Source organism: Hoplias malabaricus, chromosome 1 (genome assembly GCF_029633855.1).
Source record: "Hoplias malabaricus isolate fHopMal1 chromosome 1, fHopMal1.hap1, whole genome shotgun sequence".
NCBI classification, from domain to species: Eukaryota; Metazoa; Chordata; class Actinopteri; order Characiformes; family Erythrinidae; genus Hoplias; species Hoplias malabaricus.
Genome location: NC_089800.1, coordinates 37502740 through 37574828, shown reverse-complemented (window position 1 = coordinate 37574828; position 72089 = coordinate 37502740). Strand labels below are relative to the sequence as shown.

Genomic DNA, 72089 nt, shown 5'->3' with positions numbered 1-72089 from the left:
AGACTAGCATTATTAATGTCATTTTGCTTTATGTTTGAGTACTTATAAATTTTTAAGTACACAATGCATAATTAATTACACAGAAGTGCAGCTCAATATGGACAATATACTGTATTGCAATTGGATTGCTGCACATTCCAATTGTTTTGCAATAGTGCTGGGCGGTATGACCAAAATTCTATATCATGGTATTTTTCAATATTATATCGGTATTTCACATTTTTTTTCCATGCATGACGTGTTAACCGCATTGATTGCGAGAAGAATTTCTGCAGTAGAGTGGTTCAGAGTACCCTATTCCACTGTCATGAGAATTGTACATTGTACAAAAACAAAACATTTCCACATTAGTATTGCATGTAATACAGGTTTGCATGGCCCCACAGTCATAATAAGTTTCAGAGAGTGGCACTAAATTAGTGAAGGAATCGTATGGCATGACAGTTGCAGTGAAAATGTAGAACCTTTTTAAACTTTAAAATTATTATTATAGGGGCCTGGAGGTTGTGGGTTCGATTCCCGCTCCGGGTGACTGTCTGTGAGGAGTTGGTGTGTTCTCCCCGTGTACGCGTGGGTTTCCTCCGGGTGCTCCGGTTTCCTCCCACAGTCCAAAAACACACGTTGGTAGGTGGATTGGCGACTCAAAGTGTCCGTAGGTGTGAGTGTGTGAGTGAATGTGTGTGTGTGTGTGTGTCTGTGTTGCCCTGTGAAGGACTGGTGCCCCCTCCAGGGTGTATTCCTGCCTTGCGCCCAATGATTCCAGGTAGACTCTGGACCCACCGCGACCCTGAACTGGATAAGCTGTTACAGATAATGAATGAATGAATGAATGAAAAATTATTATTATACTATCTCTATTGTATGGTCCATGTCCGAACTTTTAAACCCGAAGTTCCTCCAGACTTCAGACACGGCTCATTTTTTTGTCAAATGTTCTTCTGGGTCATCATCTTCTACTTCAATGTCCGGTACAACTTCTGGTTCAGAACTTCCCCTGTCCATTATCACTGTGCTCAACAACTCCACTAATACTTGCGCTCTGTTCCATGAGTGAATAGCGGCGCAGCAATAAAAAAAATATCCCCTGTGAAACAATTTACCACTGCACTGTGTTCCATACACAGTTAGGCTTTTTAAACCAGTGTTGCCGGTATATGAAAAATTCATATCATAACAAAAATAAAAAATGGTTTTCAGTGCAAACTGGTATACCACCCAGCAGTACTTTGCAATGATTTAAAGCCTTGCTATTCAAAGACAAACACATTGTTATGGATTGTAATAATGGATTACATTACCCATGCACCGCCGGAGCTCTTCTGTAGGAGTCGTGTCTAATGTTAGATAGCTGTGTTTGTTTAAAACTACCCCAGATTCCCACTTCCACTTTTGGGTGCAAGGTAGGAACACAACCTGGAGGGGACCACCAGTCCATCACAGGGCGACACACACTCACACACTCATTATACCATTATAATTTCAGCCCTGCATCATGCTACACATGTAAGAGATGTAGTTTTAAAATTCTTACTTATGGCTCTTTTCTACTACATGGTACCTACACTACTGGCCTTGCTGTTCCCCCCGCTTGTCAGGCTTGTCAACATAAAGGTCCTGGTATGAATGAAACGTAAAACAGTTTCACATGCCAAAACATACAATGAAGAGTGCCAATGCCATAGTTCATTTTGTCAGCCAGGTACCTTGAATTACACCTCCTCTGCTAAGCTCTGGTAAAGCGGTGCATACACTTTGCCCAATAGTTGTTACAGGGTTTTTCAAATCAGGCGGTTGAAGTCCAACAACAGGTTACTTACCACAGTTCACAGGATATTAACACCTGTGTTACTAGTGAGGAGAACACCAGCACAAGTGTAGAGGATGGTGAATTTGATGTTAACCAGAGGAATGGTGGAGAGCAGGAGAGGGTGAAACAAGGGGTGAAAGAGAAAGGAATTGGGCAGAGAATAAAAGTAAAATGGCCAGCTGCAGTAGATAAGGTAGGGTGGAAGTATATGAATGATGATTTGAAAGGTATATTGACTGGATTGAAGGGATCAGCAGGGAAGAAATTGAATAATTTGGGTAAAGACATTTCTGAATATGGAATGGCACGGTTTGGTAGGTTGCAGAAAAAGCAAATGAGACAAGATATAGTGAAGTCAAGATGGCAAGTAGAAATAGATAAACTAATACAGGAGTTAAGAGCTCTTAAAAAGCAGTGTAGGCGAGTATGGGAAGAGGAACGAAAGGGCATTAAGGTACTACAGAAAGAGCTGAAGGGTAGTTTGGCAGTGTTGAGAAGAGCAGCGAACTTGAGGAAAAGGAGGAAAAAGAAAGAACATGCTTTGGAAAATAGCAGCATGATCTGGCATCAGATTCAGCATTTCACCATTAGCATTTACAATGGCGATGGCAGTAGTAATCAGGGCCTCTGAGTGGGTCGTAGGAGGGGAGAGGTTGCATGATGGTACTCTGCTTCCCCCAATCAGGGCTTACATGGCCGCCATGATGACCCTGACGAATGTGCCTTGCACACAGCAGGGGAAGTTGAATGATAGTCTAAGGTTGGCTAGGCTGAAAAGTTAAACCGAGCAAGTCTAGAGGTCTGTCGATTGTCAAAGGAAGACTTGTACAGGAAAGTTTTTGGATGGAAGGAGAAATTATTCCTACAGTACTGGAGAGACCAATGAAGAGTTTAGGTAGATGGTATAGTGCAACATTAAATGATACCGACCAAGTGATATGATACTAAATGATACCGACCAATGATACTGAGGGAAGAAAGGCTGAATTGCTGAAGGTTATTAATATCATTGATAGATAATTTCTGCCAGGGAAATTGGAATTGTGATGTCTGCTGTTTGGCTTACTGCCTCATATTAGATGGCCGTTGAGTTTATGATGTTTCGATCACAGAGGTAGAGAGGATGGAAAAGGTTATGAACAAGGCTATAAGGAAGTGGCTAGGGGTGCCACAGTGCTTAAGAAGTGTGGCATTGTATGGGAGAGGAGTACTGGAGCTACCACTCTCAAGTTTAGTTGAGGAATTTAAATGTGCAAAGGTGAGATGATTTTGTCAGGATTGAAGGCAGTGGTTAAAGCAGTAGCTGCAGTCACAAAAGCAAGTGGAAAAGGAAGTGGAACGCACAAGTAGTGGCAGTGCAGTTAGCCACGAGCTCATTAGAGCTAAAGCGTGTGATTGGCCAAGTACAATGCGGAAGAGCGGGCCTTCGGGATGCCAGACATCACTGTTGAGCATTCTGGATGTGCCATGGGCTTAATTCAGCGAAACACTGACGAGGGGAGGTGCCTACCTGATGACCCCTGTGAAGAGCTAATGATGCAGTGGGTGGTTTGGGTACTCATGTGATGGGCTCAATGAATAACCGGAGAAGTTAAGGGTAGCTGGTTGCTGATCAGATCATTAACAGCCACAACAATCTTAGGGTTTAACTGTAGGATTGGGACAATATAAATTGTGTTGCTGCCAGTAGTAAAGAGTGTTGTGGGCCCTATGTGAAGCTCTAAAGGATTGGCATAGGATATTTTACATCTTATCTTGTGTATAATTATAATGCATATAGTGTATGCATGAGTTAGTGAGCGGAGTAATGCTGTGAGCCACAGCGCATCCTCTGGCTTTTAAAGCTGGCATCTGACATGGATTTCTGAACCCAAACATTTGAATTTTCACCAAAATATTATGGCCAAAACTTGACTTGCTTGGAACCACAACCAAGGTGGTACTAAAATGTACCAAATGTACCTAATGGAAAAGCAAAAAAAAAAAAAAAGCAGAGCAGCATAGAGTGGAAGAGTGCAATTAAAGAATCTTATTGGTTTATACACATGCGGTTACTTATGTAACAAATCTTAACCCAGTTTTATTCCAAAACATTTCAAGAACTTTTCAAGGATAATATCCCAAACGAAAGAACATGCATTTCAAGGCACATATGTTCCACATTGGGGTTAAAGGCTGCTAGTTAAAGGCTGAGTACTGTTTGTGCAGCCTTAAATGAGACATTCTTTCTTTGTAGTTAGGTTTGTACATGGCTGCTTTGCATTTAAACAGACAAATGAGTACAAGCTGTGGAAAGGTTCATCTGGTTTACCAACTCTATATTTCTGGGTAAATGTGTGTGTTGGTTTTTGATGTGTGTTTGTTTGGGCATGGATACATTTGTGGAAAAGTTAGGCCTTGTGTCACCATTCAGGGCTGTGAATTGGTGGGAATGCTCAAAACTTTATTCTTGTTTGTGTAAGTGTTTATACATCCAGCTGGTGTGATCTGTAGTGTTCCAACTGACTGGAATCCTGGGAAAAGCAGACAACACATGATTAATGTTTGTTTTGTGAAGACTTGCCATAGCTGAGCAGCGCCTTATGAGTATTCCTGCTTTTTTTTTATTTTTTATCATGTTTGTGTTTTTGTCCCACATTTTCTTCAAATGTGTGTGCTTCTAAATCCTGACTTCTAGTCTAACATATTATGTTTGTCTTTTGTATTCATGTTCAGTGCTGCTTGTGATATCACTTGTAGTTTTGTCACACACATTCTACAGCTCTTTTGTCATTTTATTGAAGGGGTTCTGTAGTATTAAATTGAAAATTGTCATTTTATTTACCAGAAAATTTTAAAAAAATGTAATTTAAAAATGGCCAGCGTGAATAATTTATTTGGGTAACACTCTACAATAAGGGTACATTTTAATTAAGGATAATTAAGTCAGTATTAATACTAGACAGTAAAAATTAATAAATGATAAAGTCACAAATAATCATTAATTAATTAAATCTAATTGAAATAATATAGTCACACAGCTCCAGGGACCTGGAGGTTGTGGGTTCGATTCCTGCTCCGGGTGACTGTCTGTGAGGAGTTGGTGTGTTGTCCACGTGGGTTTCCTCCGGGTGCTCCGGTTTCCTCCCACAGTCCAAAAACACACGTTGGTAGGTGGATTGGCGACTCAGAAGTGTCTGTAGGTGTGAGTGTGTGAGTGAATGTGTGTGTGTGTGTGTGTCTGTGTTGCCCTGTGAAGGACTGGCGCCCCCTCCAGGGTGTATTCCCGCCTTGCGCCCAATGATTCCAGGTAGGCTCTGGACCCACCGCAACCCTGAATTGGATAAGCGGTTACAGATAATGAATGAATGAATGAATGAATGATAAATTAATATAAATCTAGGTAATTTTAATTATTGTTTCTTATAATTACATAATAATTAAATGTGATATTACCAAACAATCAATAAGGCTTATTCATTTATTCATTAATTGTCTGAAACCACTTATCCAATTCAGGGTCGCGGTGGGTCCAGAGCCTACCCTGGGAATCACTGGGAGCAGTGTACATCGATTTGTATCTGTTCTTGGGATGTTACACAAAAATGCTTAAACATATTTGTACACCAAATACAGTGTCAACTCAACTTCATTTGCCCCTGTATTTTTATGTTCTAGGATGTTCTAGGACTCTCATTGTGGGCACAGACATTAAGCTGTTTTTGATATAAATTTCTCTATAGCGCTGTGAATGTTTCCTTATATTATTTTTCTAACCTATATTTTATAGAGAAATAACCATTCAAAAAAACATTGCGTTCACACATGTATTGCGTTTTTGTTTTGTCTGAACCTGTTCAAAACAAACACTCAGTTGCATTTTTCCTCAGCATTACTCTGTGTGTTGCTTGTGTGTTGTCTTAATAATCGCAGTATTCTTATTTTTGTTTCCTTTACTTTATATTCCAGTTCATGGTTCTTTGAGCTTCATGTGTTTTACAGTATGCCATTCTATAGTGTTATGCTCTTTGTTGAGCAAAATAATTGAACAACAATATACAGAAACTGTATCCAGGAGTTGATTACAATGAAAAATCTTTGCATTTGTTTCAGCTTTAAAGATTCACTGAATTGAACGGCTTGTTGAATTGTTTAGAGAACCTGTACCATTCCCACACAGTTCAACTGATGGGCGTTCTCGAATATAAACAGCAGCTTGAAGGAAATCCTCCTTTTTCCGTCCGTCCAAACGTTCCAGAATGTTTGCATTTCAGAATTCCTTCAGGCTTGTCGAAAAACGTATAAAATATGAAGAGTGAGAGGAACTCTGCTCCAGTCCTCATTTGCATTTCTGAATGAGTCGGTGAGTGAGCTGTTGTAGCCTGCAGATGCTTTTCATGAGGAACTTTAGACTGTGCTAATGATCAGATGTTCTTATGACTAACACATGGTACACTTCATTGTACATACATTAATTCATTTACCCTCCATAGTTTAATTACTAGGGTCACTTCCTTATATCAGCATAAGCTTTTGTGTACTTTTATAACACTGTCCAAGTGACCTATGTCACAACTGTCAAAAGGTTAATAGACTTTAAATGACACATTGACATAGTTTAGGTGCAAACACTTCAAGCAGCTGGCTCTTATGTCACACACTTACTCTGTCACTCGCTCACCCACTCACATTTAAACAGGACATCATTATGAAAAGAATCCCTTTTTCACTGCATTAGCACATAAATCTGGAGATCCTTCCATCCCACAAAATATGAAATAATACCATCACATACAGCATTTTGTGGTATGCCAAAGTCAGAAATCATGGGATATATTGAGTCAGTCTTATTTTTTGCTGCATTTTACATAGATTGCATTCACTTTAGAGTTGTCCCATCTCCCCCAGTCCCACCAGTCTCTCCGGTCACAGCACCCGTGTTTATGCGAGAGTGCAAAGACCAGGTTATACAAAACAAAATCACACACAAGTAGCACAGAGGCATAAAAATACTGATTGAAAATGGCAAAAATGATTAAAAATGGCTTAAACTTAGAGCTTCTACCTCTCTTCCCTGTGGCTCATTCTCATTTAAAGAAACAGGCACAGAAACCTGTTATTCTGAACAGCGATGTTTAGACAGAACTGTGTGTTGGATCCTTGTGGTATTTTGACCAATGTATGTCACAGAGGTTTTGGTTAGACCCAAATTGTAGATAAAGTGGTATAATATGTCCCCGCATCAATGACGTGTTTTATGATTGCGTTATTATAGTGGTTTATGACATTGACGACCATTGGAGCGAAGGCCTGGACATTACCTAATGAGCCATAAAAGCAGTACTCACTTCTTGTGCATGTAACTATGCCTGAATATCATGGTTAGGGTCTGGAGTTCCTGTTTAGCAGTAATCAAGAAGTAACTTGAAACTTCTGTGAAAGCTTCTGAAAGAAATGTAGAAGTGAATTCTTATCTGGAAGGAAGGAAGCCTTCTGACCACAGGGATTCTCTTGAGTGAAATGACATCTTCTTGGCGTCTGCAGAAGGAGTCTGAGCACAATAGAGGAGGACATTCTGTGTTAAATTATTTAGCATTTTAATGGTGAAATAAAAATATGCAGCAGAAGATTTTTTATTGAGTGTAAAATCAATTATTGTATTATGTCATACATTAAAACGGGAAAAAAGTTCCAGAGTTGCTGGAATCACATTTAACTTTCTATGTATGATTGTAATATTAGAGCAAAAGTATAAGTTTATTGGGGATAAATGTAGAAATTCAGTGGAGGCCCTAGTGCCCTATTGAGCCACCTCTAGCCTGAATATAAGATGAGATCCAATTGGGAATGGAGGTGTAGAGGTTCTGAATGGCACATTTGCCTACAGATGTTCCTGCTGGGCCTGTAGATCCTGCACATTCATAGGTTGCAAAAGCTGACATCCCAGCTGGTTAAATAAATGCTCAATTGCCGATAAATCTAGCAAGACAGGCCAAGAATGTGTTGAAATCTGGCAGAGACTTTCCTGGGAAACCCTTGCTGTGTGTGAGCGAGCATTTTTGAGCGTTATTATATAGGACAGGCCCATAGACTTGAGTTTGTTACTCTGCATTAAATGGGATATTTTATAGCCCTTTCTCCACAAGTTAACACAGTTCCCTGGGGTCTTAATAAAACATGGGTGACATGATTTTGTCAAAATACTACGAGGATCAATCGGCACAACATATTTCTTACCCTGTTTAAACAGCCCTCTACAGATTAACCAGATCCAGCATCCGTTTATTCAAACACAAGGTGCCCAGGAATGAGGGGCAAAGATCAGAAACCCTGGATTTTAGCCATTTCCTCCATATTAATTAATTGTACATCTCCAACATATAGTGTTGGATTGTCCTCTCTAAACTCAGCTTGCTTCCTCAGGCTTACTCAGCCACCTACAGCTACAGCTGTCTTAGGTTTAGTTGGGGAGTAGCACAAGGGGGAGGGGCAGCAGGTCAGTGGTAAAAGCACAGCTGGTCTGACCTCCCTGAAACCAGCTGCCATAACAAAGGATCCCTGTCAGCCTTTCCGAAAAGGTGGCCAATCAGAGTGCCCCCCATTTCACTAACACCTCCCCGTTTCTCTTACTCCATTGTAGCCCTATAGATCTGTCCCAGCTGTTTGTTTGTTTTTTTTGCTTTGCTTTCTTATGGAATGACCTCCCTTCCACTGAATTAACCTTCCCTCATCTGCATTCAGGACACTAACATTCGTACACGTGTCTGGACCCACACAGAGTCACTGGGTGCTATACATTCCCTACAACAGCACAGTTATTCCCAGTAAAGCTGTGATTCAGCATTGCCTTTTTAAGAAATAGTCTGATGGTTTGCACACCTTCCCCTCTTATTGGAACAAAGAGCTTGTTTTAATATAAAAAAAAAGGCTGGCTACAAATATTACAGTTGGTTTAATTAGTGTTGACAATGCGTATACTCCATGTATAATGTCACATTGCTTTATTGTACCCTTTTTCTTCATGTAAACACAATTTTGAAGTCTTAATGGAACATCAGTGACATGCTTTTGTCAAAATACCATAAGGAACAAACATGACAACATTTTTTTCTGGCCTGTCTAAACAGCCCTCTTTCAGCACCTGTGTCTGTAAATGATAATGAGCCCCAGTTCAACACTAGCTCTGAGGTGAGAGGAACAGAAACTCTCTTACCCTTTTTGTTTGTTTCTCTTACTTTTTTGTTGTATTTTCATGGTTTTGGTTCAGTACACCTGTTTCTCAGTTCTTGTTGTGTTTGTTTTGCTCAGTTTAACCTTGTATTTGAGCCTACATATTAACAAGTACCCAGCGCACCGATTGGAGATATTCGGATTAGGAGGTGGGACAATTGTAAAATCTCAGAAGTGGAGCAAAATCAGAAAGGCCTCTTTAATCCTCAAGGCCTCAAAAAGAGCTGGCTGGGTTGTCTTGTTTCACAGTGTGTGGGTTGGTAGGATCCAGATCCCGAAATGAATGTGTGCATGCACTGGAAGTATTATTCTTTCATAATCCTTTAAAAGAAATTACAAATAAACAAATAAAGATAACTGGGAGTTCTAGTGAGCGCAACTGACCTCACTCTTTCTGGATGAACCCACTCTTTCATTATATCCTTGTTATTACTTGTAATAACTTCAATTTTTATGTCCTTAAGTTCATGGACGATGGAAATGATTGGTGGTATTTCGCTGTGTAAGAGTTACTGTTAATGTAGTTGATTTGTCATTTCATGTTTTACTGTGGTAAATATTGTCGTACCTAATGTTAAAAGTAAATTAGCCCCATGCTAACTGTATACCTAAGCCATTACAGCCTCAATGTGCGTCAAGTCAAACCATTTCAAACAGGATTCTGACACTGAAAGTGTAATTCACATTTATAGCACTGTCCTAAAATCAGAAAATGGTTTCCTACCCACCTACAAAAGCTACAAAGAAGCCCAAAGTAGCAAGGACAGAGGCCCTATTCTCTATATTACAGGTCAACGGACAATCACCAATATTTTAATTCTATAATATTAAGGTAAAAATACTACATATTGTCACTCCCTGAAATGGAGAAGCGGACAAGAAAATGTATGTATGTATGTATGTACTACATATTGTTCCTTCAAGTCTAAGAAAATGGACAAAAGTGCAGACAAATGTGAGAGTTCAATATGCTGCTAGCACTGTGTATAATTCTGTGATGTACACTTGTCCACTGATGTCCACATAGTGTAGTGGCAGCAGTGATACTACACCATGGTCACAGATCTGTAGGGTTAGCCTTATGTCAGACTGTTGCTCTGATGCCTCACGCCTATTGTTCCACCAGTCAGGGGCAGCACGTGCCTTTCAGTTCAGTGACTGGGACGGGTGGGGGTAGACAGGCCTTTGTACTACTGCCATTGTGCCCAGCACACGCTCCTGCTTGACAGACACACGTGCTGACAAAAGGGAGCCGGCTATACCTCAGTCGACTGTTTGTCTGGGAGGGGGGGACCAGCTGAAAAGATGAGACGGGGCAGCCATCTGTGATTAATGCTTTAATCCCTTCACACCCTCCCTCTCCCCCTCTTCAAATCCGTGCCTTTGTATGGCCACACTTTCTGGACCGTTGCCATTGTTTTTCTGTGTCTCCTTAAAGTTTTTGAAAGTGCTCCCGACTGGGTCCGATCACTACCTTCACTCAACACACTTCGCTGGTCTTTTACCACACGCCATTCACGCTTTTGTTTCTGCGGAGAGAAGTATGATGTCCCCAGGAAGCCTTCCTGTGTTGAACCGAGGAGTCTGAATGCGGCTTTTGTCAAACACAGAGAGCCCACTCCCCTCCCTCAGCTTTGTTTTATAGCAACAGACTCACAACACTTGTGGCAATGAGTGCTTTTCTACCCATATGGGACAAATACATGCTCTCTTTTTTTTGCCCACTTAAAGCAATGTTCTTTAAAAAATCATTACATGAACCTGTATCACTCAAACATGTATGAGGTCTGAAGTTTGCTATAATACTAAGATCAATAACAAAATAGCTAACAGAAAATGGAGGCCTTTAGGTGTGTCTTAAAGCAACACTAGGTGGAATTTTACCTTAACATTACAGCTTCACAATCATTGTGATGTTTCACTGATCTGTAATAGGGAGAATAGAACCTCTGTTGATGCAACTGCACTATGTAACTTTCAGAGGAGAGTAGGAAACCCACCAAAGTACAACATATTTGTATCTATTTATTTATATTTTTATTTTGTTTGTTTAAGGTTGTGTGATAGGAACCAGGGCTTTCCAACTCTGGGCTTGCAATGGCAATATATATAATGTCTAGTAAATCTACACATTATCTGGGTTATCATATGAAATGAAGTAAAATACTGGTCAATAATTTTTTTTGCCCTGAATCTGTTCAAGTTGAACTTCAGTGAGTTTTCCTTTTCTTGCATTATGCAACAATAAGCTGAAGTATGACATTAATTTAACTCTCAGTGGTACGCATTATGATATTAAATAAGAAAAACAAATTGTGATGTATTATCCTGACTAAAATTAATTAATTAATTAATTCATTCATTCATTCATTCATTCATTCAAAAGCTAAAATAGGCTATGTTCCCTGGAGGCAAACATGGAACTATGGAGGTTACCATAGTTGCCTAACATGACATTGCAAATTCTGCACATGTGCATGCTGTGATGATGATGTTGCAATCATATTGCAGCCCTAGTTTCTGTAGCCACCAATGACAACGTGGCTGTTATTCCTACTGTTTTTTTTTTTTCTATTTGAATTGTGAACTGCATGTCATACAGTGTAAGAAACCACAGCAGTGAGTCTAAGGTATGACTTAACTGCTTGACGTGGTTTGAGGTGTTTGTGTAATGCAGTCTGCATGATGCTAATTGCTGGAATGAGAACTAATAGTACCTGTTGACTGGAAAATCCTTGTAGCTCCAGGGCAAAATTACATTTCTTTTCAAAGGACAAATAAAATATTTTCAGTACTTTCAATCACAAATTTAATTTCATTGGTTATAGACAAATTTAGAAATTGATGCCTAGAACACACTCAAAGCTGGTACAGAAACATGTTTACCACTAGATTACATAAACTTTTCTTTCATATTGACTTTATATTCATTGTTGCACTTTTACAAGTGGAATTTTTACCCATTCTTGCTGTATACAAGACTTTAGCTGCTCCACCGATTGTGGTCGCTGTTCTCTGATTCTCCTCATCATGATACACCATACATTTTCAGTAGGAAAGAGACCTGGACTGCAGGCAGGTCAGTCAAGCATACACACTCCTGGTCTACAAAGCCATGCTGTTGTAACATGCAGAATGAGGCCTGGCATTGTCCTGCTGAAATAGAAATGGAGCTCCTGGCATAAGACATCATCTGGATGACAGCATATGTCTCTCCAAAATACCAATATTAATTTTTGCATCAATGATACCTTCACATATCTGCAGATCACCCATGATTTGGGCACTGATGCACCCTAGTGCCATCACAGATGCAGGATTTTGCACTTTTTGCTTGGTAACACATTTGGGATGTGTGTTTTTCATGCTTCACATGTACAATCTGATACACATCTTTGTATGTTTTCCCTAAAACAAGCTGAAATGGCTCATCTGACTACGGAACACATTTCCATTGTTTTTGTGTCCAGCTCAGATGACTTTGGGCCGACGATAACTTTTTTTGCATAAAATTAATATATAGTTTCTTCTGTGCATAATATGTTTGCAGGTTGCATTTCTTGTTGCAGCAGCAGACAGTGTTAAGTGACCATGATTTTCCAAAGTTCATCCATACCTATTTGGCTATGTCTATCATGGTAACATGACAGTTTCTCAAACAATACCAGAACAGTGTTATCTGTAAAAGTGTTTAAGTCTTATTTTGCCTCTGCCCCAAATTTTGTAAAGTGTTGCAAGTATAACATTTCAAGCATTAGGTTTGTCATTGAAAACACTGAAAATATGTTTTTTTTTTATTTTATCAGTTAAATAAAATTTAACAAATTAGGCTACAGTGTTTTTATTGTAATTTTAGGAAGTGTGCTGAATTTTCTGGAAATTGGACTTGCATTTATCTAGGCCATGAAGGGCATGCAGCACACTGTATGGCTAACCCATCATCAAATCCTGATCAATCTGCTGCAAATACCAGAGGTATTTTATTGCGTGTTGAAGGAACTGTTGAACTGTTGCTTGTATTTTGGGAGCAGTTTTGATTTGAGAGCTTTATTTAGAGGTGGTGTTTACAGACCTGTTCCTGTTAGGATATTTTGGCTGTATGAATTGCTAATCGGCTGCCGGGACAGAGCTGCCAGTATTGATAAAGTAAACATTCACTGGTGACTTGCTTCAGTCACATCTTAAATGCTTCTATTGGTTTTGCTGCCAAATGTATTTGCTGTTTCTCATGTCAGCTATGTTAAGGACCCAAGCAGGGAAAAAAACTGCCATTATATTTGTTTCTTTCTTGTCACCAAAGGTAACTGATGCTGTTTTCCAAATAGCACCCTCATTCCTAAATAGTGCATGTCATAGATTATAAAATGAATGCTACAGCACACAAACAGTGCACTAAATGTTAGACAGGGAAAGTTCATTTATTGTCTGTAACCGAATATCCAGTTCTGGGTCACGGTGGGTCCGGAGACCACCCGGAATCACTGGGCAAAGGTGGGAACACACCCTGGAGGTGACAAATACACTCACACCTATGGACACTTTTGAGTCACTAATCCCCCTACCAACATGTGTTTTTGCACCCAGAGCAAACCTGCACGGACACAGGGAGACTCCCAGAGCAGGACTTGAACCCACAACCTCCAGGTCCCTGCAGCAGGGTAACTGCAACACTACCTGCTGCGCCACCGTGCTGCCAGAGACAGTTCAATTTACAGAGCAATTTGTGTGTGCAGATACCATGATGTTATGATTTATATTTTGCACTACATAGGGTGGAGGAGGATATTTGAGATTCAGTGGTTTGATGGTGTAATTGCAGAGAGACGCAAACACACCTGTGCACAAGTATAAATGCTCACGAAATCATAGGACACTTGTGCTACGGCGACTCTGAGTTGAGTTAACATAGAAGGTTAAATCAGCCATATGCTGAGATGAGAGCATGACTGTGTTGGAGGAAATATGTTAATATATAAAAAAATTCAGTTTATTAACTTTGTACAATTACTGTTCAAATTACACATCTATAGAATACACAATCACGCCTCAGTCTGAGCCTACTTATAAATCCAGTAATTTAAATGTAGTGTTTACTTACATGTTAAAAATACACATCCAGATTTAAAATACAAGAAAACTGTAGGGTATGGCTCCTTTAACAAAACATACCTTTATTGTTACTTTCATTCTTTCACCCATACTGACTACCATTTACACATTTTCTCGTTGCAGGTAGTTAGTTTAATGAGCACATGCTCATCGGCGGAGAATCTGTGCAGTCTGATGTAACTGCGGTTGAACACTGCTGTTACCTGTTACCTGTCTTTGTGACTGATCTCAGTTTAAAGTCTCTTGTGCCCTAACATTTGAATAATGAAATATTTGCATACCCAATCACCCAATCAGGTGTAGGAGATGCCTGTTTAATGCAGGCTAACTTTGGGTATTCTTACTGCAAAATGGTTGTTTTTCCAAACCCAATTTATTTTCCCTCATATAATTGTCATGTATATCCTCTGTTGGAGTAATAGATTTTATCGCATTTTCTGTAAATTCATATACTCAATGAGTGGGGCTTATCTCCAGCAGCCAATGGCTGACTAGATCTACCCACCTGTCAAAACAGGGCTAAATCTTCGAAGTTTTTCCAACTGAAAGCTGAAAGTGATGCGAGAAGGTTTTGGAACTGAAAGTGAGACTGAGAGAAGCAGTGCAATGAAAATGCAAGTAAAAAATAAACTAATAAATACTGAAATATTCTGTTCCAGTAAAGGAGATACAAGGTTTTTTTCTGTTCCTTAATGCTTTTTTATAGAACCCACAAACCTTTTCTATTCTCCGCCTTAATTTACCTGATCCATCTCATGAAGGATCACTAAATACAGAATGGTGGGTTTTCATGAGCAGGATTAAGCAATGCTTGTTTAACACAATTGAATATATTTTCAAAGTAATAACTGATGCAGATTTTGGCCAAGCACAGTACCTTCTGCTAAACACCACCCCCCATTCAAGCTAAAGGTAAACTAAAGCCTCAGGATGTAAAATTCTATGCATTAGAAATTCTGTCATCTACAGAGCTGCTTAAACCTTGTGGAAGACCAGACTCTCAGCTGAATAGAGCTCCATCACTCTGTAGTTCTACTTCTCCACACCCCAATGCTGTGAGGAGGTTATATCCATCTGGCCCTTTTTGCCATTGAGCATGGTGAACTTGGGCTCATGTACAGTTGCTCTTTGTGCACAATTATCCACAATGGGAGGATCTTTAAGCATTATTAGAACGTAGTGTATTTCTGTTATTCCGGGTAGGCTCTGGACCCACCGCGACCCTGAATTGAATAAGCAGATTCAGACAATGAATGAATGAATGAATGTATTTCTGTCATAACTTTGCTGCATCCTTGAGAAGGATGTTGTCCTCTTGTTTTCTATTACGGTTTGTTCTTTATGTACTAAGACATTAGGGTTGTGCCTTATCGTATCATTCACGATAATAATGTCATAAAAAAAACAATATTGTGATAATTGTGATATTCTGACTTGTCTGCATAATGACCATTATTCTGTGTTTGTTTTGTTATTTACTGTGAAGCTTTAAGGTTACTTTTTATATAATTGCTGTTTATATGCAGACTACATTTTCTGCACTTTGGTTGTGTGGTAGATTTTTATGTTACATTATTTTATACAAAATCATAATCGTGGTAAATTACTGTTGTTTACAAAATAAGCAAATGTTTACTGATTTCTTTTGTTACTTCCTTATATTTGAATATTTGAAACTGTTACATTTATAGTAAAATAAACTTTTTAATAAATAAAAACATTTAATGCTATTAATATATATTACATATATCAAATTTAATATAATTATATTAATATAACATTTATTTTGTTGCATTAGTGTGTTCTTGAAATTAATAAAAATATTGTTTAATGTTTTGTTTATATCGCCAAGAATATCATTATCACCAAAACACCCTGAAATATCGTGATATATTCATTCAGGGCCATATTGCCCACCCCTATAAGACTAACCCTGACTAATGAAGAACAATGTGAAAATGGCAAACAAAGTATGCAGAACAACAGAGAGACTACAATCTATAATTGTAGAACTACAAAATGCTCCTGTAAGGCCAGTGGAGTTGAGAGAATGGGCAGTGAGTGCAGAAACAAGGAGGTGGACATAATTTTATGGCTGATTAGTGTATAATTTCTTTTGCGCTTTGTGGTGTTTTGATTTGTCTCTTTAAGAGGTACTATAGACCCCTACTGGACTGGCATGATAATGCAGCCATTTTCATATTCATCTGAGCGGAGTTATTTTCACAAATGGAGGGAGGAAAATCTGTGTGGACAGGGCCTTAGTAGCTGTACTGGGTTCACCAGGGTTTGGTGTGTTTCTCTCATTTAATGACGTCTACCACATCGGCCCTTGGCCCTCAGCAGCTGTCCCCCTCCATTAGCATGACAAAGCTGTCCACCCGGGCTCCCTGCGCCGAACGCCGCGAGCTGTAGAGAAGGAGGAGGAGCCATGTGGCCTGTCCCGGCCCTGCTGTGGGCCATCTGTGGATATGTCCTGCTTTTCTGTCTCTTGCTCTCTCTTCCTCTGACTCACACGTTCTAACACTGGACTGGGGCAGAGTTAGAGGCCCTGCAGAGCACACTGAGTCAGACAAATTAGACCAGAACATTATTGCACATGGTGCACAAAGGCAGTAATTGTCTTAGTACTCGGTTCTCTGAAGATATCAGCTCTACTACACACATTGAAAGAGTTTCAGCTGCTTTCACACTGTCACACCAAATAACATGTTGACTTTGAACTGCACAGATGTGTAATTTTGTGCACCAAGAAATAATGCCTCTGCAGAGCAAAAATTAATGAGTGCAATCTCCAGTTTGAACTATAGCATGTAACACTGCACCCTGTTCATATTCTCTCCCTGCTCATTATAATGTCTCTCACTTCATTAACGTACACACAAACACACACACACACACTTCACACACCATTTATATTGTTTGGGAAGTGTGTGTTTGTGTACGAATGTGAGTATGTGTAAATATAAGTTTAGTAAAAGTTTTAAGTCTTTATACTTTTTTGTGTATAAGTGTAATTTTTTGTCATTTTATGACAATTGTTGCTTAGAATTAAAAATTAATATGGTCATTGTATTCAAAAAATAATAACTTAAAATTAGGTTTACACAGCAAAAAGCTAATTGAAAAGATGATTTGTCCAGCTATCACAGCCGTCTAAACAATGTTTATATTAGGTTGAAAATAAAACCGCTTATCCAGTTCAGTGTCGCTGTGGCTCCAGATACTACCCAGAATCATTGGGCGCAAGGCGGGAATACACCCAAGAGGGGGCGCCAGTCCTTCACAGGGCAACACACACTCACATACTAACACCTATGGACACATTTGAGTCGCCAATTCACCTACCAATGTGTGTTTTGTGAGGAAACATGAGCACCTGGAGGAAACCCATATGGACACGAGGAGAACACTGGGGTTTGGTGGGTAAAACAGCAAGCAAGACGAATTTTCTTCATCACTGTATTATTTATGAGCTCCATCAAGGAAAATGCAGTGCAAAAGTATATGCATCAATTTGTTCTGTTTTTTGGGGGGAAAATGTTGTATCCAAAAGTATGTGTGAGTTGTGGTTAACACAATTTAAAAATGGTGATTTTGATGTTAGCGTTCAAAATCTTAGCATTCATTCATTCATTGTCTGTAACCTGTTATCCAGTTCAGGGTCGCGGTGGGTCTGAAGCCTACCCGGAATCACTAGGCGCAAGGCAGCAACACACCCTGGAGGGGGTGCCAGTCCTTCACATGGCGTCTCACACACACACACTCACACCTATAGACAATATTGAGTTGCCAATCCAATTACCAAAGTGTGGTATTTTTTCAGACAGTGGGAACTGTGTGACTGTGACAGTATATATATTCATATTTTAGAGCCATATTGATATAATCAATACATATGTATATACAACAGTGTTATGTTATATTATAAGGATGTAAGTCATTGTACTTTAAAACGTATGACTGTGAAATTAAAACCGAAAGAAATGTTATTCCAAACTTTAGATCCTCACAAAAAACAAAACCACAGCATCATGAACCTTGAAGAGCCCAGAACATACACACACAACCTTGTCCCCTTCAAAATTAGATCAAATTTGTGTCTTTCTGCTAAAACTATGTGTAAAAAATACAGTCAAATAAAAGAGTAAAAAAATCTACAGCCAATTCAAATAATAATTCAAATATGACCATGTAGCTTGGGAAATGGGAAAACACACCAGACACAGGGACAACACACCAAACTCCTCACTTACCTGTGGCAGGGTTTTTAGCCCTCAACCCCATGACCCTGCAGCTATGTGACAGCGACACTACATGTTGCACCACTTAAACAATAATACATCAATAATACAGGTAATACTGTAATGACTTCTACTCTTATAATGTCAGCAAGAAAAAAGAGGGTGCTGTCTTTTGAATATTTCAGATTATTCAGCAAGAAAATATCATCCTATTTCCTATTGTTTTTCAAATGGGCCCAGTCCCGAGGGTAACACATCTATAAAAGAACTAATTTGAATGATTCTGCTGAATGCCCTTCTTGACACAACCCTCCCATTCCCTCTGGGCTAGGGACTGGCACTAGGAGTGTACTGACTAAAGCAACCTCCAGCGGTTAGGTTGGGAGAACACACTGAACTCCACACAGACAGTGACAATAAGAAATAAGCCACTCAAGACCGTGACTTATTCATTTTACCACAGTTAATGGGATTTGCCATTGGCTGATTTTTGTGGAAACCATGAAACGCAATGTTTTGACATTAACTAATAAGAGTTTAAAGGGGCACTAGGCAGTTTCATTTCATTCATTCAATTTCATTTTCTAGTTAGTACAAAACAGTGTATCAGTGCAAGTGCATTGTGTGTGCCTGAGATAACATTTGAAATATGGCTTTTATGGATTGGAGTCCAAAAACACATGTTGTAGGTGGATTGGTGACTCAAAAGTGTCCGTAGGTGTGAGTGTGTGAGTGAATGTGTGTCTGTGTTGCGCTGTGAAGGACTGGCGCCCCCTCCAGGGTGTATTCCCGCCTTGCGCCCAATGATTCCAGGTAGGCTCTGGACCCACCACGACCCTGAATTGGATAAGCGGTTACAGATAATGAATGAATGAATGAATGAATGGATTGGAGTCATGCTGTTTGTTGTTGCTTTTAGGATAGAAGTCCTCTTGACTAATGCACAAGTCCATTGGTCGGGATTTGTCATGCATGACTTCTGGTAGCTGTGTAGGTGAGCTTCAGTAACACAAATAGGCCCTTTGGTGAAATTGCATAGTACATCTTTAATGCTTGCTGATAGACAAGACTGAATTTGCATACTCAACTGCTGTCCAGTGAAAAACATTTACCTCCATTCTTTAATTAAATTTTACACTGTGTGAAAATGTCCTGATGAATGGACCAATAAAAATACTACACAATTATTTAATGAAAAATTTTATTACCTGTACTTATTTGCCATGTTCAGGGCGGCACAATGGCAACACCCGTAGTGTCACAATCACACAGCTCCAGGGTCCTGGGGTTGTGGGTTTATGTCCCGCTCTGAGTGACTGTCTGTGAGGTGTGTTCTCTCTGTGTCTGCGTGGGTTTCCTCCAGGTGCACCAGTTTCTTCCCACTGTCCATAAACACATGTTGGTAGGTGGATTGGTGGATCAAAAGTGTCCTTAGGTGTGGGTGAATGTGTGAGCGTGTGTGTGTCCCCTTGTGAAGACTGGTGCCCCCTCCAGGGTGTGTTCCTGTTTGCGTCCAGTGATTCATGGTAGGCTCCGGACCTACCGTGAACCTGAACTGGATAAGCGGTTGCAGACAGTGAATTGATATTTTAAATTCTACAGATTTTTTTTGTTCAAAGCTTAATCATATTATTTTACTGTTTTGCACATAGATAATCCACTTCTGTCTTTTTTTTTTCTGTCAAAGCCAATCCACCTACCAACATGTGTTTATAGACTGTGGGAGGAGACCCCCACAGACACAGGGAGAAGACTTCCTCACAAATGGTTACCTGGGATAGGGATTAAAACCATAAACCCAGAACCCTGGAGTTGTGTCACAGCAACACCACCTGCAGCGCCACTGTGCAGCTCATCAGTGTTTTGTTTTGAAACAGAATTTCATAATCAATATATTTTTAGCTCATGAAATAAAAACTGCTCAGAATCGCTTTGATCAAGCACTGGCTGATCTTGGCAGTTCACCATGACCTGAATCACAGCAGATAATCATAATCATTTGCTTTTACTTGGAAGCTGTAGGTGTTGCTGTTTGGCGTGGTGTGATGGATGTGATGCACAGTGGTGAATGGCTCAGTCATGACACTGCTCAGTAATAACAGCAGTAGTAATATTTGGCCCTTTCTGTTTGTGGTCGTATACCAGCAGGTAGAAGCTTTGCGTGCACAGTTAGGTTTTTAGTACAAGAAAACATTTGCTTGGTATTTCCCACTGATGTCACAGTGTTGTAAGTGGAATCCCAAAATAGCGCCAGCATGAGTAATCACATCAATAACACCTCTCGCGGCCCGAGAAAATCTTACCAGATAAGTGCATCTTTTATTGTTTTTTTTTTTGGCAACATCTCGCTTGGAATGACTTGAAATCATCAAGAAAACAAACACACACTCAAGATACAGCAGGTTTGAAAGGCCTGGAACCTGAAGGGAAAAGAAGGGAGCAGCATCAGGGCTGTCTCAGTGCTGTTCAGTCAGTCTCCACCACCAGGCACAGCGCGCACCCCTCAAACCTCTGATAGCAGTGGTTGCCATGGGAGCTGGTTGCCAAGCAGCAGAGGGTGGGAGGTGTGTAAGCGTGCATGTGTATGTGGTCTTTTGGGGGGTGTTGTTGATGCAGATTGGAGGAGGCCATGACATGAAGCAAGAAGTCTCAACTGATTTCTTAGTGATATGACCAGAATCCCACCACAGTGTATTTTTCATTATTTGACATTATTGATCATTAGTATAGATATCACATTCATATATTTCATGTTTAATAACCAAATGATGAATGCTATCACACCAAATGATGAATACTAAAGCGTAATATACCTCTATACTTTTGATTAACAGCTGAAACATGTTGTTCTATAATAATAAAATACACCAGCCCTGCTTAACATTTGAAAACATATTTCCAAATTGGCAAAATAACATTTTTATTGTGGTCCAGCACCCCTCTATATCAACTCTGCTATAGGCGCAGGTAGTAGATGGCATTTCATACCCTGATGATGCCCACTGGTACCATGCTCATAAATATGAGAAGCCTTTTCACACAAAGTGCCCCTGCTGTCTTGAACATCTTTCAAAATTGAACTAGGAATGAAGTTAGTTGAAACCATAGGGTGCAGTTACTCTTAAAGGCAACGTAGAAGATTCTGGAGAACCACAACAGTATGTTTAAGAAGCTGGCCATAACTTGTTGAAGCTTTTTTTGTTTGAAGTTTTTATTAACTTGAATTACACAATTTGAAATTTCTGTATTTTTGTAGCACTTTAGGTATGTATTTTCTTTCATGTAAAGTTAGAAATCTCAAGTCAGTTCCACCTTGTTTAATGTAAAAAAAAAAACAATTTTACCCACCAATGGAGCAGGAATATAGATGAATCATCCTCATCTCTTTTCATGCTTTTCAACATTCAGAGGTCTCTACACCATCGAGATGGTTTTTCTGCCGTTTCCCCAAGCTATGGATATGTAAAATCACCAGTGCACAAACAGACCAGAGAGCTAGCAAATGGTGAGGAATAATTAAAATAATTTAATTAGAAAAAAAATACATGGGATAAAGACTTTGAACATTGCATTTAAAAAAAAAAAAGTATTAGATAGGACAAGTCTTTATCTTATAAACCTGTATAAACTTAAGTACAGTCTTGCCTGTTGTGTGTGGATCTTTTAGCCTGTAAATTAAACTAATGCTAGTTCCCAAACAGCTATATTTACTGCCCTTTGTTTTCCTTATCTCATTGCAATGCTAGCCTTAACAGGTCTGTGTTAGCTAGCATAACAGACGTGGGCCATTAGTGTCCTCCATTGGACTTGTTAAACTGCCCATCGGAGCTGTGTTAGCAGCTGTTTGAAAAGACATGCTAGTTCAGAGCTAGCACAAGTAAAAGATGGATTTAGTAATGACTAAACTAAAAGCGTAGAAGCAGTTACTGCAGCAAAGCAGGACAAAACTATTTAGATTAGCAGGTGTTGTTTAACCATGTAGTGCAGACTGTTTTCAAATATATGGCTCTGTGTGCTGCTAATGCAAATTATTTTAGCCTGCTTGGACCAGTATTTCTAGCTAAAATGTCAGACCTGAGACATGGAGAGTGAAATGTATGGAATCAAGGCTCAGAAACATTGGAAGCACTCTCAGCTCCCTGCCTCCAGAGCTCAGCGTCAGATGGGCCAGTGGGGCTGCAGCCTGCAGGCCCTGGAAATGTCCAGCCAGAGCTTTGTTTATGAGGGTAGGACTGCAGCTCCCCTCCATGGTCACAGAGCTGAATGCAGGCACGCAGACTTCTGTCATTTCCTCACTGTTTTAACTGTGCTGTAGTAGCACAAAAGACACTATACCATGGTATATAATTTTAAAGCTCTACACAAAAGCATTGGCAGATATATTATAGGTGTCTGTTTAATGTCTGTGAGGGGAAGCTGTAGCGATGGAAGGATTCTCTCATCACTGACAGCACGGAGCCCTGCTCGAGAGGGAACATGATAAACACAAGCTCTGTTTAGATATGTAAAGCAGATGGCACTGATATTACATTGCAACGTGACATAATTACACAGTTCATTCTTTATGTGAAAGGTATCTTTTTGGTGTTAAACTTTACATTTTATTTGCACCATCCTTATAGCGACTCTAAAAACATTGTATTATATAAAACATTTCAAATTTTATGTATTTGCTTGTTTGCATAATTCTAAAACTGATGTTAATTTATTTCAGGGCTTTCAAACAAAAGAACCATTAGAAATATTTAGAATTATTCTTAAAATGTTGAATTGAGATCAGGATTTTCCTTCTCTACGCTGTCCCACAGTGATATTCTACACTCTTCTCATCTTACTGACTATATAGGTCCACTTTGTAGTTCTAGTTACAGACTGCAGACTTTAGTTCTTGATGTTCAGACTTTAGCCCTCTTTTACCCACTTCTTCAATGGTCAGAACTCCCCTGTTGCACCACAGAGCAGTATATGGTGGTGGATTATTCTCAGCACTGCAGTAACAATGACACAGGAGCAGCATTACTAGAGTTTTCAAGCATTGTGTCCACAAACTATCCACTCTATTAGCAATACCTACTACATTGGTCAACATTGAATATATGAAGTCAGAGACTGTAGCTCTTCTGCTGCTGCACAGTTTGTTTTGGTCGTCTTCATCAGTGCTCCCTGGACGCTGGCGGACTATTCTAACAATTCCAGCTGTGACACTGAGAGGTTTGAACATTCCAGCAGCGCTGCTGTGTCTAATCCACTCGTAATACCAGCATAACACAGGCTAATAAGTTACCACGGTGTCAGTGTCACTGTAGATTTCAGAGTCAGCTCTGAAAAATTATAACATTTGTGTGCTGGTGGTCCACGTTAGTTTATATATGAAAGGCAGAATTATTATTACATGATGTCAATTAAAAATCTGCTACTGATAAATGGCTTTCTGCTTGGAATTCATTTCTTGTCTGTAAGTCCTTGGTCTTAGGAGAAGCGACAATGAAAGATTATTCTGGAGATTTTAAGTTGCATTCCTTCACAGTGACTGCGGATATTCACCTGTAAAAACACAGAGTGTGTGTGTATATGTGTGGAAATTCTAACTCAAAATTGTGCGCATTTCTCTCACCCTTTAGGGAGAAATATTGATCTGCTCCATTGCAGGACTGTAGCTGATTTTTTATCTTAGAGGCAGCATTGTGCTTTTTCCTAGTTTTCAGCTGCAGAATGCTCCAAAATGTAGGTTACCTCTCTGATTATCTCCAGCATACACTGATTCAAATGGGCCCCCCTGCTGTGTCATTAATGCTTTTAAAGTTTTAATGAGTGAATGCAGATTTCCTGTTTTAACTAGCCACAGCTTTATCAACAAAAAGGGGAAACTGCGGCAGTCTGTTGTGTATCAGAGATGACATTATTGGGCTTAATTAGCAAATGAAACTTAATTTTTGGCATTTTGACAAACTTCATTATGTATTAATGTGCAGCTCCTGAGTGTCCTTTTAACCCTGTAGCAAATGGAACCCTCAGTGAAAATGTAGCATTTTACCATCCGTTATGAAGCTTTGTACAGCAGTGTCACACTGATATCTAGATAAGGAAATTGTCCTGTTGATGAAGCGTCTTGAAGGTGGGAGGAACCTCTGACAATTTACAAGCAGTTTGACGGCATAATTGACATAACTGTTTAATATGTACGGGAAAGTGTAGTGAGAGCATGTTGGAGGTAACGATCCTGTCCAAGCATTCTGTCTAGCTAATAAGGATGTATGAATTCTCTTAAATAAGTGCTGTAACATAGAACATTGCATAAAATAACTATTGAATATAAAGGAACACAAGGTAAGATTTGGTATATTTGCTTCATTTGTTTTCATGGGCTGATTTCACCAGAGCTTGGTGCATGTATTTACTTTAAACTTATGGGACGCTAAAAGAAATTACATCATAGTCATTGCAGACAATGTTTTTTTCCCTTTTTTTCTTCATAATATCCATGCACTGCTTGGTTTGGTGATCATTTGGAATCATCTTAGACTGTGCCTGTATTACTTTGGTTGGATGTAAATAAGCCTTTTTGCATTTGTTGCAACTGTTATATTACAAATAAATTCCCCCTGCATTAATCAGAGCAAAAAATAAATAAAAATTAATAATTCTTCATTGAAGTGACAGACCATTCAGCTTGAGTATGTGCAGGTTGTCAGAAACCCATCTGCTCAAAGACTTCAGGCAAAATAACCACTTGGCACCAAGGGCACAGTTAGTCTGGTTAAACATCCATGTGAATACGCTGAAGCATCTCAGCTGGTGGGCTTGCATTTGGGTCAGGAGAAATTGGGACGAGTTCAATTAACAGAGTGTGATCAATTCGCTGCCTCGGGGAGGCTACACCAGTCAGTCTGGCCACATTTCAATTGGCAAGACATCCTCCAAAAACAGCTCTAGAGATGCTGCCTCAAAAAAACAAAAAAACAAAACAAAACAAAAAAAAATCTAAAAATCTAAATGTTATCACCGTTATTTAAGTAAACATCTTCATTCACATTTATATTTTATATGAATGTATATGGTAATGATTAATAGTAGGTTGTATAGGGTGTATATTTCAGTAATGGTGTTTAGCAGAATTTCCACAAGGGGGAGCTAATAGCATTTGTGTTACTTTTTTGTGCGTCCCTGAAAGAGAAGTAACACACACCAGCAGCAATTCATGAGCGCCCATGTATTTAAATTGACTAATTTATATAAATGTAAGAAGTTAACTTAAATGTTTGTTCAACTAATATTCAGATTTAGGCTTTATCAAAAACATAACAGAGCAAAGGTTATGTACCCTGAATGACTGCTATAAGATTCAGATGACTGTTTTTGTAGCACTGTATTAAACTCAGTGTGGGATGGCAGCTGTAAACACCATCACTAGTTTGGTTCAGCATATCATACACAATGAAATATGCCATATGAGTTCCAATGGACCTTAGCATTAACTTATTTTTGATACTGAGGGTACTTATAAAGGATCTATTTCTGTATTCTATGCAGCTGTGATGTGCATGACAGCTGGTACAAGCATCTGGCTTACAGATATTGAATATTCTTATACTCATAGCTGTGGTTTATGCTGGGGACATGTCCCCACCACTTGTAGTAGTTTGTAATGCCTCACCATTTTCTGACATGGCGATTCTTGTACTTTTTGAAAGTGCATTCTGAATGTATTTTACTTAACATTTTCTGCTGATACAGATGCAAACAGACTGGCATTTAAAATTGTATTTGTGTAAAATATATAAAAGTCATATGTTTTAAACATGCTGTATACGAGAATGAATAAAGAGAACCAAGTGACAAAAGCTAAAAACCAGAGCTTTTGCTTCTTGCTCCTCATCACTGGGCTCATTCACGTGCTGAACTGAGTTGTGGCTCATTCTCCTTTAAAGGAATAGGCACTGAAACTGATCGCTCTGAACAGGGCCGTTTAGTCAAGGTGAGAGCTGTTCTGTGTTGTTTGATCCTTGTGTTATTTTAAACGAAGCAATTCAATGACATTTCATTGAATTGCACATCAAAATAATAATGGGTCTATTACAATATTTTTCAGGGGGGTTATTTCTTTTTTTCTGTAATTGTAATGAATTTATTTTTCTGTTATATTCTAGGCATATATAAGCCATTTGATCTGTAAGGGTGGAAGAAGCTTACTCCCAGGCGAGTAATGACTGCATGATGAAAAAAAAAGTGCAGCTCATTAAACTTTTATGATGTGATGACATCTATGACCAGGATGTAACTGAAGTTCTTTATATAACTGAAACATTAATAGGCTTATGGATGCTTTGACCAAGCTGTAGCCACAGTGACTGACCAGGCTAATATGTTTGCAAGTGAACTGGACAAGCTAGGATTTTTTGCTGTCCTTTTTTCATAAACTAAGCCAACATTTTTATTTTATTTAAATTATTTTGTTAATTATTTTGTTATAATATATATATATATATATAAAAGAATGAATGAAATTCAAAAATGAAAATAAGTATATAGTAAAAGCAGTTTCATTGATGGCTCCCATGTATTCTGGAAGATATCATTTTTATCATTTTATCATTTTGGCCCCATTCGTAATCGCTGACCTCATCTAACATGATATATGTCTCTAGGAGCATATTGTACAGCTAAGGTGGATAAGAGACGCACATGCTTAGTGGATAAAGGCTGATGCCAAGGTATGAGCATTGAGTTCTGTCGGATTGGAGAGAGAGAGAGAGAGAGAGAGAGAGAGAGAGAGATAACAACCCGGAACAGACAACCAGCACCACAGATGGACGATGGAAAAGTGTGTCATTACTGTCCCCAATCACCTCCACACTCCTCCCTCTCTCTCTCTCTCTCTCTCTCTCACTCTCTCTTTCTCTCTCACTCTCCCTCTCTCTCTTCCTGCACATTCACTGGCTCACTGCTCGTGGAGAGGTGACAGCATCGATCCGTTCCTCTGAGGGGGCTTTTGCCAGGCGTCTGTGGGCGAGGGCGCATGTGGTAATGAGGCAGATCCTGGGACTCTTTGCCACCTCCACAAACTTAATCCCTCAAGAAGGACTGTGGTTGACTCTGTCTCTCAGAGCTATCAGGGTATCTGCAGGCGCAGTTATTGCTTTTTACTCTTTGTTTGTGGAGTCCCAGCTCTGTTGCACTTTCCAAGCTTTCAGGACTGCCTGACTTTGCACTTTTCACATCTGGGAGTTCTGCCATCTGTCAAGAATGAGTTTCAACAGTGACATGGAGGACGCAGGGGAGGGAAGGTGAGTTATCTGCTTGAGATGCAAGGTTTGAAGGATTTTTGGGTACTTAAGAGCACTGGATTCTGTCCTAGTTCTTTGTTTGGTTGGGAGTACACTCCTAAAAAGTGTTCCTAAATGGTTTTTCTCTTGAATGTGTAAGCAGGACATTTACACAGTCTGGAGGAGTTTGTGTAACAATTTAAAACAAAGTCGCTCTATGGCATCTTTCTCCAGAACTATTGGGTGTTCTTTCCTTGTGAAAAAATGCCATACCTTTCAGTACAGGCTTTTTAGATTATTCAATTGCATGGAGTTTGGAATACTCCTAGAAAAACACCATTATTTGTAGAGAATGGCAATTCAAGGACCAGGATTAAAACAAATGTTGTTGAGTAGGGATGGGCATTTCCAATTTTCCCATTTGACTTTTTTTCCTTCTGTCACACCAACTCATAATATTGACATGTTATTACTGGGTTTGGCTTTTTCAAGCAGTCATTCAATACATGCTAAACTGTCAGTCTGACAGTAAATCAGCAACCTACCGACACCAGCTGATAATAAAAACTCATAGAAACACCATGGACAGACAGTGTTACAACAAACTGAGGATCAAATCACACAGGTTTAGAGGATAAAAACTCTGTCAGAGTGACTTACAGAAAGTAACAGAAAGTAAGAAATGAGACAGGTTCTACCATGTTTGGAAATATAGCTTGAGAGCTATGCTTAGATATGTAAGCTAACAGGCTATACACCACAGCACAAATAGCTTTCCAGTGAATTGAGGCTCAAATCACACATTTAAAGGAAAAAGCCCCATATGCATGAGTACAACATCGAACACAATACTGTGTTTCAGTTAAACTTGGATGTCATATTTTCCGAGTTTCAAGTAGGATATTTCAACTGGATCAGTTTTCCTACTCGAAAAAGTCAGGGTAGCCTTGCCAGCCCTGAGTTCAGAATCCAAGATGGCTGCCCGCATATCAAAGGCAATTTCATCACAGAGTTTATCAGCACTTCTATCTATTGGTGTCTCATTAAATCAGTCATAAACATAGTAGTGTCAAATTGCTGTACGTGTTTCCATTATGTTAAATCAGGGGTGTCAAACTAGATCCACGGAGGGCCGTGTGGGTGCAGGTTTTCTTTCCAACCACGCCAAAGCCCCACACTACTGAAAGTCAAGATCTACTGATTAGATCCAATGATTAAAAACAGGTGGAATGAGGTGTGGTTTCTGCGTGGTTGGAAAGAAAACCTGCACCCACACGGCCCTCCGTGGATCTAGTTTGACACCCCTGTGTTAAATGCTTAAAACGCATAATGCTCTGTTATCAACTGATAAAACTAACAATTCTTAGAGGGGCATATATTTTTCATTCCTAGCACCTACACCTGACGTTTGAGGTAAATGGAACGCAGCATACATTTCCAACTCTTCTACTGGGCTTGGGTTCCTCCCACCCCACTTGTTTTCAGGACATGACATCACCAGTCCGTGTTCTCCTAAGGCACACCCTCCCACTGGTTCTATTAACTACAAACGAATGAGCTAACTTTGCAATGTACTGACTTCACAGGCAGAACAGAAATATAATACTTCAGATATGTCATTATTTTGAAACACCATCTTCATTTTGAGATATGGTCCACATTTTTATATTGTGGTATATGGTATTAGAATTAATTAGAATAGCACCACCCAGCCCTGTTGTTGAGAATGGTCTCTCCTTCCAGGGCTCTCTAACACTGTTGAAATAATGCACCACATATAGCATTCTCTAGCATACCACAGGGTAAAAACTGATTAGCACCCAAGCTTATTTGATATGCCTCTGTCTGTCCTGTTAATAGCCTTAGCTATAACAGCTGCATGAGCCTCCAAGCACATATGGTGCTGATTAATGGCTAAATTGATATACCAAATCGCCGGATTAGCCCATTCTTATCGGCCAAGCTGCTGACTGTTTACTGAGCCTCTTGGCTCCATTTCCTTTTAAATCAGTAGAGTGAAACAAACACTGGGCAGCTTGTCCTATATTTGTCAGTTAATCGTTCAACTGATAAACACCATTTTGGCCACATTGGAGTCGGTGTGACAGGAGAACATAAATCCTCTCATAGAGGTTTCTTTGGTACTCTAGGTAGTATTTGTATTCTATTCTATTTGTTCACTGACCTGTAATGGGGAGAAAAGAAGCTCTGTCGTTGATAATCTTGGCTCAGAACAATAGAAAGAGCGCTTTTAGGAAGAGGGTCCAACAGCAAGTCAAAAAATTATACACAGTGGGTTCAAATATTGCTTTGTTACCAAGTGGTGTAATGTGTATCACTAATCAAGACATTTTAAAGGAAGTGTTTTCATTGAATGTATTGTGTAATTTTGGAATCCTGTAGTTCTTCCCATTTTATTTCATCCAAGGTGCCTGCTATAAGAAATATTAAATCAGCTCTCTATTGCCATTAGCCTGTGCTACTGATAACAAGCATATCATGCTAGCTAGTGAAATTCTATTGTTAGCTAAGGAAACAGATTTTCTAAGTAGCTAATATATATTTTTTTTTACGGTAATTGTAATAAGTTATTTATTATTAGGTAAGTAGGGTTGGATGGTATCATATTTTATAATGTTTTCATACCAAACAAAACTACAGTATACTGTAATATTTTGGGGAAAAGTGCCCTACTGGAGTTCATAGACCAAGGTCTAAGGGCAGCACTGAATGTCCTAGAGCTCACCTACTAGTGTTTATGCCCACCACAGGTGCTCCTGGACTCCACAAAGCCTGGTTTAATAACTCTAGCGCTCAGAGCCAGGGTTTGAGTTAAGTAACAGTGGGTGTTCATGTCTTGCTGTGAGTCAGTATAAATGATGGGGGTGTTTCTGTTGGGGTCATCTAATCTACTAATTTCTTTCATAGTTTGAATGTGGAAAACAGTTTGTCATGATGATATGCGCATAGTCATTTTCAATTACTGTCAACTTTTTCCAGTACCAAGATATACAGGATTATCATCATAGTGCCCAACCCTTACAGCATGTATCTACATGCTTAATTGCATACCTAATGTTTGAATAATGTCATGTTATGATTAAGGGCATGGCTTGCATGGTCAGATATTAAACTATATATATATATGAATATTTTATCTGAATAGCCCAGCAAGTAATGGGTCAAGGGACCTATCTTTTAGGCTATGTCTGGAACATGGCCGCCATACTGGATCAAGGGTAAATTTGTCCAATGCAAAGGCCTACATGTAGCATATCAAAGAAATAAAAGGGTATTCTGTGACTTTTGACTCACCAAGTGTGTGTGTGTGTGTGTGTGTGTGTGTGTGTGTGTGTGTGTGTATATATATATATATATATATTTTTTTTTTTTTTCATTGCTATCCAATATACCTTCAATATAGCAACTTTACAGTAGAAGTAAAAAAAAACATTCTTACCTCACAATGGAAGTCAATGTTAAAAGATTTTATTCCCAGTAATGTTGCAGCATTTCTATTGGTCCATTCATGATGGACATTTCACACAATGTGAAGGACAACTGCAAATGATGAAGTAAACAAAAAATCCACAAAAATTGAACCACATGTTTTTCCATTGGACAGCAACAATATATTGTCATAGACTTATACTTACATATATTCACTTAGATATATTCATATCCCTTGTATTTGTATATATTGAATACTTTTGCTCTTGCACTCTTCTGCCTTTGAACTCCTGGTAGATGCTAACTGCATTTCGTTGCTTGTACTTGTACTGAGCAATGACAATAAAGTTGAATCTATCTGTCTTAACAAATAAGGAATAGACGAGTTTGTCATATAGATGGAGCCATTGTGTGTGCAGTTCTCAAACATTTTGTGCCAAAGCTTTAACTAGACATCTGTTTTCGGTGGTTCACAACAGTTTTAAGGCCTGTTCTTGATTTACTGGGCATGTTTGGAATGTTACAATCCATGGGAGACCTATCTGAGTCCAGCACGAACGTGTTTACATGTCCTTCCAGCCGCAGCATCATATGTTAAAAAAAAAAAATACCTAGGTTTCATGGGAACAATTTTAGCCCCTGACAGTTTCCAGTTAACTTGAGGTGACTCTGTAATGTTATATCAGCATATATCCACTCTTCAGGTTTCATAGCTATTGTGTTGTGTGATGAGGTCCATGGCCTGGCAAAAGCTTTATTAACTTTCTTGGGATATTCTGAACTTTTCTGGTTCATGCCGTTCCAGGGAAATTCAAGTAAATTTGCAAATATGCTTCAAATCACTCCTCCACATCCCTAGAGTGAATCATTGGTAATGCCACAACAGAAAATGATAATTCCACAAGGAGAGTTTTGAGTATGAGATGAATATTGAGCAGTAAGTGAGTTTTGAGCAGAAGACTCCTACATTCGTCAGGCTCTGACTTGGCTGTCGCACTAGATCAGAGCTTCCTGACTCCCTCACACACACACACACACACACAGTCACTCCTGCACCATTTCGGATGATCGAACAGCACTGCAGATTCCCACAAATTCACTCTTTATGTCTTCAACAGACCTTTTTTGAACCACAATTTCACTAGAAGTGCTAGTGGGCAAGATATTATGTTCCATTGTGTACATATGATGAATAATTGTTGTATTAGAGCAGATGGACAAATGTTTTGATTGATCTCATATTGCACATAGAGACCAGTAGTGTAAACAGAAAAGCTTGCATAGGTGTGGTCTCTGATGGAGCAAAGGGTTTGGCTGTGTTTTTGGATTGGACTGTGGGAGGAAACCGGAGCACCTGGAGGAAATACACACAAGTACTGGGAGAACACAGACTCCTCACGATGTGTTCTCATTCAGTGCAGTAACAGGGTACATACATGTTGGAACACTTCCAGGACTGGACAGCATGGCCAAAAATGTATATTACAGTATTTTTTTTAAATCACAGGGGGGTCAATGACTCAGGCCATACCACCACACTTTTCATGATTTGTATGATTTCTATGAAGTGTCTTACAGTTATGCCCATCAACTGTAGATCAGACTGAGCTTTCCTCTACATAGATCTTCCCATTGCTCATATGCCTCTTACTATACTTGATTAACACAGCCCTTAGCACACTCAGAACATGGTGTTATAGGCTAGAGTTCTGCGCGGGACAGATTTTTTAATCCCACTCTTGCTAGAGTTTGTCCCGCACCCGCTTGCTCCCACCAAAAATCATCAACATCTGTCTGGCTCCTGCCCACACAGTCCTATAAATTTCACAAAAAAGTATAATATTTTTCTCATATATTATAGTATAGCTCGCCTAAATGGACTGGGGTGTGAAGCTGTTAATTCGCAAATATGTATATTGATTATCCATCCATCTATTCATCCGTTATCTGTAAGCACTTATCCAGTTCAGGGTCACGGTGGGTCCAGAGCCTACCTGGAATCATTGGGCGAAGGAATACACCTAGTCCTTCACAGGGCAACACATACGCTCACACATTCACTCACACACTCACACCTATGGACACTTTTTTTGAGTCACCAATCCACCTATCAACGTGTGTTTTTGGACTGTGGGAGGAAACCGGAGCACCTGGAGGAAACCCATGCAGACACGGGGAGAACACACCAACAGTCACCCGAAGCGGGAATCGAACCCACAACCTCCAGGCCCCTGGAGCTGTTTGACTGCGACACTTCCTGCTGCGACACTGTTCCGCCCTTATATTGATTATTTAGCTATTTATATTGATTTAGCTATTTTTTCCTATGTTGATAGTGCATGGTAATTATTAGATAATTATTATCTTTTCAGACAATAATAGTGTTTTTATTACATTTCTGGATTCTTCTACAGGTTTATGTTGTCCTCTAAGATAATAGGGCTCTCTGGAGCAACTGCACATAAGCTTAAAGTCACCATGCTTAATGCCAAGTGATTAGGGTGGAATACATTCACCCAGCTTTGGGATTCAGAGCTGTGTATTGTCATGTAAAATCTGATATTTTGTTCCTGGACTCCCCCTTCATCTGCAGAGCATAATTCATTTGTACAGCACTGTCCTGAAATGAAGAGGGAGGGGGTAACATAACCCAGTTTCTGCAGTGCTGAGCCCAGAGTAACAATAACAGAGGCTGCTTCTCAGTACCAAGTACACAAAGGATGGACTTGTTTTCTGAAGAATAAGAACGTTTTTGAGAAGTCCTGACAAGAGCAAGCATGAACCAATGCATCTTTGTTATTTTGGCCATTAACCATTCTTAGCATTTGTGTTCTTGAATATTGGAATGTAACTTTGGCAGTCAAGCAAGAATATGAGAATACTAGTGCTGTCAACGTTTACATGTCAACACGTATAATTAATCTGGAAAATTAAATGCAAATTAATAATTTTACCACAACTTCTTCCCATAATTCACTTGGTTTACAGAGCTCAGTGACGTTTTGGCTTTATTGGGTGATGTAAACACAGAACCTATACTGTTGAGTTCAGATGGTAGATGACATTACAATGGTAGATTACAATCACATAACTAACTCATTTTTACACTCTCTCTCTCTCTCTCTCTCTCTCTCTCTCTCTCTCTGTCTTGTTTTTCACATGCTCCATATTCCAGTTGTTCAAACTGGGATATGGAGCTGTTTCATTGTCTGAGCATGCTACTCTTGAGATGTTAATAATAAAGATAATAAAGTAAAAAGAAATTTTCCTCTACCCAGTTTGCCGTGAATATCACTGTACAAATTTGTTTTATCTTCCTTCAAAAAAAAACAATGAAATGCTAGCATTATAAAAGAATGTCTTTGTGATTAATATAATTTTTTTTTTCCTTTTATTGATTGACCCTAATATGAAAGCATACTGGGAAACAGCAAGAGGTTCTGTTCTCCCTAGTACAGGTCAGCGGCGCATCACACTAACTCTGAAGCTGTAATTTTAAGGTAAAATACTACCTTAAAATGTGGCTTTAAGTAGTAGGGTTTGTGGCCCAGAATTAATAATCCAACTTCACTAATATTCTCAAGGCTCTATGTCATGAAATCCTCATTGAAATATTCCAACTTTCAGTGTTACAGTAGTGTATTACAAAGTTATCACATTTGCTCACTGGGTCAAACTCTGTTTACACCAAACTCCCTGAAACTGGGTCATACTCATGCAGTGCATCTCTCTCTCTCTCTTTCTCTCTCTCTCTCTCTCTCTCTCTTTCTCTCTCCACTTTGGGGTCCTCTCATTTCATTAGGCTCAGAAATGACAGCTTTGAATACGCTTTAGCCACTTCAGTCAATGGCGATTTAAAACACCAGGAAGCTATGGAGCTGTATTAGGGTCAAAAGTTTTGTTCATTTGAAAAAGAAAATCTGGAACTGAAAGTTCAAATCTTGAGATTTGTTTGAGAACAATGCATTCAAAATTAAAAAGAAAAGTGTAGGATGTTTTTTTTTTTCAATTTAAATTTTGATTCTATTATTTTATTTTTTGGAATAAATAATTTAATTTCAATGTTAACTTTCCTATATATTTTGATATTTGAAGTCTTATATTTTTCTATTACAGATTCAAATCTTAATATTTTTTTTTGTTTCATATCTTTTTTTCGGTCACAGGCACACTTTAGTTTCCCAGTACTTTACTGGCGATGATGTCCGCTCCGTCGGGACAAAGCTGCAGTGAGCCGATAGCGAATCTAAATATGCTCCTTATTCCCCAGGTTCTTAGTCTGAAACTTGTCATCTTGCTGTGCGTTTTCTTTTATATTCCGTGCGTTTACACAGTGTTTTATTTACATGCGCTTTTCTCAGTATTAAAACACAGAAAGCAGCTGCAATAACATTTAACGTGGAACGGGAAACGTAATTAAGGAGCTGGGGGTGAAAGAAGTTAATTTCACCATTGTTATCTGCACGCTGGCACCAAAGCCTTGTCCTGACGGAGCGGACGCCAGCAAAGTGCATCGCAGTAAAAAAGCGATAAATTCTGTCAGATTGTGTAGTTCCACAGATAAATTCTGTCAGATTGTGTAGTTTCACAGCCACACTTTAGATTCCCAGCACATTGCCGGCGATGGCGTTCGCTCCATCAGGATAAAGCTGGCACAGCAGCAGAACCAGTTTAAATTAAAGCACGACTTAAGGTGGAACGAGACATCAGAATTCAGATTCGTTACCGGCACACTGCAGCATTGTCCTGACGGAGCGGACGCCATCGCCAGTAAAGTGCTAGGAAACTAAAGTGTGGCTGTGGAACTACGCGCTCTGACAGAGTTTATAGCCCTTTCACTGCGATAGGTACCAAATGTTGTCTAAAAGAGCTCACTATAAAGGACTTTGTCACTGAAGTCAATGTTTTACACTGAATATTGCATATATCGTGAGAGAGTTCAGCGATAGTTCTCATTGTTAACACTCACTCACAAAATGCAAAACTGACAGTGGACTTTGCAGAAGTTTGATGCAAATCTATTTAATTTGTATTTATTAAAGGAGCAGGAATATTGTCTCTCACACTCCTTTTTGTCTGTCATATTTGTCTGCTGTGGTGTGCTATGTCACAAGTGCATATTAACTGGCCAGATACTCATCTAAACATAGTAAAACATATCTAATTTAGCTTATTTTTGAACTTCCAGCACAAGTCACTAAAATTTGCTCTCTCAGGTACTGGTTTTCATCGTCAACACGTGAGCCGAACTGAACAGTGCCGAAAACCCTTCACTTGATTTTCATTCACACTGCATGAGCCTCATATCTCTTTTAATATTTTGAGACGGTATGACCGTATGAAAAATATGGATACTGCTCTTGATACGCACTGACTTGTCTGGCACAGCATTGGCTGGGGAGGTGTGTCTATTATTTGGGGGTGTGGGGGGATGGACAAACAGATGGAATAGTGAGCTGAGCCATAGTATTTGTGCATGCGTACACTGTGCCCTCTATATTGTCTTCTGAATGGTGTCATGATGACGGATTGCACAGGAGTTATATATTTTGGATTGTGATTTCCTGTTAAAGCAGCACTAGACATTTTTACCTTATAACTACGTCTTCAAAGTCTTTGTGATGCTCCCCTGAGCTGTAATAGGGAGAACAGACCCTCTGTTTTTGTTACTCCAGGCTCAGGACTGCAGAAGCTGCTCTAAGTATCTTTGGAACTGGATGGGGTCATTTACAGTGGGTTATATAAATAAATAAACAAACAAACATAAGTAAACACATCAGGGGCTGTGTTGAGCACAACACGAGGTTCTCCACTGTTCACAGGCTCGGCATGATGGTTAACTCTGCAAATCTCACATTTCATTTCACTGTAAACAAAGAATAGGCAAAGACCCTGTCATGCCTTTGTTTGTTTCTCTCTGGCGCTGTTGCCATATTCAGCCACAGCGACACTGGAACACAATGACCCCCTCAAAGCCCCCGGTTCACTTCAGAGAACCAAGTTTCCAAGAATCAGGAGCAAATCCAGTTGTGTGCTCTAGCACTCAAGGCCTCACATGGCGGAGATATCATCAGGAATCTAACCTGCGATGCTCTAGCGATGTGGCCATTGCACTATTCAGGAACCAATCTTTCCTTTAATCAGTGTAGGACCTGGTCGTCTTCTCATATCATCACCAGAGCTTTTAAGAGATGTATCAGAGTTTGTATTATGTAATTGACTTTTCAGAAACCAACAGTACTTTCCCTATAGATTCAGTCCAACACCAACCACCCACGGAGCATGTGTCTGGGTGAGATGCCGTTCTGACATAGCCACAGTTGTTCTCACTACAGAACTGCCAGGTTTACCACACCTGACTGACCCATTTAATGCTTTCAAACACAGTAACTGAAGGTGGTCTTTGTAGGGTAGTGGGGATCACACCCGCTCCCCACATGTTAGAGTAGAGTTTGTGCCCAGAGCAGACTGGAAACATTACAGTTAACACTTCATTAGCTTACATTTGTAATTTAATTAGAGTTGTAAGTCACACTGGAAATCCCACCGCTTTAATATAAGGTCTCAAATTAACATTTAATGTTTAATATAACTGAAATTCATCAGTGTTGCTCACTTTATTATACATTTTCCATATCAACATTTTCTGTGATTTTCCGTAATTAGGGCTGTATGGCTGTGTAACTCAAAGCTCCAGGTTCTTACGGTTATGGGTTCAATCCCTATAGCAAGTGTCCCTACTTCAGGTGACTATGAGGACTCCCTTTGTCTGCATGGATTTCCTCAGTTTATACAGTATTCCAGGTGGATTGGCTATGCTTGCGTGTCCACAGATGTGAGCAGGTGTTGCCCTGTGATGGACTAGCACACTCTCCAGTGTCCCTCCCCTGTGCCCAATGATCCCATGTAGGTTGAGGACCACTGTGACCATGAACAGAATGAAATGGTTGCATCATTCTCAGCGCAGCAGCAGTGACACTGATATGGTGGTGGTGGTGGTGTGTCAGTGTGTTGTTCTGGAACGAGTTGATCAGACAGCAGTGCTGCTGGGGGTCCTGACCGTTGAAGAACAGTGTGGAATGGGACTAACAGAGCATGCAGAGCAACAGATTGGCTACATTCTGTCATTGAAGAACCACAAAGTGCTCATGTAGGGTAAGTGGAGCTGATAAAATGGACATTTAGTGTAGAAACAAGGGAGCAGTCATAATGTTATGGCTGATATCAGCATATATATACGGATGTCTGTTCAGTTATTGATTTATCTCACATCCAGTGTGCTACGTTACAAAGCCACCAGATCAAAAACCGTGTCACTGTGTCATTATAGGGTAAAAGTACTGGTTTTAAATGCAGTGTTGTGTCCTGGTCCTGTCTGGTGTGTATTCCTTCATACAAGCTACACTGCAGGATCACTGGATTATGAACACCTACCTTGTATCTACACTCAATGTCCAGTTTATCAGCTCCACTGACCATACAGAAGCACTTTGTAGTTCTACAATTACAGACTGTAGTCCAACTGTTTTTCTGTGTACTTTCTTATCCCCATTTCACCATGTTTTTCAATCTTCAGGACCAACACAGAGCAGGTATGATTTGGGTGGTGGATCATTGTCAGCGCTGCACTGACACTTTAGTGGTGGTGGTGTGTTATTGTGTGTTGTGCTGGTATGAGTGGATGAGACACAGCACTGCTGCTAGAATTTTTGAAAGCCCTCATTGTCACTGCTGGACTGAAAATAGTCCACCAATCTGTGTGACGGCAGATGAGCTACTGTCTCTGACTTTGCATCTACAAAGCAGGCCAACGAGGTAGGTGTGACTAACTGAGTGGACACAGTGTTTAAAAACTCTAGCTGCACTGCTGTGTCTGATCCACTCTTACCAGCACAACACACTAGGAATCCTAGATGGTAATATTACCTTAAGATTATACCGCCAAAATAATTGTGATGCTTCACTGACTTGTAATAGGGAGAATAAAGCCTATGATCCTTGCTACTCCAGGCTCAGAAATGGAACTGTGTAATATTTGGAGGAGGGTAGGAATATGTTTTGAAAATTTAGGAAGTGTCCGAGAAGTGTTAGAGATGTTCCCTGTTTTACTGCAGACTTAATGTTTACTTGTAAAACTGGCTTTGTGAAACTGTGATTTGTGTGTTTGGAATATGTTTAATGCTGCTTGGTGCACCACTCTTTTCTTCATGTTGGTGTTTAGCAGAGTCCAGCTGTTTCTCATTTAGTGCTGATCTCATTTCCCTTCAAGGTCTCAGCTGTCTTGCGACTGTTGTACGTCGCTTCTCATATGTAGGTGTTAGAGCGAGTCTCTGTGTTTGACTTTTAAAATGACTCAGAAAGATGGAGCTTGGGTTGGCCTGTTTTTGTGTGGCAGGTCCTGCTGGCTGCTGGCAGAGGGACTAGTGGAGCAGGCCGGCCAGTTCGAACTGTCTGGCACAGCCATGGAGGGCCAGTCAGATGTCAGAGCGCTGACCTCAATCGGATGAGATGTGAAAGTGAATGACTGTGTTCAATACTGCCCTTCTCTTCCCTTCTCTTTTCTCCAGCTCATTCTTCATTCCCTTACACTGCCTCTTCTCAACCCTCCCTCCCTCCCTTCCTCCCTCCCTTTCTTACTCTCTCTTTCTCTCTTCTGATTTATCCTTCCATTCCTTTCTCTTTTCTCAAACCACAGTTTACCAAACTATGAGTGAAAATGTCTGTTGTCGAAACTGTGCCCTATTCACTATATAGTGCACTATTATTGGGGTTCCACCATTTTGTAGTAGTGTCCAAAAACATAGTAAATGCACTCAAACAATCCCCCAGTGCCCCACAAAAAGCAGTGTACAAATTATGTAGGATAGCGACATATTCAAGGCATTGTTTGGTAAAATAAAACAACACACAAGGTAGTGTCCCAAATCATTTACTACCCTTCTGAATTCAATACTCTACAATAGTGCACTGTATAGTGGATAATATAGGGAATAGTAAATAGAGAGCCATTTCAGGCACAGGGAATGTGAGCTTTACAGCTGGTGGAGGCAAAAAAATCCAACATGTGGAATTGGCAATGACAAAAATGAGGAGAATATTGTGTTAAAAACAAAAGTAAACATTTATGGAACTATTAAAACCATCAAGTTGTTTGGCAGCAATGCCAACTGTTAGTGAGTTATATTACAATAATTCATTAAACAGATTATTACCCTTTTGTTATAATGATTAGTTACATTATCCCATATCTGTTCTCATTCATTTACTGGAATCATAGCAGTGTGCTTAGGTCAGACCCGGAAGATGACTAGACAGAAACACATAGCGCCTTCTCAAACATGCAGTTCCTCATTTACGCCTACAGCTGGACAGCTGCCCACACCTGCCCCACTTACACACCCACACACACACACACACACACACACACACACACACACACACACACAGTCAGGGGTCTGGGGTTTCTGAGGTTTGTTGGCTATGTGACCTCAGGGGATCTGTCACACTTGCCTCAGTCATCATCTCAAAATGGACTGAAGCCTCCCCAGAGCTATTTAAAACACTCACACATACACATACACATACACACACACACACACACATAAACAGAGTGAGATGTAGTGTGTGTGTGTGTGTGTCTGTGTGTGTGTGTGTACTCAAGTGTGCATACTAGGGCACATATGTTTTTATACGAGCTGCTCCATGTCTGACACCTGTTACATTTTAGGCTCCGGGAAATGAGGTGTGTGAGTAGGTGTGGATGTGTGTGTGTGGGGTTGGGGGAATAGGATGTGCACCTATAAAAGCAGCAAGTAGATACAGGTGTGTATTTCCTGCTGCAATTCTTACAGGAGTTTCTTGAAGACTTACAGTGTTATACATGTTGTACAACTATAGCTAAAAGAGAGATGCCGAAGCTTGTGAAAAGATGGTAAGGTTAAATGCTTAAATAGTTAAATAGTTTTTCAGTTGCTCTTTGCTTTTGCTTTTTTTCTCTTTTAGGGTTGACACAATAGAAAATTGTGTGAAGTCAAATTAAAAAAACAAATGGACTTTTCTAAACTAACAGGATTAAGGGAAGAAATACACAATGTACTCTTACCACATCCAGCATGTTCTGTTGATATCAGCCTGATACTGATTAGAATGGTTTTGTATTGGTCTCATTAAGCTCTAACTATCAAATAAATTGTAGGATGAACAGTGGTCTGGCTTTAGGATGGACAGTCTTGTTATTCAGCTTGGTTTTAGGACTTCTTTTAAGATTATAAGAATATAAATCATAAAATTCTAAAACTGTAAAACCACTGGACTACTCAAATTCATATTGTTCTGCTTGTGCATCTATATTATGATTTACAAATTAACTGGATTCTAAATCTTTATTAAATATTATTTACTGATGTTTAATTATATTTGATTATAATTTGAAAACCATGTATTATTTTTATTTCATTTCACAATTACATGCTGCTTTGTGTTGGTCTATCACTTAAAATCTCAAAATACATTTAAGTTTGTGGATGTAAGGTGACAAAATGTGAAAAAGGTTCAAGTGTGTATGAATACTTTTGCAAGCCACTGTTGATGATGTGTGTTGCTTCAAATTTTGATTTAGAAATACATTCGAAATCAAAACAATTTCTGATCCAGAAGAACGTGAATATATTTTCTTTAATTGTGTAATCAAGTCAAGAATTGGCCAAATGTGGCTAGTAAGAGTTAGCTTGAGAGTGATGAAGAAAAAACGTAATTTCTGAGGTATACCTGAAACAATCCGCAGTTAGGATCATTAAATTTCCATTCATTGGAAATTTTCCCCACATATTGGTGTGCATGGGTTTTTTAGAGAAGGTAGCCTGCTTTGTTAATTGTAATTAGCATTCCTCAGAAGAGACTCTATTTTGCTAGCGTAATGTTATATTATGCAGCAATAGAAATTATCAATGCAAATGAGGGCAAAATATGAATGGCCTAATTATGGGCCATAAATAAAAGGTTTAATGGGCTCCTTGTGTTGGAAGGCACATAGAATGATATGCTCTCTGCCTTTGAAATATATTAGCCTTGTTTTTAGTCATTGTGCTTCAGTGAATAAATAACACATTCATTATTCTGTAAAGGAGCATTGCTTATTTAAGAGTGAGGTGGCAGCTAGACGCATATACAGTGGAGTTACACTGTATATGCTGTCATTTTTATGCTTTATACATTTTATAGTATTTCTAATAGAATGGGACATGCTGGAAGTGCTGCACATGGGGCTAGTGACACCATGCCCAGTGCCAAATGAAGGCTGATTTCGGACTGAAGAGCAGTGTTCTGCAGAGTGTTAAAACAACATAGAGTACCATTATGATTAATGTGCTTTCCATACACTCAATATTTATATATATATTTCATACCATTGATTTAAGGATTTAAGGAATTGTTAGTCAAGTTAGTGTCAGCAGTTGGTTGTCCAAACCTTTGACTGGCTCTGTAGCACCACATATATGAAACAATTTTCTTTGCCACAAATTAGCCTTGATGGGGCTGAGACTTTGAATCTACATGGCATCGCACCACATTTTCTTATGACTTCACATTTATGTATGAATAGCTATTTACTGCTCAGACCCGTCTAACTTTCTGCAACTCTCTACAGCAGCAGGGAGCCCGAGAGTGCGGAGATGAACAAGCTGCGACAGAGTCTGCGCAGGAAGAAGCCCACCTACGTGCCTGAGGCCAGCCGGCCCCACCAGTGGCAGGCCGACGAGGAGGCTGTGCGGAAGGGCAAATGCAACTTCCCCGTCCGGGTAAGAGTCTCAACCTGAAACCCATCTTCACCTGTGACCACATTACTCAGGTCATAAATCTGGCTGCAACTGTGAGTGTGTCTCGATTCCTAGTGAGCTGCCTTTATGGACCTCTGCCTAAAAGGCTGCTGTCTAAGTAGTCAACATTCTAGCCAGCTTCCAGCTATATAGCATGTCACCAGTGTTTAGTCCCCTCAGCTCTCCGCATCACCTTCAAGGCCAGAACCACCTCCCATTTTTGTGAGGAAATTCAGATTCACAATTGCTCACGTCTGTCTCTTTGCTTATGTCTAGTAAGCAACTGAAACTGGGATTTCTTTACACGGATTTCTCAAAAAACTGGGGGTTCGCATTCCCTCCCTGGACAAAAAGCGGAGGAACACTGTTCCCCCACCTGCCGTTCCCTTTCAGACGTAATCAACTATGGTGTATGCGTAACATGTTGTATATTTACTAGTAAAATCTTCTAGGTCTTTTGGTGTACCTTCTCTTGCTGCTTTATGTACCACAGTTTGAGAACCGTTGGTTTAGAATAATGCTTCATTGTGACATAATTAATTTGCATAAATTGAGAAAATCTCAACATGAGTTGTCGCTTGTCGCTGTGTCGATCACCACTGACTCGCAGGCTACAAATCACGTTTTTTAATAGGAAATGACTGGACGCTTGTCACTTTGTCACCTGCTAGTGTGAATGGGGGTATGGCTTGTAATGTGGGAGTAAATTCAGATACGTCTGTAATCCTCTGGGTTAGTTTAACTAAGTTTACAAATGCCTACATTTCCGAGACAGGGTTCAGAAGAGGACAGAAAGTGTGGTTAGTTGGTAAAAAGTCTTTTAAGACCCTTTGGGTGAAAATGTGTGCGTTTCTGTGTGTGTGCGCGTGTGTGCATGTGTGTGTGTGTGTGTGTGTGTGTGTGTTTCTGTGTGTGTTTTAATGGACAGAGTACTCATGTGAAAAATAAGGCAGAGTGAGAGAGAGAAAGAATGGATGTTTAATAGATCCTTCCACAAGGCCAAATGAGGTAGAACCCTGAAAATAAGGCCAGATGCAGACTGGCTGGTAAAAGCTTTGAAAGTCAATAACATCCAGCAGTGGTTGGATGACAGCCAGAATCTCCACATGTCCAGCTTTCAGCAAAACACACACGGACACGTGCAAACACACACACTGTGTGATTGTGATTAAATTTTATTATTTGAGAGCTGGATGGTTAAAAGCATATGGTATTGCTGGAGGATGCTGAAGACAGGAGCCACGTTCCCAGCAGACATGGTTTTAGTTCATTTTATTTCAGCCACTCACACTCTCTTCCATGTCTTGAAATATGTTGAATTGAAATGTCTCTTCCTCCCCTCACTCTTTCTGACCCCTCCTTCATACCAGTCAGCATGCCCCTCCCCTTGTGTTTCTCATTAGGAAAGGTGTTTTATAAGTAATACAGTGGTCCAGCAATTGACTCTAAAGAAACACGACTAACATCATTATAAACTGTTTTTCACACGCACATACACCGACCAACCTTAACATTATGACCACCTCTTTGTTTCTACACTCACTGTCCATTCCACTGACCACACATGAGCACTGTTTGTCTATATCTCCCCACGTTCACCATGTTCTTCAGTGTTCATGACTAGGGATGCATAAATATCACTTTTTTTCCAAACGAGTATGGGTACAAGTACGTGTATTTTTGTACTTACCGATTTTGCTTAGAATTAAGCAATCAGCAGCATTGTGTAATAATGTAGTTATAAAAAAATATTTTTGTTTAATTCAAACTTTATTGTAAATTTCTGGGACTGTCCATCTTTTATTTAGTATTTTCCCACATTACACCAACAATATTTACAATTTCCCTCTGGGATCAATAAAGCTTCTACCTATAAATTAGTAGCATAAAATGCAACAAGCTCTTGACATGCATTTGCACAGGGTTTTGCATCTTTGGGAAGAGCGTCTCTGTCTGCTGTTCTGTTCAGGAGGAAAATACACTTTGAGTAAAGAATAACCCACCTTGTTCGAGGACAGTCAAGACGGGTTCTCCCTGCAGTCCGCTTTGCTTGGGATTCGTTTGCGATTACAAGTATGAGTAAATGAACACTGTATCGGTCAAATACCTGATACCAGTATCTATACTCATGTATCTCTAGTCAGGACCCCCACAGGACCATCACAGAGCAGGTATAATTTGGGTTGTGGATCATTGTCAGTGCTACAGTGACACTGACATGATGGTGGTGAGTGAAAGAAAAATCGCTGCAAAAGCCTGTGAATTGATTTGTTCTCTTTGTATCCAACAGTACATTTGAGCTTTGGTTTTGACAAATTAAAGATGGTAATTTTATGTTAGAGACTGTGAACAGAGACTGTACATTTTAAATAACTTTATTTTTGGTGTGTTTTTATGTATTCATTTTCTGTAACTGCTTATCCAGTTCAGGGTTGCAGTGGATCAGGAGCCCACCCAGAATCATTGGAACACACCCTGGAGTGGGCAAGAGTCATTCACACGGCGTCTCACACACACGCTCACATTCACTCACACCTATGAACACTTTTGAGTCACCAATCCACCTACCAACATGTGTTTTTGGACCGTGGGAGGAAATCGGAGCACCCGGAGGAAACCTATGCGGACACAGGGAGAACACACCTAACTCCTCACAGACAGCCACCCTGAGCGGGACTCGAACCCACAACCTCCAGGTCCCTGGAGCTGTGTAACTGCGACAGAGACTGCGAAAAGAGAAGAAAAAGAAAAAAAAGAGAAGAAGAATGTTCAAATTTTTGTTTACAGCTAATACATACACACATCAAATGTGAAAAAACATTAAAAGTAATAATACAATACATAAATGGTAAAAACTATTTTTATTATGAGAATTTGTGAAGGAAAATACTGGAGGAATAAATATAGTTATCATTAGTTGTTTCCAAGAGGGGAAAAAAACAATGTACCATTGGTTAAGAAGTAACTCTACACCTTTGCCTACATTCAGTAAGCAATTAGCCCCATCTCTGTCTCCACCCATGCCTCCGCTTCTTGCTTGCAGCTTGAAAATCCCACTCAACAACTTGATGGGGATTGGTCCTAGGTTTTATGCTGCAACAAACATGGGCTGCTGGAATTTGCCTGTTTGTGAATGTTTTTGGAGCACTGTAGTATCAAAGCACCAGTGCTCAGCCATGGACTTGAGTACTTATTTCACTCATGATGCATCTTCTAGCGTATAAACACCACACCACATTGAAAAACCATTGATTTTCACTGGAGGTGGTGTTTAAGATTGTCATCTCATACATGCTTAAAAACAAAGGACAAAAGCTGTGTCTCTGTAAGTGAAGCCAAGTCGTTGTATCATTAAAAGACGTGAAAGTCTCCTTGCAAAATGTTCACGTAATTAAATTCAACCTCATTCTCAACATTAGTCTGAGGCTCACAGAATCTCTGAGAAAGCAAGACGTAATCTTCTATTGGTCCCTCTTCTCACTGCTCTATAATCTAATAAAAAATGTCAGAGCTGCTGGAATTGAATCACACCGCAGCCAAGACCAGTTTGAATGGAACATGATGTTTCCATCTGAAGGCTGTGGAGCATGATTACTGCATCATTTTGTACGTTTTGTGGTTGTGGTCAGCTTTTTTTTTTTATTGCATTCAGTCATTATTGGTAAATACAGTCTGTGGCCTAAAGTTTGTGGTCGCCTGCACCTCCAACATTACTTTTTACAATAGTAATAGCTTCTAATCTTCTGAGAAGGCTTTACATTAGATGGAACATGAGCATTCAGCACCACACAGTCACTCATGCCACTGCAGCTCATCCCAAGGATGAAGCTTCATCACTTCAAAGAATAGTATCACTGTGGTCCAACTAAGTGCATGGGGCTGTATACGCCTCTAGTCAATACTTGTCTCTGGCTGGTCTTTGGCCATTTTTGAATACTTCTGATTTTGCTAAAGTTATATTCCACAGTAAACGATGTTTACCATGCCCAAGTTTCATATCGTTTTTCTCAGTTGTCTCTCTCTTTTGCACTCCTTAGAAGCATGACTTCATTTTGAAAAATGGCCTAATCATGCTGGTGAGATCTGTGACGTCTAAGGATAAAGGATTATATAATATTATATAATAATTTAATCCTTAGACTTACAGTTTTAATATGATTGGAATGCTCCACTGACCTGTAATAGGGAGGACAGAGCCTCTGTCATTACTACTTTAGGCTCAGCACTGCAGAAACTGCACTATTCAACTTTTGGGGGAGGGTAGGTGCAGCAAAAACACATTACAGTAGAGAGAGCCTGAGGAGCAAAAAGAAAAAAAATTGTTCCTTTAAGCTCCTGCTGTGCAACTGCCCAAGAGTGGACATTTTTGATTTATTCTGTACTATGGTGATTATACCATAATGGGTGTGCCTTAAACATATTAACTAAGTCTCTCTCTCTCTCTCTCTCTCTCTCTCTCTCTCTCTCTCTCTCTCTCTCTCTCTCTCTCACTCCCTCCTACAGTATTTGGGCTTGGTTGAGGTGGAGGAGTCCAGAGGGATGCATGTTTGTGAGGAGGCAGTAAAGAAACTGAAAGTGGTGAGTACTCCTGTCTAGTCCCTTTTTCTCACATTAGGCCAATATCTCCCCGTTTCAGAAAACTTAGTCCTGTCCACGTGTCCTGATTCAAAACCCACAATGTTCAGACTGAACTGTTCATTGAATAAACTCAATAAGCTAAATGTAGTGAAATAAATACAGTAGGTCCTCAAGGTCATCCATTTTCCAGCTGGTGCTTACATAGCTAGAGCTGGAGTGCAGCTTTTAATAGGAAAACATGGCGAGGGAAAAAGCTTGAAGAGAGAAGGGTAAAGGTAAACACAGCACACAGCTGAGAATCCCTCAAATGGCCTTCGGTCAAACATTCAAGTCAAAGGTGCTTCTGCTCCCTGAGCAGCAGGAGGGCGGTCACAGTGGGGCGGCAGTTGCAGGGTCAGAATCAGGGCTCATTGTTCGCTTTCTACGGCTCTCATCAGCTCAGTTAATCAGTCTGGCTTCTCTTTTAACCCCTAAAGCTTTAACACCCTGGTTGAAAAGAGTGAAAGTGTGGACTGGATTCTGGATTTCACAGGGACTTACAATACACCTGACTGCATTTAACGCAGCTTTTAAAGTGTGTTGGTATCACACTTATTTAAAACGTGCTTCAAGCGTATATTAAAGGAACAAAAGGTAGTATTTCTATCTTAAAATTACAACTTTAAAATAATTCACTGACCTGTAATAAGGAAAACAGTGCCTCTGCCGTTCCTTCTCCATACACAGTACAGCAGAGGTAACTTTTGGAGGAGGGTAGGACCCCTCCACCAAAAAAAAAAAAACCTCTCACACCCCTTAATTTCAGAGTAGGGCTGTAAAAATAAATTTAACTCTGCAACTGTCGAGTAAGCCCAGGAGCAACAATACAGAACACTACCTGGTGTTCCTTTAACTGACTGCAATAAACACAATTTAAACAAAAAAAAAAAACCCTCAAATGACCCCTAAATGACTTACTGGTGAGACTGAACAAAAGGCAACTAAAATTACGGTGAAAATTTCACTTAATTTGTTTGAAACCTACACCTTGAGGAAAGCAAACAAACACATTTTTCACAAAGTGCTGTTTTTGGTGTCCCAAGTATGAAAACAAATTAATTTTATTTTTGTGAGTCTAGTGAGTTAAGTGTTATTGGTTAGCATTGTGGATAACACCTCTGCCCTCCACATGGAATGGTAGGTTTTGATTTCCAGCATGGAGAGTAGCAACAATCCACTACACCAATAGGGGGCATATACCCTTTTCTACAAGTAAACACAGTTCTTTGGGGTCTTAATGAAATGTTTGTGACATGCTTTTGTCAAAATACTGCTGGGATCAAACACAATAGAACTGTGACAACAATAGACAATAGACAACAATAGACAACAACCCTGAGAGTGAGCCATGGATCTTTTCAGCATGAGTCCAGGAGGGAGAAGCAGAAGCTGTGTTTTTAGCAATTTTTGCTTAGTTCTCTTTCTTCTCTATTCTCTTATTCTTTGCATTTGCTTATTGTATCCCTTGTTTTCTGATTAGGCAGCCCACTAAAACCAATAGGGTGGTCTTTTCAACAGTTTAGTTCGAGTCTGTATACAAGGTGTGTGTTTCAAATCTAGTGATTGTGCGGTGTGTATGTCACATCCAATATATTTTATGTATTTTATGCAGTCAGAGACAGTCCCGTTGTTATTGATTGGTGTGGGCTCTGCAGGACAACCCTCAGTGTAGTCTGCTGGGCTGAGTGTGTGGTCTCCTTTGTGGTGTCTTCCATCCCCTAGTTCTCTTGTCTTCTGTCTCCTAGCAGAGCTCTCTAGCTGTTTCCAGCCATACCTTCTCCCTTAAAGCTTGCCCCCATTTCTTCCTTTCTTTCAATTCTTCTGTCCCTCTACTTCTCTCTGGCTCTCTGTAGACTTCGCTATCTTCCGCATTGTAATTGCATTTCTTCTCCTGCTGTCTTAGCAGATTTGGAGCACGGCTTCTGGGCCCCATTTTAAAAGTTGATGAAATTCCTCCAGGTCTTTCTGCTCTATCTGTGTCCTCAAGGATTGCTCCTCCTTATTTACATTCTATTTCTCCATCTTGCACCCTCTCTCTTCTCTCTCTCGTTCACTCTCCTGCTTCAAGGCAGAGCTGTGACTTCCCCAAACAGGCCTTAATGTTTTCTTTTCTTTCTACGTTCTCATCACATTAGCATGGCTCAGCACCTGCGATACATAGAAACTGCAGACTGGAGTCAGATGACCAAAAACACTGCAAAAATAGCCTCCATTCTATCTATCTATCTATCTATCTATCTATCTATCTATCTATCTATCTATCCATCCATCCATCCATCCCACCTACCTATGGCATAGCATATTGTGTCACTGTCACACAGCTGATGCCCCCTACAGCATGTGTTCCTGCCCTGCACCCAGTGATTCCGGGTAGGCTCCACACCCTGAAGTGGAGAAGTGGTTAAGAGGGTTGTTATAGTACAGAAACCTTTAAAGTAACATTCACTAGTATTTTAACTTCAAATTACAGCTTCAAAATCATTGTATTGCTTCACTGACCAGTAATATAGAGAACAGAGCCTCTTTTGTTGCTACTCTGTGCTCAGGACTGCAGAAAATTGCATTATGTAACATTTGGAGGAGGGTAGGGGACCACTTCCTCATCTACCTTGATTTAAAAAGTGATACCTTGATTTAAAAAAACTTTGCAGCTGTAGGGGAAGCCCAGGAGCAAAAATACCAGATCTTGCCTAGTGTTCCTTTAAATCTGTGTTTTCCTGAGTGTCACCCAGCAAATCTAAGACTGAGGGGGTATTGGATGCAGTGGCCACCTTGAGTCACTGTCTGTGAGTACTTTGGTGTGTTCTCCCTGTGTGTGCATGGGTTTTCTCTCACAGTCCATAGGTGTATTGGCTATGTGAATTTATCCACAGATGTGCGTAAGTGACTGGGAAGCATGTGGCACCTTGTTCCTTTCATGCTGGGTGCGGAGACTACCCAGAATCATCAGGATGTGCAAACAAATTATAATTTCTGTAAACATTAAAATAAAAGGGGATCTTTTAAAACATTATAGGGAGTAAGGTTCTAATGTAAATCTGTATATTTTGTTTTACCACAGAGTGGAAAGAAAACGGTCAAAGCCGTCCTCTGGGTCTCTGCCGATGGCCTAAGAGTGGTGGACGACAAAACCAAGGTAAGCCTGGAACAGAACCAGCACATACAGAATATAGTAACATAGAGTTGGAAAAGCAGTAACTTGAAAAGCTCTTACTTACCGTCCCAAGACAAGTGTTAGCCTTAGCTTACAGAAAGGCCTCAGAGAGACAGAAAGAGAGAGAGAGAGAAAGAGAGAAAGAGAGAGAGAGAGAGAGAGAGAGAGAGAGAGAGAGAGAGAGAGAGAGAGAGAGAGAGAGAGAGAGAGAGTAGGACAGAAAGCATCTGAAGAAAAAGCTCAGCATGAGGAACTGGCCAGTCCCCAAAGTCTTGGTCACATTACTGACTCCACTTTATGTTCAGCCACTGAGGTTTCCACTGAGGGCACTCATTGATGAGGTGAAGTTTAGGCTAAGAGTTTCTTGCACACACACACACACACACACACACACACACATGTACATTGTTTGACACTTATTTAGTGCTACAATTTCTAGTGTTAGCATACTAAAAAAAAAAATTACCACAATGTCATGCCAATTTATTGTCAGTGATCATTGTTCTGGTGCATCAAGATCAACTCTGTGATGCAAATCTGCACAGAAATCACAGTATCTGACATGGCCAAAATCTTTGTGAACACTTTTCATCCTCTGTTTTTGCAGCTCTAGCAGCTTCTACTCCTCTGAGAAGCTTTAGTCAAGATTTAAAACCTTTAGCCTTAAATTTCTTTGTGGATATTGTAGTGTTTAGTGAAGTAATGTTCTGATGTTGGAATATTAGTTTTGGATCAAAAAACATCAGTTTATCTCAGACAGACCATCATCAAAACAAAAAACCTAGTTCCACTGCTTCATAGGTCCAGAACTAAAGCCTTCTGCCCCTCTAGACAAGACTTACCAGTGAGCATGGTGTCTTTAGGGTTATGTTTAGCTACTTTCATTATAGGCTCTTCTGTGAAGTAGTGTTAATTTGTAACTTGATTTTGATTTAGTTTTAGTCTTAGTCTTTTGACTAAAATGTCTATTTGTTTTACTCCCAGTTTAGTCTAGTTTAACTATTGTTAGTTTTAGTTGCCGAAAACTGAAAACATTTGTCTAGTTTTAGTCTATTTAATATTAAAAAAGCCTTATGTTAGTAATGATTTTCTAAAAGTTTTCAAAACAATAACTTATATTTTGTTATAAAATATCCCAACATCCAAAATCATAGAAGGATTATGGCTGCTTTTAACCTTCATATATATTTTGCAATTATTTAACATTGACATTAAGGGACTGAGTTTCAACTCTATGAATCATTGGTCAGACGCTCAAAGAATTGATTCTTTAGGAGTTAATTCTTCTTTACTGTTCCGCCTGGCCGCTCACGTAGCCCTGACCACAACAGACAGAGGGTTTTTAGTTCCCTGTGATTTCCTGTTTATAAATCGGGAAACATGGCTTTTTCACATTTTCCTTTTCATTTATTTGTTAAAAAACAGTACATTGTGTTGTAATTATTGTCTTCAAGAATTTGAACTTTTTGTTTTTATTGTTAAAAATTGCTCGTCAACAAATATTTTAAATAATTAAATAATTATTTGATTTAAATAATCAAATAATTTAAATATTTCCATAATAGGTGCACCTTAAAGTAGCTGAAGTACCGTGAATTAACATTAATACCCAGCTTGTTAAAAGGCCCTTTTTTATGTTCCTGTAAACACTTCCTTTGCACAACTGGATGTTCACTCCCTCCTTTTCTTCTCCTCTTCCTCCCTCCCTCCCTCCTTTTCTGCCTGCCTTTCTGGTAATCCCTCAGCTTCCCTATGAATCAGCACAGGGACCTAATCCCTGTCTCCTCTGTCCATCTGGCTCCAGAGCTGTAATTGTAGTCAAACACATTCAGGGTCCTGGTCTGACATTAAAAAGCCCAGCCCCAATCACTGGTTTCTGAGAAGTATGACGTGAGTCAGCAGCTACCCCCCTTCCCACCCTCCAAACCACCGCACCCACTCCACCATTTCCTTTTCTCCTCTGTTTTCTTCTTCTGAAGGCAATGATGTGTCTGTTCTTTCAGAGTTCTGCTTGCTGACCACTGAGAGGTTGCAATGAGTGGACCTCTTAACTTCCTCTCTCTCTCTCTCTCTCTCTCTCTCTCTCACACTCTCTCACTCTGGTTTCATCAGGAAGCTTCTCCTTCCCATTATGCCATCCATCACATGTATTATGCCACTTTGGTGGCTGCTAACATGTAAATGTGACCCATTATCGAGTGAAGAGCATCTGGTTACACAATGGCTACACGTTGAAGATTAAGGCTTTTTTTGGGGGGTGAGGGGATGGGGATTAGATTTCTACACTGACCAGAAGACATGACCTTGACTTTTCTCAGTGTATGCATTAGTAACATGCCTTTCAACCAGTTTTGTAGTATAATAGTATGTGAATTTCCTGACAATTCATTTTTATTTAGCATTTTATATGCTATAATATGTTGCCCACAATATTGCAATCCAGCGATATTTAAAATTATTGCAAGACAATCCTCTACGATACATCACAATATTATTAACTGAAGAAGATAAAATACTCCTACACTCTCAGCAAACAAAATAAGTATTGTAGAGGTACATTGTTGGTCACTAAAGGTACAAACAGTGTAAATGTACCTTTAAAGGTACAACAATGTTAACGTCCTTAAATGTACATTACATTCTCTTCTTCAGAAGGAGAGATGAATATATATAAAATTTAATTATAGAAGTGTGTAAAATAGCAGAACACAATATAAGTCATGGAGATGAAATCATACAAAATCATTCATTGAATGTAACCGCTTATTCAGTTTAGGGTCGCAGTGGGTCAGAAGCCTACTCAGAATGCGCCCTGCGGCATTCTGAGCGTTTATACACTTTTGCAATTACACCATCAAAACACTAAGGTTGAATCTCAAATATCCTTCTCCACCTTATGTAGTGCATGATGTTGTGATGTCATAGTATTTTTTTTAAATTTGTGAAGTGCACAATTTAGGGACTAGGGCACGAATTGGAACAAAGCATACTTCACATGTACTGCCAGGAAAGAAACAATGTCGGGACATTTTCCTATGTGTTTCAGAGTCTTGATTTCCTTGTTTAAAAATCCAAAGTGGTCACAGATTTTGACTTGAAAGAGTGTGCCTATATTTTTTTAAAAATATATAAAGTATATAACTTGTAGATTTTTGTTTTGTGTTTATTGACTTGAAGGACCTGATTGTCGATCAGACCATAGAGAAGGTGTCCTTCTGTGCTCCTGATCGGAACTATGACAAGGCTTTTTCCTATATCTGCCGGGATGGGACCACGCGGCGCTGGATCTGTCACTGCTTCATGGCCCTCAAGGACTCGGTAAGGACTCGGCCTTCAGCATCCACTCCTAGTGAAGTGGGATTAAGATAAGGATAATACTGTGGTTATCTGCACTTGAGCCAGCTATCTGCACATGAGATGCAGGACAAACACATTAGGATTTTAGAGTTAACTAAAGCTTTGTGACCATTTAGTTGTCACCATAAATTTAAAGATGTCTGTACAGTGCACTGGATGTAATGCCATTTTTTTGGCCTTTCCTCTGAAATACAGTATCTGACCCTGGTGTACAGATGCTGCACTGATTCGCTGTACCAGGCATTTAGACTAGTATTTTTTTAGTTCTGCAGTACAGCACACCACAGCAAGGCTGTTTATTACCATGTTTTCAGTAAGGATGGACTTAATGTATGGCTGAAAATGGACAAACATTATGACAGACAATATCATGCTGTTCTATTTTTTAGAATATTATGTAGTGTCAAAAGTTATGTATGTATCAGTATAAAAGTATGTTGTTCTTTTAAAGCAATACATAGTAGTGTTCTTATCTTAAAATCACAGCTTCAAAATCACTGTGATGCTCCACTGATCTGTAAAAGGGAGAATAGAGCAGGATTTTTAATTGTTTTTTTTAATGTTACACTTATATAGTGCCTTTCTAGAAACCCATGGACGCTTTACAATCAACACTCAACATTCAATCCACACACACACTGGTGAGAAGCGGCAGCCAAACACACATAGCGTACTCTCAACCGGGAACTACCGTCCACCTGGAGGACTGCATCGGGCACTATGCACACATAAAGACTTGATTGTAAAGTGTCATTGGGTGTCTAGAAAGATGCTATTTAAGTTTAAAAAAATGTATATATATATATATATAGGGCGGCACGGTGGCGCAGCAGGTAGTGTCGCAGTCACACAGCTCCAGGGGCCTGGAGGTTGTGGGTTCGATTCCCGCTCCGGGTGACTGTCTGTGAGGAGTTTGGTGTGTTCTCCACGTGTCCGCGTGGGTTTCCTCTGGCTGCTCCGGTTTCCTCCCACAGTCCAAAAACACACGTTGCAGGTGGATTGGCGACTCGAAAGTGTCCGTAGGTGTGAGTGAATGTGTCTGTGTTGCCCTGTGAAGGACTGGCGTCCCCTCCAGGGTGTATTCCCGCCTTGCGCCCAAAGATTCCAGGCAGGCTCTGGACCCCCCGCGACCCTAAATTGGATAAGCGGTTACAGATAATGGATGGATGGATATATATATATATATACACACACACACAAATAAAATAGAGCCTCTGTCATTGCTACTCCATGTTCAGCACTGCAGAAACTGCTCTATATAACTTTTAGAGGAGAGCCTTTTTTCTTACATTAACAATATTTTTTAGAATAATTTTCCATGTTGGATACAGACAGCTTTATATGTACATACATTATGTATTTGTTTCTTTATTGTTTGAAATATATAGACTTCAAAATAAAAAAGAGTGTCATTGTTAAGTGTGACAGTGTGTGTGTGCATGTGTATGTGTGTGTGTGTGTGTGTGTGTGTGTGTTGTTCACTGTGTGTTCACTGTGTGCAGGGAGAAAGGCTGAGTCATGCTGTGGGCTGTGCGTTTGCTGCCTGTTTAGAGAGGAAGCAGAGGAGGGAGAAAGAATGCGGTGTCACTGCCTCCTTCGACGCGAGCCGCACCTCGTTTGTTCGTGAGGGCTCCTTCCGCATCTCCTCCGCTGTTCAACAGAGCGACAGGGAGGAGCTCATGAAGCAGCTCCAGGACAAGAAGAAAGGTCAGCACTTATCAAACATGTCTGACTCCAGCATGCCACCTCTGGCCTAGGATTTGTTTCTATATAAAGAAAATTCTACAAATATGGGGGGGTGTCGCAGACACACAGCTCCAAGTCCCGATCCAGGTGACTGTCTGTGAGGAGTTTGGTGTGTTCTCCCTGTGTCAGCATGGGTTTCCTCCAGGTGCTCTGGGTTCTTCCCACGGTCCAAAAGCCCACATTGGTAGGTGGGAGGCTACTCAACTGTGTCCATGGTGTGAGTGTGTGTCACCCTGCGAAAGACTTGTGCCCAATGATTCCAAGCAGGCTCCAGAGCCACCGTGACCCTGAACTGGATAAGCAGTTTCAAACAATGAATAAATTAATAATACATATGTAGAGATTTAGAAATAAATTGGGATGGCACAGTGGCGCAATGTGTATTGTTCCTGTAATACAGCTCAAGGGGATTGGTGGAGTTTCTAAGCTTGGTTGAGGTTCTAATGGCTCTTTTCCACTGCATAGAACCCACACAACTCTACTCGACTCGGCACGGCTCTTTTGGTTTTTCCACTGGACAAATCTTGTACCTGGTACCTGGAACCGAGTAAGTTTTCAGTCCCAGCTCCCCCGGAGTTCCAACCGTGCGAAGTAGGTACTAAATGGTGACGTTTAAACCCTGCAGAGCACTGATTGGCCAGAGCCATGTCAATCACCATGAAATGCAGAGCTCATTCAAATCCAGCACAAACCCGTTGCATGTAAAATCTCTTAAATTACAGCAGCTTTCACGTTTATTTTTATCGGACACACAACGGCAGCTCATAACTTTACCTCGAGGAACAGAGCCGTGTTCAGCCCAAAAAACAAAAACAACACACGATTACTTGATGAGTAAACAGCGCCTAACAGCGCCATTGTTGTGGTCTTTGAAAAACCAGCGATTCCTGTTAGAGACAGGGTTTTGCAATGTCACATTGCAACGTCCATTTTGTGAGGGAGCCCAGCCAGTGGAAAAGCAACAAGCTTTAAGCGTGCCTAGCCGAGCAGAGTCTAGTCGATTAGAGCCGGACCCATGCAGTGGAAAAGTGACATAATACGTGAAATGATTAACATATCGTTGACAGAAAACAATATGTAGAAATGTGAGAAGGATGATTCTGCTGTTGATACTGCAGAAAAATAAGTCACTAACAAAGCTAGTGCTGTAAAAACATTTAATATGCTGCACTAATACAGTGTATAAATCTGTTATTTTAGAAAAATTGTCACATGACACAATCACATCATCTTTAAATTAATCTAAGTTGCATTTAGCTTCACATAGTTTTGTTTATGTCTTCATTTTAAACCTATAATGTTTGGTCAGTAAGGAGTAGTACATACATATTGATGTAAATGAGTCACAGGCAGGCAGCGCTTGGTTTAACACACTGAACCTGATACATAAATGATCTCCACTTGTTTCCACATCATATGAAAGGTCCTTGAATTAACAGAAAACTTGACTCAGGAAAAGTACTTGTTAACACACGGTGTGTTCCCTCAGCAGAACAGTGTGGTGTCTCCTCCGTGCCAGCGGGCAGTGCCTCTCCTCCAGAGGGGGCAGCAACGCAGTTGGAGCGAGCTGAACCAGGTGGTCCTCACGTTATCCCCCGCAGACACGCACCCCTTGAGCAGTTGGTGAGACAGGGCTCCTTCAGGGGCTTCCCAACCCTCAGCCAGAAGAACTCACCCTTCAAAAGACAACTGTCCCTCCGCCTCAACGACCTGCCCTCCACCCTGCAGCGCAAAACCGACTTCCAGACCAAGAACCCAGGTCAGACATTAGAATGCTTTTAGGACTGTTCTAAGCCCCCTATAGATTACTTGCTGTGGTTGATTAAAACCCCCTGTCTCTGATGACGCTGCTAGCTAGCATGTGTGTATGTCAACTGATGTGACCGATTTGGGCAGTTTATTTGCTAATGGCATTATTTGAAAATAAGTGGTGGGCTGGCCTCACATTTCTCTGAGGGACTGTTTGCTTCCACCCTCCCTGTAGGACTGTGTGTGATCAGGAGAATCTCAATGACTGGTGGAACTGGAGACATATAATAGTTGGGAAGAAAATTCAACAAAAACTAGGAAAAACTAATAAAAAAATGCAGATTGTATTGAGTGTTGGGCTATGATTTAAGGAAAATTTAGGATAATTCCAACATTATCTGACCTAATTAATACTCTCTTAAATGGCTAAATGCAATCAAATCCTCACAGAAATCTTCCTACATCTAGTGTAAACTCTTTACAGAAGACTAGAAGCTAGTATTTTAGCAAAATGAGGTTGAACTCTCTCTGCACAGGGCCCTTCATTTCAGAACAAATGTTGAATGCACAGGTCTCATCAAACATATGGTCTGTGAAACCCTGCAGCTGTGTTGAGTTGACCCTGTTGGCTGTCTTACTGCTCCCTGCTGTTCTGTACATTACACAGATAAACTCTCCCCCATCCTCTCCAGGGAAACTCTCCACAGTTCAGATATGCAGCACTCTCTCTCTCTGTTTACAGCCTTAATCCCTCAGGCCACATAGGACACTGATATGAGAATTATGGGTAATGTGCTGTTTTTAGCACAGTTAATACTCCAATGGGGTTCAAATTCAGCATTGATTAAAGAAACATTAGATAGTAGTTTTACCATAAAATAACAACTTTAAAATGGTAGGGATGCTCCATTGAGCCGTATTAGGGAGAATAGTCTCTGCCATTTCTACTCTGAGCTCAGCACTGCAGAAACTGCAATATGCAACCTATGCAGGAGGGTAGGAAACCACCCTGCTCCCTCTCCCTGCTCCTCCCCATTTTTGAACACCTTCAGTGATTTTTATCCAAGGTGGCTTTTGCAAGCACCAGGGCTCCATTCCTGATGCCAAGTTGTTTATGCTACCATGGCATAAATCTCCTCAAACCAACCTCAGGAGGGTCAGTGCAATTGAAAAAAAATGTACATTCCGGAATGTGACCCCTAAGTATGCCACAGGCTCCACCTTAAGCAGGATATTTTTACAAATCTTGAGTTTGTAAGTGTTTATATGCCCTCCGTTCATGATTGTGACTTTAATAATTGACCCTGTCTATTGGTCTTTTCCCCCAGTTCCTGAGATGGATCTGTCCATGGCAGGGGAAGTGGACAGCATTAATGCACTGTGCAGCCAAATTAACAGCTCATTCACCAAACCCAGGGAGGATCTATGTGCCAAAGCCACCAGCAACGGCTTGCCATGTACAGTCCCTTCTGCAATTCCCCCTCCACCTGCTGCTATGCAAGGTGAGGCTGGAAGCGTGCGCACACACACACACACACACACGGCGGCACAGCAAGTAGTGTTGCAGTCACACAGCTCCAGGGACCTGGAGATTGTGGGTTCAATTCCTGCTCCTGGTGACTGTCTGTGAGGAGTGTGGTGTGTTCTCTCTGTGTCTGTGTGGGTTTCCTCCGGGTGCTCCGGTTTCCTCCCACAGTCCAAAAAAAAAAGTTGGTAGGTGTATTGGTGACTCAAAAGTATCCATAGGTGTGAATGTGTGTGTTGCCCTTTGAAGGACTGGCACCCCCTGCAGGGTGTATTCCCGCCTTGCGCCCAATGATTCCAGGTAGGCTCTGGACCGACCGCGAAATCTGAACTGGATAAGCGGTTACAGATAATGAATATATAAATATATATATATATATACAAACCGGATTCCAAAAAAGATGGGACACTAAACAACTTGTGAATTAAAACTGAATGCAATGATGTGGAGATGGCAAATATTTTATTCGTAATAGAACATAGATGACAGATCAAAAGTTTAATCTGAGTAAATGTAACATTCATTATCTGTAACCGCTTACAGAGCCTACCTGGAATCATTGGGCGCAAGGCAGGAATACACCCTGGAGGGGGCGCCAGTCCTTCACAGGGCAACACAGACACACACACACACCTACGGACACTTTTTTTGAGTTGCCAATCAACCTACAAACGTGTGTTTTTGGACTGTGGGAGGAAACCAGAGCACCCGGAGGAAACCCACGCAGACATGGGGAGAACACACCAACTCCTCACAGACAGTCACCTGGAGCGGGAATCGAACCCACAACCTCCAGGTTCCTGGAGCTGTGTGACTGCGACACTACTTGCTGCTCCACCGTGCCGCTAAATGTAACATTTTAAAGGAAAAATATGTTGATTCAAAATTTCACAGTGTCAACAAATCCCAAAAAAGTTGGGACAAGTAGCAATAAGTGGAAAGGAAAAAGGAAATTGAGCATACAACGAACAGCTGGAAGACCAATTAACACTAATTAGGTCAATTGACAACATGATTTGGTATAAAAAGAGCTTCTCAGAGGGTCAGTGTCTCTCTGAAGCCAAGATGGTAAGAGGATCATCAATTCCACCATTGTTGCTCAGAAAGATAGTGCAGCAATACCAGAATGGTGTTACCCAGTGTAAAATAGCAAAGACTTTTAAGTTATCATCATCAACCGTGCATAACATCATCAAAAGATTCAGAGAATCTGGTGCAATTGCTGTGTGTAAGGGTCAAGGCCGTAAAACTGTACTGGATGCTCGTGATCTCCGGGCCCTTAAACGTCACTGCACCCCAAACAGGAATGCCACTGTTAAGGAAATAACAGAAGGGACTCAGGAATACTTCCAGAAAGCTTTGTCAGTGAACACAATCCACCGTGCCATCCGCTGTCACCAGCTGAAACTCTACAGTGCAAAGAGGAAGCCATTTCTAAGCAAGCTCCACAAGCTCAGACGTTTGCACTGGGTCTTTTAAAATGGAGTGTGGAAAAATGGAAGACTGTTCTGTGGTCAGATGAGTCACGATTTGAAGTTCTTTATGGAACACTGGGACGCCTTGTCATTCGGACCAGAGAGAACAAGGATATCCCAAGTTGTTATCAATGCTCCGTTCAGAAGACTGCGTCACTGATGGTATGGAGTTGCACGAGTGCTTGTGGCATGGGCAGCTTGCATGTCTGGAAAGGCACCATTAATGCAGAGAACTATGTTCAGGTTCTAGAACAACATATACTCCCATCTAGACGTCATCTCTTTCAGGGAAAACCCTGCATTTTTCAACAAGGTAATGCCAGACCACATTCTGCAGCAATCACAGGATCATGGCTACGTAGGAGAAGGATCCGGGTACTGAAATGGCCAGCCTTCAGTCCAGATCTTTGACCTATAGAGAACATTTGGCGCATCATAAAGAGGAAGGTGCGACAAAGAAGGCCCAAGACGATTGAACAGTTAGAAGTCTGTATTAGACATGAATGGTAGAGCATTCCTATTTCTAAACTTGAGAAACTGGTCTCCTCTGTCCCCAGACGTCTGAGTGTTGTAAGAAGAAGGGGGGATGCCACACAGTGGTAAAAAATGGCCTTATCCCAACTTTTTTGGAATTTGTTGATGCCATGAAATATTGAAACAACATATTTTCCCTTAAAATGATACATTCTCTCAGTTTAAACTTTTGATCTGTGATTTGTGTTCTATTCTGAATATAATATTAGATGTTGGCACCTCCACATCATTGCATTCAGTTTTTATTCACAATTTGTCCCAACTTTTTTGGAATCCGGTTTGAATACAGGTGCATTTTAATAAATTAGAATATCATCAAAAAGTTAATTTATTTCAGTAATTCAATTGAAAAATGTGAAACTCATATGATATACATTCATAACAAACAGAGTGATCTATTTCAAGCCTTTATTTCTTTTAATGTTGATGATTATGGCTTACTGACAATGAAAACCTAAAAGTCATTATCTCAGAAAATTAGAATATTATATAAGACCAATTAAAAAATTATTTTTAATACAGTTTAATTCAGTTGGCCTACTGAAAAGTATGTACAGTATATGCACTCAATACTTGGTTGGGCTTCTTTTGCATGAATTACTGCATCAATGTATTGTGGCATGGAGGCAATCAGCGTGTGGCACTGCTGAGGTCTTATGGAAGCCCAGGTTGCTTTGATAGCAGCCTTCAGCTCGTCTGCATTGCTGGGTCTGGTGTCTCTCATCTACCTCTTGACAATACCCCATAGATTCTCTATGTCAGGTGAGTTTGCTGGCCAATCAAGCACAGTGGTACTGTGGTTATTAAACCAGGTATTGGTACTTTTGGCAGTGTGGACAGGTGCCAAGTCCATGATGGTGTCAGTGACTGCCTTCTGGACATCTGTCACATCAGCAGTTTCCCCCATGATTGTGTAGCCTACTGAACCAGACTAAGGGACCATTTTAAAGGCTTAGGAAACCTTTGCAGGTGTTTTGTGTTGATTATTCTAATTTTCTGGGATAATGACTATTGAGTTTTCATTGACTGTAAGCCATAATCATCAACATTAAAAGAAAAAAAGGCTTGAAATAGATCACTCTGTAATGCATCTATGTAATATATGAGTTTCAATTTTGAACTGAATTACTGAAATAAATAAAGTTTATGTTGATGTTCTAATTTATTAAGGTCCACCTGTATATAAACTAGGGGTGGGCTTGATATACTGTGTTATTCCAAAAATTAACAGTTTATTTTATCACATCTTCAGTAACTGTACTGTACGTTACTTATTTAAACATGTGGCAACACATAGGACCTTTGAAGTAAGTCATTTCATAGCAGGCCTCAGAAAGGTAGGGGGCTCATTATTATTATTTTTAGTATTACTGGTAGTTTAATCAATACTATTATTATCCAGTTTTCTTCCATAGTTCAAAAAACACATACTGGTAGATGGATACTGAAAAGTGTCCACAGGTGTGAGTGTGTGTCATCCTGCGATGGACTGGCGCCCCCCTCCAGGGTGTGTTTCCTCCTTGCGGCAAGTGATTCTGGGTAGGCTCCGGACCCACAGCGACCCTGAATTGGATAATCGGTTACAAACAATGAATGAATTAATTAATTATATGACAAAGACACTTTGTTAGTGCATTTTCCCCCACAATTAATATCAGAACCTGGAGTGCCCCAAACCTATAAACCAAGAAATAAGGCAACCAAGTGAGTGTTTATGTGGTCTACCTAAGCCTGAAAACATGGGAGACAAGGAGTCATATTTTACCTGCTTCTGACATCAAGTGCAGAGACTACTTTAGAACTATCCTGCTCCCTAATCTGAGTCTCTCCAATCACAGTGCTGGACCTGCGAGCGCAGAGAAATAATTAAACTGATTAAACATAATGAAAATGAGAAGGGAGAGGAATGAGAACAAAGTGAACAAAAGAAAACAGCTAAAACCCATAGCTTCTGCTCCTTGCTGCTCACTCCTGGGCGCTTGTGTGGAACTGATCCATGGCTCATTCCCATTCTCATTTGGTCATTATAAACAGGGCTGTTTAGACAGGAGAATGGTGCCCTGTTGTTTGATTCTTGTGGTATTTTGACCAAAGAATATCAGTTTCATTAAGACACCAGAACTGGGTTCCCATGTGAAAAGGGGAGAATGTATTCCCTTTAAGGCTTAGGTCTTACAGTTTATATGTACATGAACTACATTAAAACAGTGGCCTGAATGTCACATCTGAATCACACACTTTTATGTGTGTGTTTTTTTTCTGAGGCAGCTAATTCTGCCAGGACATTCTACACACAACATTCCAGGAATCTGAGGAAGAAATTGTTCAGTCCCATTTCACCCACGCACCCTGCTGTTTCATAGCCACCATCCTACTGTTCACACTTGGTCCTGGACCAGCTGATGCTTTCTATTTCCTTGTACTTTCACATGTTCTTATAACACCACTTAGCCTTCACTTCCTCACAGTCCTCAATTCTGTGCCAGCTATGGATACTTGGCTAATGGTCTTATTCTGCAGCTTTTCTCTTATTCTTAAGATGTTAAACTGGAGAAGCTTGTTGATCCATGATACTTGGGCTACTTTCACACAGCAAGTAAAAGTGGCCGAAAAAAAAGTTTCTGTGGCACAGATGTGTCATTTGTGCAGCTGTGTGAACAAAAGTTGAATTGAATCTAACATTTTTAGATTGGATCAGGGCCACTTTCAAATGATTTTACTGAAATCCGATCCATATCCGATTTGTGGCCTTGCGACTCTTGTCTGAACAAACAAATTGGAATTCTTGTGATTGTGTCAATCCTGGGACGTTGAGAAATGATCTATATATAGGGAAATGAAAAATGTGAAATATTTGTTTTTGGATTTTACAAGTAAATTTAATGTAATTTTAATTTTCTTTTTAATATTCTAGTCTGTAGTTTATATTGTCTTTTTCACACAGAAATCATTTTGAAAAAAGAAAAGAGCCTTTTTGCAATATAGTGCTGCACAGGAAAACATCAGTCCAGATCCATTCTGTCATTTCAAAACAGAACCACTTTGGATAGAACAGATGGACCTTCTGGTCAGCGAGCCTGAAGCATTGTCCTTTTGTATATTTGATTCGGTTTAGAAGCATGATCTGTTCAGACTGATGTCAGATATAGGTCACATTATATAGATAGTGTGAACAGCAGAATAAGAATCATATATGGGCTATTTTACTTGCTATGTGAATGCAGCTTTATTCTCCTGGTAGTGAATAATTTGTAGTTCATGTTGACATGAATTCAGAGCCAGAGCCATACGCCATGTCAGGACAGAGTAATGGATTATCCACTATTTACAGCACGTTCAGATTATAGTGACGTGATACACCTGTGCAAATGATTCTGTCTGTTAAAGTTTGAGTATTTCAGAGTGTCATTTCCAAGCCGTCAGGCTGAGCTTGTGAACAGTAAGAACAGCAAAGAAAAGCAGCCAATGCCCCAAGAGTCAAGCTGAGTACAGCTTGTTTTTTTATTTCCTTGCTATTTTCTTTCCAAACCATATATTTGATAGTGAGTCATTTCCACTAAAACATACACAGAAGTATCTGGTTCACTGGTCATTTACCCAGCACATTGAGGACAATATGACACATGGTAAATGACCTATCGAGCGCCACTGTAGGTCAACACTTTATTTGAGGCTCTGTGCTCTTTATAGAGCTTCTTTAGTTTGAAAAGTACCCAGATTTCCTCACGGTTTAAGCAAACGAGTGTACTGTTCTTTGGTTACAGCTGGGAAGGGACTTTTCTGATTTAGGAACCAATGTATGTGGGTGGAAATGCACCAAATTGTTCCCTATATAGTGCATTTTACAGATTATAAAACTAATAGTAATACACCACTATACTGTGTACTACGTAGTGTAAAGGAAGATGTTTGAGATTCAGTCCTAATGGTGTGGTGATGAAATTGTAGACCAACATACATGTATAAACGCTCGCAGCAGCGTTAGGCTCTTGCGCAGGATAGCATAAATCAGCTTTAACAGACAATGACCCGAAGCAGGGATTTGGCTAGTTCTTTCCCAGTTAAAGTTAAATGACCTGTGAATAAACAATGACATAGAGGCAAGACTGAGGGACTAGAATAAAACAGCTGTAAAATGGCTGATCAGTTCTTCATATTAATTTTCCCTTGTCCCTTGCAGCTACCACTTCTTGGGTCCAGACGGAGCCTGCAGTCCAGTCCCCTCCTCCGGTTTCACAAAGTAGTCACAAGCGGACACCATCGGAGGCAGAGCGCTGGCTAGAAGAGGTGGCCAAGGCTGTAAAGGCTCAGCAGCAGTCTCCCCCACCTCTACCACCACCACCCTCGCAGCAGCCTCCACCAGTGCCCACAATGCCTATGGCACCTCCCAGCTCTCTACCCACCTCCATGCAGCCCTTCCCCATGGCCTTTGACAACACTCCAGCAGCTGTGAGCATGTATGGCCAGCCGCCACTGCAGCCGGCCTATGTGCCCATGCAGCCCTACATGCCTGCGGTGGCAAACAGCATGACATATCCCAACGCAAGCGTGCCAGTAGTGGGCATTACACCCTCGCAAATGGTGGCTAACGTCTTCTGCAGCGCCACTGGCTCAACAGGAGGAGGGGCCATAGGGCCTAAGAGTGGCACACTTGGTGGAGGAACTTCGGCTTTCCCTAACCTGCCTGGAGGCTTCTTTGGCTCCACATTTTCCAACTCTCCAGCTGTTAACGGGCTCCCTCACAACACCCTCCCCTCCAACACCACCACCACTATCACCACCACCGCCATTACTTCTGCATGCAGCAGTAGTGTTACACAAAACGGCGCCAGTACGACTGGAAGTGGCAGCACCAACAGCTGGCCATTGGAGAGCCTGCAACACGTCAGTGTACCCGCTGATGCCCAGGAAGCAGAGCGCTTCGAAGCCAAGTGGGCAGCACTTGAGTCCAAATCCCAAACCAAGCCATCCAACCCTTTCTCCAATGACTTACAAAAGACTTTTGAAATTGAGCTATAATCACAAATCTAAGGTGCCAGGCTTTCACGGACTCTGGACATGAGACTGAAACTACTCTTCATCCTGTTGCTTTGCTTCTCCTACCCCCAGCTTTTATTCTTTTAAAAAGAAACTCAACTGGATTCACTGGCTCTTCGAGGTCATTGCTTTTACGTAGGCTTTGTGTCGTTCAGATCATTTACTTTTAACTCTTTGAACCAGAAATATCTCAGAATCTAGACAAACACAGACACATCTTTTTTTTTCTGGAACTAAAAGGACAGGGCCCTGGATTACCAAGTGAATCACATGACAATTGGTCATAGCCTGTAAGAGGAGCGAATGATAACAAAATCTCTATTTATTATGTTTCATGCAACTGTACCAGGTTTTGGAAATGGGATTTGTCCTTAATTTGAAGTGAAATGATTTAATTTAAATTCTGTATTTTATTTCATTAAACCGCTCAGCGCAAGATCATCTATAATTCGGCAGCAGGGAGTAGTGACTTGCTGAAATAATGAGAGACTGCATGATCAGAGTTGCTGGAGCTGCAAGGAAATGCTGTGTGCAAGTGTAAATAGCATGTTTTTTTTTTATCTCCCCTTGTTTATTGCCCTCTTTGTGGCTGTTAATTATTACCCAACGCCTGTGAGTCAAAGCGGAAAGCATCATATCACCAGCTTGCCAACACCGTGAGCACTAAACAGATCAGAAGCCGACTCAGTGGAACTCTGTTAATGCTGATGAAGTCATTAGTGCAAACTGCAACCACATGCTGAACACACGCTTCAAGAGCTGACATGAAACTGAGCTGAAGCTACAGGAGAATCTGCCACTCAAAATCAGAGGACACCAGCCTTATTTTTCACATATGGGCATGTTTCTGTTTATGATTTTTATTAACATAACATCAACTAGAAGCTGTTTAGATCTTGCCAGAGTACAGAAAATTGAAGAAACAAAGTGATAAAATGATGGACTTCCATCCACCAAGTTTTTGTGAATTATCAAACTGCGCATAAAAAAAACTGAATGGAAAAGGCCCAAATTTTGCAAAAACACAAAAATATTACAAAAAGATTTGATGGAAAAAGAAGGTGGAAATTCAGAAATTGGGGTGGAACGGTGGCACAGCAGATAGTGAGGTTGTGGGTTCAAGTCCCGCTCCGAGTGACTGTCTGTGAGGAGTTCCTGCAGGTGCTCAGGTGCTGTCCAAAAACACACGTTGGTAGGTGGACTGGTGACTCTAAAGTGTCCATAGGTGTGAGTGATTGTGTGAGTGTGTGTCACCTTGCGAAGGACTGGCGCCCCCTCCAGGGTGTATTCCCACCTTGCGCCCAATGATTCCAGGTAGGCTCTGGACCCCCGCGACCCTGAACTGGATAAGCAGTTACAGATAATGAATGAAATTCATTCATGTCAAAATGCAGAAATGAGGAAGATTTCAAATATACTGCACATGTGGCACTGCATGTCCACGGCTTACTTACTTGTCAAAACTTTAAGGACAAGTTTTATATGAGAAAGGACACAGACGCCCCAACAAATAAATATTAATTCAAGCTTTTTAACATAAACTGTGTTTTCGACATACAGTTGGAAAAACTATTCTAATCGTTTCGATGCTGCCCCTGATCTTCGAAGTCATCTGAGCTTCACACATCAGTAGTGAGTGGAAAAAAAACTCATTTTGCACTTTTTTCTGCTGATATTTCTTTATTGCACAACATTTCTGATCTTTGTTTTATGGATGGAAACCCAGCTAATGACTGGCTTGAAAATATGGGCAGTACCCACAGATTTTATCCCCTTGTTTTGATGTCAGAACTCATGAGCACTCAAATCTTTTAGGCCTAAAATGTTTTCAGTGAAATTTTTTATACAACCCCAATTCCAATGAAGTTGGTACGTTGTGTAAAACATAAATAAAATACAATGATTTGCAAATCCTTTTCAACCTATACTCAGTTGAATACACTACAAATAAAAGATATTTAATTTTCAAATGGATAAACTTTATTATTTTTTTGCAAATATTCACTCATTTTGGATTTGAGTCCTGCAACACATTCCAAAAGAGTTGGGACAGGGGCGTGTTTACCACTGTGTTACATCACCTTTGTAGGTGGAATTCTTACTTGCAGATTTCTCCAGATTCTCTGAATCATTTGATTATATTATGGACTGTAGAATTCCCTAAATTCCTTGCAATTGTACGTTGAGAAATGCTGTTGGACGTCTTAAACTGTTGGACATTTTGCTCACGCTGTTGTTCACAAAGTGGTGAACCTCGCTCCATCCTTGCTTGTGAACGACTGAGCCCTTTTGGTATGCTCATTTATACCCAATCATGACACTCACCTGTTTCCAATTAAACGGTTCAGCTGTGGAATGTTCCAAACAGGTGTTTTTTGAGCATTCCTTTTTTGGAACGTGTTGCAGTCCTCAAATTCAAAATTAGTGAATATTTGAAAATAAAACTATACGTTTTATCTGTTTGAACCTTAAATATCTTGTCATTGTAGTGTTTTACAATTGAATTTAGGTTGAAAAGGATTTGCAAATCATTGTGTATGTTTTTATCCCAGTTTTACACACAAATGTTTAAACAAACGAATCGTGTCAAACATTCATTAACATTAGGGGGTTCCATTAGTCTGCTTGTACTACAGACCCAGCCCCCTAGACTCTCCAGAATTGGAAACGACCCTGGTGAGGCAACAGCCTTGCCCTTAAGCGAGAGGGTGTATTGTACCCTGTGTAAAAGCAGATTCACGCCAATTCTAAAAATTCAATGTTTTTGGACGAATGTAACTTCTAAAATAGTGGATCCTTCACATCAAGGGCGATATTGTTTTGTCTAACAACACAAATTGCCTAAAAATTCTGGAAGAGGAGGAAGAAATGTATTCATTGAGTAGCAGCAGCAGTGATGATAAATCTATTTTAATATTTTAACTTTGAACAATGCAAATAAACCATGCACACACGGTGTTCACTCCATTCTACAGAAAAGACAGAAACACAAGGACCCTCAGCACCTCATTCAAGATGTAAAGCTGAAAAGGAATTTTCATAAGTCAATTGGGGAGATTGAGACTCCTCAACCTCAGCATGTTACTCATTCGCATTTTAATAGTCAGTGTGATGCTTGTTCCATGAGCTTTTTTGTGTTTTGCTACGAACAGGACAAGCTGTTCTGTTCCATATTGATTATTTGTTTGGTCTGCACCCATGACAACGGAGGTCTGATTGGTCAGATTGAAATGTTCAACTTGAAAAAGCGATGCAGTGTCGCAGTCCATAAGTTCTGGACTCAGGGTGAAAGACACCATTAATATACGTGTGCTCGATTTCAAAATTTGACGTGTTTTATTCATCAGTAAAAATCAGACTCTGTGAATAGGCCTTAACCTAAATGTGCAATCTCGATAGACAACTTTAAACGTGCCAGAGGTGGTATGTGAACCAGAGCATCAGTCCACGATGCTGGACATACCTTGTACACATATTCATTATAGTAAGTTGTAAGTTGCCTTTCGAGTGCTTTTGGCTTCCTCAGGGTGCAAGGTATCCCCTCGCTTAAGGGCAAGGCCTCCCTATTGGAGTTTCACTCGCCAGAGTATTGTTTATTGAGTTTCAGAGCTCCTCAGTTCCTGGAAGACTGAATCAGTGATAGTTCAAGTGGATCAGTGGTTCCCCTATGACAGTTTAGGCAAAAGTTGCTCTTCATATCAAAAATGACACTCATCACATGATGCAAAACAAAATAGTAGTAAACGGCTGTTAAAATTGCAGATAAGCTTGAAATATTATACGAAGAAGGAAAATTGCTTATAACTCACCTTATCTCTTCTTTGAGCAAAAGATAAGAAAAAAGACAAGGTGTCCTCATATTTTGTCTGGCAGTGTAGGTTTGGAAGAAGCTTTATAAAGCAATTGTACAACAGACCATGTAGACTGTACATTAATTCACATGACATTTCCTTAACAGAAAAGGTGCAGCGTTTGAAAAGGATGGTGATGATAATTTTTTAAGTGAGTTTTCAATTTTGGGAGAACACTTCTTAGGGACAAGTACATGGAAGACTGGATCCTCTCAAAACTATAAAAAAGAGACAGTAGGTTTGACAGAACTTGACGGTGTTTCACTGGGATTTTAATGAGGCTATAAATGGATTTGTGGACAAAAAGAGATAAAGATGGAGTGGCCAGTATAATGAAGAATGTAAAAAGATGGAAGAGTGATGCATGTGGTATGTGTGAGACGATGGTCATACTGAGAATTTAGTAATACTGAAGCTCTACAGCAAACTCTGAAACTGTATTTAGGCCGGACGTCCTATGAGGAGGGTCATTTAATACGGTACATGTACTCTGAATATATTTTTCATAAGAAGAGCAAGCATCCCTTTATTAATTTTTTTAAATCAACCTGTAAAACAGAACTGCAAATCACTGTCTGTTTATCAAAGGTAGAAAGTCCTTTGCTCTGCTCTGAGAAACCAATGTGTTTTTGGTGATAAAACTCACTTCACCATTTTGACACCACCTTTGCCATTTATCAGTCCCCATCCATGAGTCAGTGTCCCAAGCATGACGAGGACATAGATGTCAGTTTCGAAGAAACATTCCAGTTTTGTCACTCTTTTGCAACGTGATGTGTTTTTCACCAACACAGTTCTCACTGTGCAATAACGCTCCATAATGTCTTGCTGCTTTTGTTGACCGAAGCTGGTCAACTGGTCCAGATCTCAGTGTAGGATCTTGAGGTGTTGAGGTGAGGACCTCCTAAGTGGCTGGACACAATCTGACCACATGGTCTTGAGGTTTTCAGTGAAAAATGATAAAAGCTAGATGGTCAAAGCCAGACTGCACACTGTGTGCTACAGGACACAATGAATTACATATAAACAGTAGAGTTCCAATGTATTTACTACCTTCATTCAGAAGACACATTTACAAAGCCTGCCATCCATCTCCTTGACCACCATCTGCTAAATACAGGGTTAACCGAGGCTGTGTAGGCAGCACTGTGCTTTTCCTTACTTCCCCAAAGAAAATGCATTTGTAATCCGGCCTAACCACGGGCTTTTGCCGTGGGAGGGGATCAATACACTCAATCTTCTGTATAAAGATGCAACATATGAATTTATACAGTCTATCGCCGTGAGGTTTTACTCCATTGTTTCCCCATGCAAAAATGAAAAAAGTAGGAATATTTTTCACAAATGAGAAAACTTAAATTACCTCATAAACTTGATTGTAAACTGTAGGCTAGTGATAACAAACCAGTGGAGTTTATTTTTAATCTTTATTTACAGAATTTTGTATTTAAACCTACATATTTGTATTGTAATTACATTGTACAAAGATAAATAAATAAATAATATAATATAAAAAAGATCTGTTGTTGTTGTGCTTCTACACAACAGGATTGAGCATATTGTACTTGTGGGTTTATGGATGGCAAAGATATAACGGCAGCATAATAATACTATGTGGCAAGTTGTGTCGCAGTCGATTCCCGGGTTCGATTCCCGCTCCGGGTGACGGTCTGTGAGTAGTTTGGTATGTTCTCCCCGTGCCCATGTGGGTTTCCTCCGGGTGCCTCCGGGTGTGTGAGTTTGTGTTGCCCTGTGAAGGACTGGCGCCCCCTCCAGGATGTGTTCCTGCCTTGCGCCCAATGATTCCAGGTAGGCTCTGGACCCACCATGACCCTGAACTGGATAAGGGTTACAGATAATAAATGAATGAATGAATACTACACAGTAAAAATCAGGGCAATGTCCACAAAGAAGAGTGTGCGAGTGACTGGACGAGTGGCCTTGTCCACGATGTGTTCCTCCAATTTGTACAATGATTCCGGGTAGTTTCTAGACCCACTGCAACCCTGAGCAGGATGAAACAGTTAAAGAACATGCACGAGTGATGAATAACATATATGTTTCCTGACATGTGATAAGTTTGGACAGACAAGGGTCCTTAGTTATACAACTAGTAAAAAAACTACGAGGGTTTATATTTTTTTTA

General features: G+C 40.2%; 1 protein-coding gene across 1 annotated transcript; it reads left to right on the top strand.

Annotated features, from left to right (window-relative positions):
- The first annotated feature begins 42736 nt into the window (after positions 1 to 42736).
- On the top strand, positions 42737 to 71391 carry numbl (NUMB like endocytic adaptor protein). Its single transcript, XM_066678038.1, has 8 exons — positions 42737 to 42880; positions 47402 to 47476; positions 50577 to 50651; positions 53847 to 53987; positions 55529 to 55733; positions 57265 to 57531; positions 58850 to 59023; positions 65236 to 71391. The coding sequence occupies exons 1-8, from the start codon at positions 42755 to 42757 to the stop codon at positions 66072 to 66074; spliced, it is 1902 nt and encodes a 633-aa protein (XP_066534135.1). The 5' UTR covers positions 42737 to 42754; the 3' UTR covers positions 66075 to 71391.
- The last annotated feature ends 698 nt before the right edge of the window (positions 71392 to 72089 follow it).

Bases quoted from the DNA above. Each gene is read 5' to 3' on its own strand.
- numbl (XM_066678038.1), top strand. From the start codon at position 42,755: ATGAACAAGCTGCGACAGAGTCTGCGCAGGAAGAAGCCCACCTACGTG. The intron at 47,477-50,576 runs GTGAGTACTCCT...GTTTTACCACAG, and splicing joins CAGTAAAGAAACTGAAAGTG to AGTGGAAAGAAAACGGTCAA. The intron at 53,988-55,528 runs GTAAGGACTCGG...CACTGTGTGCAG, and splicing joins TCATGGCCCTCAAGGACTCG to GGAGAAAGGCTGAGTCATGC.